The sequence below is a fragment of the Sapajus apella genome, unplaced genomic scaffold (genome assembly GCF_009761245.1).
Source record: "Sapajus apella isolate SASKATOON/1434 unplaced genomic scaffold, GSC_monkey_1.0 scaffold2, whole genome shotgun sequence".
Lineage (NCBI taxonomy): Eukaryota > Metazoa > Chordata > Mammalia > Primates > Cebidae > Sapajus > Sapajus apella.
This window is the reverse complement of record NW_022436942.1, coordinates 86,270,140-86,342,228: the sequence shown is the minus strand read 5'-3', so window position 1 is coordinate 86,342,228 and position 72,089 is coordinate 86,270,140. Positions and strand designations below refer to the sequence as shown.

Here is a 72,089-nt window from a genome sequence, read left to right as displayed (position 1 = left end):
GGAGGAATCCAGGAGGGAATGAACTGCTGCTTTTGATCACGAGAAACAGACGGAAAATGCATTTTGCAGATGATAAGTTGCAGGCCCTTATGCACCCCCAAATCATGTGGTGAACTCTGTAAAGCAAAAAAGCAAGTAAAGAAAGCCCCACCAGATCAAAGTTGCACTTAGCCAGAGGGCAGGGGTGGTTTGGGATAGGGAAGGGGCTTCGCTCTGTCCATAGTTTTCAGCACTTCCCTTGCTGTGCAAATACCAGCTTCAAATCCAGTCCCAGTCAGCTTTTCAGCCAAAGCACTGCCCCCCAGCACTGAATACGTGGACATCGGTAAAAGCCACTACTCTTATGCGAAAGCAAAATCTCTGTCTCTCTCTCTCTCTCTCTCTCTCTCTCTCTCTCTCTCTCTCACGAAATGGGAGCCTTAATGAAGAACAGTCCACACTTGCTCTAAAGGGAACATCCAGTTTCCTCACCTAGTTAAATTCTCTCAAGGGCAAGGGGCGAAAACCTGGAGGAGGTTGGTCACGCCCTGCTCATTTGGTCTGGTGCCACCTTCCTCTGCCTAGTACTTTCCACCCATTCAGTCATTTTATCATCAAAAAACTGCTGGAAGGTAGGTTGGGAAGGGAATTCTTCAATGGCCACTTTGCATTTAGGGAAACTGAATCCTAGAAACGCTGGAACCTAGGGCTAATTAACAGCAGAATTCAGGCACCAGATTGTGACTAATGACTCTTTCAAATAAAACAAAAAAGTGCCCCCTCTCCTACTCTCCCACCCCCGTCCTTCCCTCCGCCCTCCCCTCTCTCTTCCGGCGCCCCCCCACCCTCCCCCACCCCCCCTTCTCTCACCCCCTCTACCTGGAGCTCTTAGAAGAAAAGAACACTTATATAAAACATAACAAACTTGTCTGGCTGGTGTATCTGGGAAAGTGCAGCCTCAAGGAAAGTAGATTTTTCTGGATTTTCAGGCGGTGCGGAATGACTTTTGAAAAGCAAACGCTACTTTTAAACATCCATTGACAACTTGTCTCTCTCAATTCATTTCTAGCCCAGCCTCAGAGCGTTAGGCGGGAGAAGGGTTCTCTGCTTAGAGCCTGGGGCCGATACCCAACCCGCGGCGCCAAGCGAAGGCGCAGGACACCCTTGTGCGCACCTGGATTTAATCACAAGAACCCGAGGCCCTCCTTAGAGCGCAGGCAGCAGGAAAGCGACGCTCTCCCTTTTCTACGCCCGGACGCGCCCCGGTACTCGGGCAGCTGAAGTCCCTGGCAGAGCTGAGGCCTTGCTCCCCGTCTGCCCCGCGGCTCCTGGGGCTGGAGACCGCCTCTCCCCGCCCTTCCCGCCGCTGGGTCCCCGCGGCCATGCGGCCGCACACGCACATAATAATAATGGTCGGAATAACAACTCGGCTACCTTTTTTGAGCCCTGCGGGCGCCATACGTTAGCTCCTTGAAATCTCTCCAACCCAGGAGAGAGAAGGGGGCAGGGCCCCACTCCCTTTGTAGAGAAGAGGTCACGGAGGGGAAGGAGCTCGGGGAAGGACCACCCGGGAGCCAGTTCCCATCCCAAGGAACGCGCCCACCTCCCCATCCGTCTCCCACACCACAGGGGACTAATCTGAGGCAACGCGCAGAGAGTCCGTGGTTTCTGCCAAGCTGGGGTCCCTGGTGAGCTGCGCGATGCGAGTGCGTTCCTCTGGGACCGGCACAGAGACCCTGGCGGTCGCGAAGACCCGGGCCTTCCCTTCTGGTGCCCAGCCCCACAGCGCTGCAGCTGAGGATGGGGAGCGCACCGCGGGGACCCCATCTCCAGGACCCCCCAGCTCCGCAGCGTGACTGAGCTGGGCTGCGCCGGTCCCCGCGGAACTCAGGGTTGGGGAACGAACCGTACCCCTCAGCCACGCCCCCTCATCACCCGAGGGGCAGCTCCGGGTCCGGGGGTCCGGGGTGGGAGATTTGGGAACTCGGGGACCAGCTAACTCGCCCGGATCCCGGGGCTCAGCTGGGAGCGCCCTTCTGGGTGAGGGGCGGCGCGGCAGCCGCAGAGGCGCTCTTGGTGGGACCCGAGCCCCCGCCCGCCCCTCGCCCCGAGGTCCCCCGGATTCGGGAAGTTCGCGAGCGACGGCGCGCCCGGCGGCCGCCCCGGCCTTACCTTTGCCCAGCAGCGCGCCCAGCAGCAGGCTCAGCGCTCCGCACAGCGGCGCCGCGGGCCCGGGGGCCGCGCCCTCGGAGCGCATCCTGCGTCCCGGCCGCCGTTCACGCCGTCCGCCGCCAGCCCGGGGCGCAGCGCCCGCCAGCGGCCCCCGCCGGCCGCCCCATGCCCCGGGCCACTCCCGCAGTCCGGTCGGCCGGGCGCGCTGCGTGTCCGCCGTCCGCGGTCTCCGCCCCTGCCGGGTCCACGCCGCGGCCGCTCCGGCTCCGCGGCTGCTGGCGCTCCGGCCGAGACAACTTTTCTCCAGCCGCCCCCGCAGCCTCCGGCCCCGCCCCCGCCCAGGCCCCGCCCCGGACACGCCCCGCCTCAGTCAGGCCCCGCCCCGCCCCGACAGGCCCCGCCCCTGACACGCCCCGCCCCCGGTCAGGCCCCTCCCCCGCCGCACCCGGGGACCGCGAGCAGAGGGAGGGTGCGGGAGGAGAGAGCGCTGCCCGCTTGGAGGGGCGGCGGACGGAGAACCCCACGCCCGGGCTAGGGAGGCTGTGCCCCGGAAAGAAGACGGGGCTGGGGGGGCGGCCCCTAGGCGGAGGGGAGCGCTCCTCCGGGGGTGCGCGCCTTCCCAGCGAAACTCAGCGTTCGCAGCCTCCTGCTTGGGTGCCCAGCGGCCCGCGGCCCGGAGGGTCCTGCTCAGGGACCCGCCGCTCAAGACGGAGCTGGACCCCTTCTCCCCACTCGCCCGTGGTCACTGCGGGGCCTGGCGGTCGCCACGCCCCATTCCTCAACTTCAAGTGGCCCCTGCTTTAGCCCGGAGGGCCGGGGACATCTGGCTGGCAAAGTCCCGCGCAGCTGCTGCGGGGAGATCTCCTGGCTGGATCCCTGAGCCGGGAGAAGCAGCGCGCGGCGGAGCCTGAAGGCGGGGTGCGGGCTCAGGCAGATGCGGGTGTGCACCTGCGTGTGTGCGGGGCGGGGGGGCGAGGCACGAGGTCGGAGCAGTGTGTCTGGGAAGCGGACTAGAACGCAGGGAGAAAGAAACGATCATTTTTCACTGCATGTCTGTGGGGCGTCCACTCCCCAATCACCCGCCCCCCCCCCCGCCACGCATGTGTTTTATTATCTATTCAGGGGGTGGGGAAGAGCCCCTCTGCAGACTTGCTCCTGCAATAAGCAATTTCTCTGCAGACTCTGACAAGGAAGATCCGAACTCCCCACCCCACTTCATTCTCCGAATCCTTTCCCTCTGGTGTCCCCAGCGCTGCCCCCCTTCCTGGTGATGATCCCAAGTGATCTCAGCTGCTTCCCTGTGCGGTTCCTGATGCTTGAGCTCGGGCCTTCCTGCTATGCAGGGTCTGAGCAGTGTGAGGGCGGGACTCCGACTCCCTCTTCTGACTGGGAGTGAAGGGCCCCGGCTCCGAGGCCTCTGCAGGTCCCCTCCTGTCCTGGGCTCCTCACCCCCTCTCACCGTGGGCTGGCTTGGTCCAACCTCGAAAGGAAGCCTGAGGGGTCTTGTCTCACCCTCAGTGCTGGAAAGAATTTCAAAAGAAAAAAGAAATCCTTGAGTGAAAGAAAAGAAGTGCAGGGCGGGGCGCGGTGGCTCACGCTTGTAATCCCAGCCCTTTGGGCTGCCGAGGAGGGCGGATCAGCTGAGGTCAGGAGTTTGAGACCAGCCTGGCCAACATGGTGAAATCCCGTCTCTACTAAAAATAGAAACATTAGCCGGGCATGGTGGTGCGTGCCTATAGTCCCAGCTACTCAGGAGACTGAGGTTGGAGAATCGCTTGAACCCGGGAGGCAGAGGTTGCAATGAGCCGAGATTGTACCACTGCACTCCAGCCTGGGCCACAGAGCAGGAGTTCGTCTCAAATAAAAAAAATAAATAAATGTAAAGAAAGAAAGGAAAGAGAAAGGAAAGAAAGAAAGGGAGAGAAAGAAAGAAAGAAAAATGTAAACAAAGGATCCCCAGCAACTGCAACCCCAAGCCTTATCTCCCAACTCAGCCCCTAAGGAATGAGCCAGGTATAGGGAGAAATTGGGGCAGGGTGGAGCGAAGGCCTTGCAGGGCACTGGCCAGAGTGGGAGGCTTTCTCCTGGGTTGGGGCCGGGAAGCCTGGGCCCGAGAAGAGATGGGTCCCTGGTTTTCTCAGCCAGCTCCACTCACATGATGTGGGGAGAAAGTAGATTGAAAACTAGCCAGGCCCCAAAGGGAACGGTAAAAACTTGTTTGTCATAGGCCTGGATAGCAGAGACTTAATTTTTAAAGTGGATGATGCTGATAATTGCCCAATTCTTCAGTTCATTCAGCTAGTGTAGAGCTGATCGGGGGGGCGGGGGGGGGGGGCGGGGGGAGTTATAAATTGGAATTGGGGGTCCTAAAGCAGAAGGCCCGTTTTAGTCTTAGTGTTTTGAGCCTGCACATCACTGGGGAATAAATATATATATATATTTTTCATTTAAATGTTCCCAGCATGAGGGAGAAATACACAACATGTCTCATTATTTGGGACTAAGGACAGGAATCTACTTTATCCTCTCTCCTCCCTATCTGATAACAGGGACTAAAAAAAGAAAGAAAGAAAGAAAGAAAGAAAAGAAGCACCCTCCACTCCCCTGTTCTTCTGTGCAGCCTCATAAGGTACTTTCTTTCCGCATCACTTCTTTCCTTTCCGCACAGAACATTGCTTTCCCTACTGTAAAGACAAGCACAGGTCCAGAACTACATTTCTATGATGCAAATAATCCAGACCAGGGGCTGTCAAATAAGCCACCGCAAAATAAATGCGAATTCAACACGGGGTGGAACGGGGAAGAGGATTCTCAGTCAGGTGAGTTCACTGCACAGCACATCAAAGGCATCCGCTGTCTTCAGGGGTTTCTGAACCACAGCTGTCCCCTGAGACTATGACGCCTCCGGGCATCCCCTTCGAGAGCCTTCAGGAGACTCAGCAAATGAGAGCTTCTCTGCAAACCTTCCTGTAGGACTCCATTTAATCTATTGTGTGCCCCTGTAAAAAGCAGTCAAACAAACATGCACACAAAACTGAACAAACAAAAGAGATGATATAGTCGATTTCTCTTCTATAGGTAAATCCACAAAAATGGAGGATCATGGGCTAATAAAGATTTCCTTATTTATTTTTTTTTAAAGTCATGTATTATTTAATCTCCAAATCATTAATTCCTTAACTTAAATTACTTCCAGATGCTTTTCTGAATTTCCTAAGGAACATCAGAGGCTGCTAATCTCCTCAAAGGCTATTGCAGAATCTCCTAAGGACTGTGGCACATGGAAACACTTCACATAATTTACGGGCGAGGAGAATGATTCGAAAGAGAAAACGGCTGCTTCCACAGGGGTTCAGGGTCCTAAGTCAACGAGGCAGCTTCAGACTGTTTTGTTCGTGCTTAAATTTCAAATTGTTAATATCGCATAAAATGAGGGATAGAACTTGTGATTTCAGTTCAAAGACTTCTTGCATTGTCTACCTTTAGACAGGGACTTATAGGTAAATATTGCCGAGGACATGGAAAAGAAGGGCTATATGTTGGCCTCATGAAACAGGTATGGTCATCCCACAAATTCGATATCAAACCCTGACTATCTGCTTACTATTAGAGATTAAAAAAAAAAAAACAAGAAAGAAAAAAGGGAGGAAAATGAATGAAAGATCTGTGCTTAGTGCTATGTCCTGGCATTGTTCTTAAGATATATAGGCATTGTCTCATTTAATCTTCTCCACACTCATGGAGTGTACTGTTATTACCCTTTGACATTTTATTCATTCATTAAACAAGCATGTGTTACTTGCTTACTATTTTTCAGGCCCAGATTTTGGGGTTCTAGCAGTGAACAAAACAGATCAGGTTCCTAAATTCATGGACCTTACATTCTAGTGGATGATCCAGATCCCAAAGTAATACACAAGCAAATGTATCTGATAAGGCGGTGATACATGCTGTGAACAAAAGTAAAGCAAAATAACAGAAAAGTCTGATTCGGGGGTGCAACTTTAGGAAGGGTGGATAAAGTGAGAGGGTGAGCACATCCATTTCTGGGAAAAGAGCTTCTCATGCTGATAAAAATGAAAGTGCAAAGACCCTAAGCTGGTGGCCTGCAGGGTCTTGTTTTTCTTTCAGAAGGATCACTACGGCCACTTGTAGACCACAGTCTACGGGGGCAGCCAAGGAAGACTGGAATCCAATTAAGAGCTGGCTCAAGGCACCCAGGAGTCTTGGATGCTCGCGCTGGAGTAGAAGGAGCAGAGTTGTGAAGTCGAGACATGGACCAGTTAATAATGCCAAGTGGAGGTGAAGCAGACAGGACTTGCTGATGGATGGGTGTGGATTGCGGGAGGGAAAGAAGAGGCCAGTGTTTTGGCCCAAACAACTGGGTACCCCAAGGTTCTCTTTAGAGAGGTGAGGAAGATGGGGTATGAGTGACCTTGGTGTGTACATTGGTACAGATGAGGAAACTGAAGCTCATAGAGAAGGTTAAGCCACTTGCTGGTATGTGACAACCCACACATTGGAAATCAGCTCTCTGCCCACCCCAGAAGCGGCCGTGCCAGTTTATGACCACCAACCCTAAGGTACATTGAGTATTGCATATCATCCCCTCTTTCATTAACTCCAGTTCTACGTCTGGCTAAGGTAGAGAGGAGTCAGAAGTATGCGATGTAGAAACAGTATGTTCTTCCTCTCTCCATGTGGATAAATTCCAGCCTTTATTCTATCTAATGAAAATATATTTAGGGAACATTTATCAGGGACCATTCACTATCTACCCTTGTTCCTTTATTTGTTGGCCTGCTCATTCCCCGTTCCATGTCAGTTCCACAGGGGACAATGTCTGACGTGCTCACTCCTGTATTCCCAGCCCTCCCCTACAACAAGTGTGTACGTGAAGATAAGTCCTTGTCCAATGAATGAATACTGTGAATCCGTAGACAATTAGTCCTCCTTTACTAATGAGGAACCTCAGATTCACACATTTTACCTTTGGTTCATTAGCTGTTAATAGTGATGATGAAGATAATAACAATTAACATTTATTCGGTACTCGCTAATTGCCAAATAATCTCACTCACAACCCTACGAACATGTACTCTTATCCCCAGTTCACACGAAAGGAAGCTGATCAATGCTACTCAGCTAAGAAGTGGTTGAGCTGGGACTGAATCTAGAACATTTGACTTCAGAGGTCACATTCACAATCATTCACTAGACTGATAGGTATGTGTTCAGGTGTTTCCTACACCGGGTGCCTGGCAAACTTGTGTTGGGTCTCACTTGCTAGGTGTCTGTTTGTGTCAGGTTTCACTTGTTGGACCTTTTTATTTTGAACAAGCACACTGAAGAATTGTCCCTTTGTAACTTCCACTTACCATTCCAGACAACCTCCTGAGACCCTTGTTCTGCTCGGGCGCTGCTGCCTGAACTCAGCCTGTATGGAGCTTCATCTACCCTGAAGACGACATGGGCCAAGCCTCTCCAGATAAGATGCAAGATGCAGGCAACTTTTGGCCTGTGAGAACACCTTTTAAGACTGATGCTCCAGTGCCCATACCTGGTTATCATCCCATTTTCCACGTGGTACCTGCTGGATGCCCAGGCTCCTCTCACCTTTGTGGTTAAGACCCACAGGATGGACCTTTCACCCTTCCACTAGTATTAAAGGCCAGCAAATGATCAATTTACTGTAGGAATTAGGTTAATAAAGCTTCATATTAGGTTACAAATGGAAATAATCACACTGATACTTTCTTAACTGTATTTGCATCATTCTTATCATCACCATTATCACCATCATCACCATCACCATCAGCATCACCATAATCATCATCATCATCACCATCACCACCACCATCATCATCATCATCATCACCATCACCATCACCATCACCATCACCATCACCATCAGTATCACCATCATCATTATCACCATCACATCAGTATCACCATCATCATCACCATCACCATCATCACCATCACCATCACCATCAGTATCACCATCATCATTATCACCATCACATCAGTATCACCATCATCATCACCATCACCATCATCACTATCACCATCATCACCATCACATCAGTATCACCATCATCATCATCACCATCACCATCAGTATCACCATCATCATTATCACCATCACCACCATCACCATCATCAGCATCAGCATCACCATCACCACCACCATCATCATCATCACCATCATCATCATCATCATCACCATCACCATCACCATCAGTATCACCATCACCACCATCACCATCATCAGCATCAGCATCACCATCACCATCACCACCACCATCATCATCATCACCATCAGTATCACCATCATCATTATCACCATCACCACCATCACCATCATCAGCATCAGCATCACCATCATCACCTCCATCATCTCTAATACTTGCAGACTCCTCACCCTGTGCCAGGCACTGTCTTAAGTACTTTGACAAGCGTGGACTCCTTTAATCCTCACAACAGTCCTGTGACATTACTTTTGGTATTAATCCCTCTTACACATGAGAAAATTGAGACAGTGTTTAGGAGACTTATCAAGTGCCACAGAGCAGCTAATTGGCAGAGCTGGTGTTCAAACTCAACTACTCCTGTCATAGACTCCCTGCTCTAAATATTCAATTCTCAGACTTTCCTGTGTATGCACATGACCTAGAGGACTTGTTAAAAATGCAGCTTCTGACTCAGGTGCCAGGGGTGGGGACTTCTCCTCTGCATTTCTCCCAAGCCTCTAGGTGATCCTGACACTGTGGGTCAGTGGGCCACCTTTGAGTAACAACTCCCTAAATCAGTACCCCGTTCTGCTCCCTATCTGCTTATGCAAAGTCATATTATCCAAACTATATTTATTTGAAAATTTCACTGAAGTCAAACTCTTTTCTGCTTCTCAGCATAAAGCAATCACAAGCATATTCAGTGCATTTCATCATTCCAGAAGAAACTTGAGACTGAAGAATTCAACCTGCAGCCAGTTAATAATGGCTATTTAATACACACCCCTCATTGAACCCAGTATTTAGAGTGAGCAGGTGCAGTGACTGGCTTTGGTCTAGTTAGTAGCTGCTCCATCAACTGAGTCCCTAGGTGAACTTAATGAGCAAAGACCCCTGCCAACCTGCACTGGACGCACGCATGCACACACACACACACACACACACACACACAGGCAAATGGAATGAGAGGTGAATGTTTGCTGTTGTATGCCCCTGATTGTTTGGGTTATTTGGCACAGTGCCTTCACATAACCCATCCTCACTGGAACGCCCAGGCATTCAAATCCACTGCATGCCCACTCTCTCAGCTGCATCCCTGTTCCTTTTGGACAATCAGGTCTTGCAGAAGTAAGACGCCCTCTGTGTCTCAGCATTCTCCAGTTCAATAGTAATTGTCCAGTGATTACTTACAGGTGGTGTTCCTGCCCTCTGACAGCCCATTACGTGGGATAATGTGCATGCACAAATATCTCGAATCAACATCAGAAACCAGGCACACATTAAATATTTTAAGGGCCTAGAGAAGCTAAAAATGATTTCACTGCCCACCTGCCCCCCATTTATGCTAATTATCCTGTTCCCTCTCCTGGCTCTGCACAGTTCTCTCCCTCCAGAAACCTTGCACTTGCTGCTGCTCTCTCTTCTTGAAATACTTTTCCTACCATGTCCCTCTCCTTGCAAATATCCCCTGAGCGAGGTCTTTTGTCACAGGGCTACATCCCCAGAAGCCAACACAGAGCCAAGACCACATCCCACACTCAATAAATATGGCTGAAGTAATTCCATGATGTTTGATCATAAGCATCAGGAACAGGGGGAGATTAATAGTGGGGATGCAAGGAAAGAAAGACAGGAGAGCAGGTCCTTCTGGCAGAAAGAAGGAGACAGCGCACAGGACTGCCCATAAACAAGAATGGAAGTTGTTACAGCCAGTCATTTCCCAGAACCACCAGCCGGAAGATGCAGACTAAACCAGCTCCAACACCTTGGCATTGAGTTGGGGTGGGTTCTGCTGTTATGTTGAGTTCGCCCCCTCTACCTCTAAGTCTTTGGATTTACTTGATCAGTTTTGTAGTCCTTACTCATAAGAACCTAAATGTTGAATTTTTAATAGAAAATAATTCAAACTCATCCAGGCTACAAAATACACACAGAGCTATGTTCCACTATTAAACTACCTATAAAATGCCCCTTCCAGGCAACCACGATCTGAATCCGAAACTGTGGGATTATTTGTGGGATTATTTCTTCACAGCAGATTCAGCCAGGTTCTGGGAAGGAGGACACCAGTGACTTTTAGGTATGATTAGCTTCTTTCAACCACCTTTCTCAGGGGCAGACAATCCAGGTAACTAGAGGTGCTTCATAGACCGACTGCATTGCCTTTAACTCTCCTTAAGGCTCTCCGATGGCTTGCCAAAAACGATTGAGCTTCAAATGGAAATCTGCTAAAATTGTGTTGTTTTGACAGTTAGAGCAATGGAATGCCAATTTCATTAATTTATGTGAGAAATATCTCAGCTCCAGACCCACAGGCAGCCTGGGAATGGTTCTAGAGTAAACAGCGCTCCCTGGTGGCCCTGACTAGCATCTGTTGCTAGCAGAAGAAAAAATAAGAAAAATCAGATTTGGGGATCTAAGTGGCAAACAAATCAGAAAAGTGTCACTAAGTTCAGCAGCATTTCACACTAATGAATGCCTTTGTTCTCGAGAGGCAGTAATGGTCACTACTGGCTCCTTTACCTCTGACTTGTAAGTACAAGTTGTGACACCTCCTGGGACAGCCCATCTTTGATGTGTTCAGTAAAACAGTGATGCCTGTTTAAAGCTGAGGCCTCAATAGAGCTCAGGAGACGGCAGTTTGATCTTTATGGAGCATCCGAGAGAGACTAAAGCTCAGGCCAGCTGGGAGCAGGACCAAGGTTGGTGGAAGGAAAGCATGAAATTCTTTGCCTCCTGTTCACTACAGAAGGCATTAAGCATAGATTGTTCAGATTTCCATTCTTCTTATGGACGGAACTCAAATGCCACTGTACCAATCAAGGTTCAGTGAGGGAAACAGAACCATCAGGAATAGGAATCTATTTTTAGGAATGAGATCTTTTATAATTCTGGGAGAAGTAAGAGCTATAGGAGCCAGAAGAGGGAGTCGGAGGATAAGCAGAAATTACTGACCAGCTTCCCTGAAGCTCTGGCCTGGGATTTAGGACAAGCTGAGCTTTTAGTCTATTTCAGGGGAACAAATTGGAACTTGCAGGAGGATCCTGGCAGGCAGGATTCTCCAGCTACCGGAGTAGGAAGATGAAAGGGAAACTTCAAAAATGTTTGAAGGAGTTCAGCTTTCAGCAGGACCAAGTCAACGCCTGCTGGATGGATCTTCACACAGGGTAACAACCTTAATCTCTGAATAAGATACAAAACAAAAAAGGAAACACAGACACATAAACAACACCACAAAGAAGGCTGTGAAAAGTGAAGAAAAACAGGAGATTCTGGAAGGAAGTTGACATTTGGAAGGAGAGGCGTAGAGTCATTTTCCTCTTTTGGTGGCATTTCCCCTAAAAACAGGCCAAAATCATTGCTGCAAGGGACAGCTAACATTCCTGTGGAAACTTCCTCTTTCTTTATGTTATTTTTTTATTTTTAGAGATGGCGTCTCACTCTGTCACTCAGGCTGGAGTGCAGTGGTGCAATCTCAGCTCACTGCAACCTCTACTTCCCAGGTTCAAGTGATTCTTATGCCTCAGCCTCCTGAATAGCTGGGATTACAGGTGAGCGCTATCATGTCTGGCTAATTTTTGTATTTTTAGTAGAGAGAGGGTTTCACTATGTTGGCCAGGCTGGTCTTGAACTCCTGACCTCAAGCAATCTGCCCACCTCAGCTTGCCAAAATATTGGGACTACAGGAGTGAACCACCACAACCCACTGAAACTCAGTCTTTCTAAACTGAAGAGCCAGACAACAAAATCTGTAGCAATCACTGCTACTGGAATGCAGAGGGGGATTTCCAACAAAGGCAAGGGCCATAAAAAAAGACCCCCAATTGCTTGTATTAACTTTGCCCACATTTTTGGATGACCTATGAACCCAGGAGCATGGGGAAGACTACTCAGCACAGTTAAGATAAAAGGACTGAGCCGATCTGAGCTGAACCCTAACAGACATTTCGTAGTATGAATTCAACCAAGTCATTACCAAAAAAAAAATCACTTAATACTTAATTGACAAAACCACAAAATAGAGTCTGGATGGAATTCAAAATTTTAGAACAGTCATAAATATAACATTTGTAATGTGCAGGACAAAATCCAAAACTATTGAATAGATGTTTCTTAAAAGAAGACATACAAATGGCCAGCTGATACATGAAAAAACAGTCAGCATTACTAGAGAGATGCAACTTAAAATGACAGTAAGATGGTCACCTCCCAGCTTGCTAGGATGACCACTTTAGAAAGACGGAAGATAACAAGTGTTGGTGAAGATATGGAGTAAAGGGAACCCTAGTACACTGTGGGAATTTAAGTTGGTGAAGCTGTTGCAGAAAACATTATGGAAGTCCCTTAAAAAAATAAAAATTGCCAGTCATGGTGACTCACAGCTGCAATCCAATAACTTTCAGAGGCTGAGATGAGAGGATCGCTTGAACCCAGAAATTCGAGACCGCCCTGGGCATGTAATAAGACCCTGTCTCCACAAAATAATACAAATTAGAATAAAAAAATAGCTGGACATGGCAGCATACACCTCAGTCACTCTGGAGACTGAGGTGGGAGGATTACTTGAGTCCAGGAGTCCGAGGCTGCAGTGAGCTATGATTTCACTGCTGCACTCCAGCCTGAGTGCCAGAGTCACCCACTTTCTCAAAAAAAAAATAATATTCAACTACCATATGATCCAGCAATCCCAATACTAGACGTATATCCAAATAAAATAAAATCAATGTCTTCAAAATAAACCTGCACTCCCATGTTTACTACAGCACTATTGACAATAAACAAGATATACAGTCAGAAATAGTGGACACAAATGGATAAATGGACTTTTAAAATGTGGTATATGTGCACAAAGGAATATTATTCAGCTTTACGAAAGAAGGAAATCCTATCATTTGCAGGACCTGGAGGATGTTATGCTAAGAGAAATAAATCAAGCAGAAAAAGAGAAATACTAAATGATTTCACATATATGCACATATTAGTCCATTCTTGCTCTGATGATAAAGACATACACAAGACTGGGTAATTTACAAAGAAAAAGAGCTTTAATGGACTCAGTTCCATGTGGCTGGGGAGGCCTCACAATCATGGCGGAAGGTGAGAGCCTTACATGGTGGCAGACAAGAGAGCATCAGAGAGCCAAGCAAAAAGGATTTCTGCTTATGAAACCGTCAGATCTCCTGAGACTTATTCACTACTATGAGAACAGTATGGGAGAAACCACTCCCATGTTTCCATTATCTCCCTCCAGGCACTCCCACAACATGTGAGAATTATGGGAGCTACAGTTCAAGATGAGATTTGGGTTGGGACACAGCCAAACCATACAACGTAGAACCTGAAAAAGTTGAACTCATGGAAGCAGAGAGTAGAATGGTAATTACCAGGGGCTGGAAGGGGAAGGGGACTGGGGAGATGCTGGTCAAAGGATACAACATACAGCTAGTGCTCGACTTACGACCACGATCGGTTCCGACAGACCGGTTGTAACACGATTTGGTGGTAAGTTGAGTAGGCTATATGTACAGTACTGTGAAATGATGTTATAAAAATCTTTAAGTCATATTTTATCATAATTTTCTATCATCATTGTTATATATCATAATTTTCTTTGTTCATTTTATGCCATTTCTATCATCTCTACACCATTTTGTTTCTTATTTTTACCTTCATCAGGTTTAAGTAAAACACTGCGTTAGCAGTACAACTGGTTTAAGATTTGCAAAACGTACAAAATTACAAAATACAGGTGCATACAAAAATACAAAATACAGGTGTAAAAAATACCATAGGAAGCATTCTCCCAATTGCAAAACATACCGAAATATGTAAACATGTACGAAACATTTTATTGGCCACTGGTGCTTGGCTGTGGATCGTTGATGTCGTCATCTGAGGCAGCAGTTGGGGTTACCGGAGTTGGCTTTTTAATAAACATGGTGAGCTTTCTCTGAATTGTATGTTTCTTTTTTTCTTCATAAATTTCACAATATGGACGAAACACATCATGCGCCATCTGTTCAATCCTTGCAAATCATTCGATGTTTGGGGCCATTGCTTCGAAATGTATAAGAAGTTTATTGGGAGGGGTTTGATGAAAAATATCCAAGACACAAAACACAAATTGCTGTACCGAGTCTGGGATAACAGTTGAAATGGTGCACGCGGAGATGGTAGTGCTGCCGGAAGCTGGTCCGCACTGTCGTACGCCCAGCTGGGCAACGTTTGCGCTGCCAGACGCGGAGCAGTCGTGGCTAGCGATTGTGGTCGTAAAGTCGAATGGTCATAAGTCGCATAGGTTGTAAGTCGATCAATACCTGTATACACTTGGAGAAACATTGATTGAAAATGTCTTCAATTTGGTGAAAACCCATTATTTCTAAAGCCAAAAAGTTCAGCAAACTTAAAACATTTAGGGTAATATATATTACAACAATAGTTTGAAGGTGAGTAGAGGAGTAAATTAACCGAAAGAGTTGCAAGTTTTCTGCATTTTTTTTTTTTTGGTAAAGAGATAAAATGTTAACTGCAAATTGACTGTGAAAAGTTAAAGATTACAATCCTCTGACCGATCCTTAAAAATAATTAAGGAATTATAGTTAAAAAGTCAATATATAAGTAAAATGGAATTTAAAATGTATTTGAATATTTCAAAATCAGGTAGAAAAGGAGGAACAGATGAACCTTTCATAAAATGTTAGACATAAATTAACCATATCATTAATTGCATTCAATGTAAATTGGGGAAATATTCAATTTAAAAGGCAGAGATTGACTGGGCGTGGTACATGCCTGTAATCCCAGCACCCTGGGAGGCCAAGGCAGGCAGATTGCTTGAGTCCACACGTTCAAGACCAGCCTGGGAAACACAGCAAAACTGGGTCTCTACTAAAAACACAAAAATTAGCCTGGCATGGTGGTGTGTGCCTGCAGTCCCAGCTACTTGGGAAGCTGAAACACGAGAATCGCTTGAACCCAGGAGGTGGAGGTTGCAATGAGCCAAGATCGTGCCACTGTCGCTCCAGGTGACAGAGTGAGACTCTGTCTTTAAAAGTAAATAAATAGAGATTGTCAGAATGATTTAAAAAGGAAGGTCCATCTATATACTGTCGCTAAAAAATACACTTTAAATATAAAGACACAGATTGGATGAAATAAAATGGATGAGAAAGATGTACCCTGTGTTATGTGTTGAATTGTGCCCCTCCCCCCACAAAATTCTTATATTGAGTCCTAGTCCCCAGCACCTCAGGACATTGCCTTAGTTGGAAATGTGGTCTTTGAAGATGTAATCAGTTAATTAAGATGGGGTATGGTGGGGCCCTCACTGAATATGGCTGGTGCCCCAACAAAAAGAGAACACTTGGACACAGACACGCACACCATGTACAGATGAAGGCAGAGACTGGCGTGATGGGTCTACAGGCCAAGGAATACAAAGATCACCAGCAGGCCTCCTGAAGCTGGGGGCAAGGCTTCGAAAGATTCTTCCTCAGAGTTCCAGAAGGAACCAGCCCTACCAGCACCTTGATCAGGGGCTTCTGGCCTCCAGAACTGTGAGATAATGCTAATGCATTTATATTGTTTCAGTCAACCAGTTTGTGGTACTTTGTTAAGGCAGCCCCAGCAAAGTCATAGTTCATGCAAAGAGGAAGCATAAGATGACCATAATGGCTATGTTAGTATCAGATAAAATCAACTTCAAAACAAAGAACATAACCAGGTATCAAGAATGACATTTCATAATATTAAAAGCATCAGTTAAATAGAAAGACATAAAATCATAAACATATAGGTAGCTAATAACAAAGACTCAAAACACACCAAGAAAAATTAAACAGAATTAAGAAGAAATATGAAAAATACCACAATAATTGTTAGAGAATTTAAACACCCCCTCATTAGCAATCAGCAATTGAAACAATAGTCCTCTCTTCTGCTTTCTCTATCCCCTCTCCCTCCCTCCTTTGTCAGTATAGATACAGATGATCGGAACAACATTATCAACTGCCTTGTCTAATTGATAGTTATAAAAGTTTACATCCAATAACTTCAGAGTCCACATTATTTTGAAGTGCCCATGGTATTTTAATCAATATAGACCATTTTCTGAGCACAAGAACAAGTTTAAATACATTTAAAAGAATGGAAATTATCTGGGGCATGTTATCTGTTCAAAATTGAAATTAAGTTAGAAATCAATTAAAGTAAGGTATCTAGGAAAAAAAAAAGCCTACATATCTGGAAATTAAACGTCTAACTAATCCATGAATCAAATAAAATTACAGGAAATTAGAAAATATTTTGAAATAAATAATAATAAAAACACAACATAAAATTTGTAAAATGTGGCTTGAAAAGTGCTAAAAAGAAAATGCATAGCTTTAAATGTTTACAGTAGAAAAGAAGAAAAATCTAAAATCATTGACCTAAATCTCTACTTTAAGAGCCTAGTTGGAAAAAAAGGAAGCAAATGGAAGGAAAAAAATTAAGACAGAGAGACAGAGGGGAGAGAAAGAGAAAAAGAGTGTGAGAGACAGAGAGAGAGAGGATGGAAGAAACAGAGAAAATGAGCAAAGCCTAAATTGTTGTTGTTTTTTTTTTAATATCAATGACAATTATAAAACTAGACTGATGAAAAAAAGAGAAAAATATGAATTATTAATGTCAGGAATAAAAAAGGCATTATCACTACAGATTTTCTGAATATTTAAGAGTATATCATCAAGAACAATAATTGAACATTTTAGATGACATGAAAAGTTTCATGGAGAAATGCAATTTACCAAAACTGACACTAGAAGAAAAAGAGTATCTGAATAGTTCTATATTTATTGTAAGTCATTAAAATCTATTGCTAACATGACAAATTATAACTTTATTGATTGAGGGAGCACAGATTTACTATTTCACAGTTCTGTAAGTGAGAAGCCTGGTATAGGTTTTACTGAGATAAAACCAAGATGTCAGCAATGTTGCATTCCATTCTGTACCAGAGCCTCTAGGAGATAATTCATTTGTTGCATATTCAAGTGTTAGCAGAATTTAATTCTACCCAAGTATACAATGACTGAAGCCTTAATTTCCTTGCTGGCTGTCAACTGGGAACTGTCCTTGGCTCTTAGAAGTCTCTTCGAGGTTATCATACACCATTCAGGGTCAGTAAGAGGTGCTGAATTCTTCCTTCACTGAAGTCTCACTAGCCTAGGTCAGAAATATTCTCAGATTTTAAAAATTCATGTGATTAGATTGTGCCCACCTGAATAATTCAAGGTAATCTCACACTTCAAGGTCTATACCCTTAATCTAATTTGCAAAACTCCCTTTGTCCTGTAAAGTAATATAATTGTAGTTTCCAGAAATTTGGCATGAAGATCTTTGGGGGAGACATGAATCTGCCTACTGCAAAATCTTTATCAAAAGGCATCCCAACAAGAAAACTCCAGGCCTAGATGGTTTTGTTGGTGAATTTTATCTAACATTTAAGAAAGAAACAGCAAACTTACACAAACTCTTCCAGAAAATGAAGGAAGAATAAATTCTTTTTAATTCATTTTTACAAGGCCAGCATAATCTTAATATAAAAACCTGAAAAACTCATTACAAAAAATTACAATCTGATACTTTTCATGAACAAAGATACAAAAACCTTTAACAAAATATTAAATCAAATCTGACAAACTGCATATTCGGTGAATTTTTTTTTTAATCTATGGAAAGCTGTCAGTGTTCTGTCACCTCTGGGGCAACTTGTTGGTCATAGGAAAAGCAGTCCATAAGAGGACTAGGAACACGGTAAAGGAGAGAGGGGAGAAGCTAGATGTCTTCTGTTTCCTCTGTGGTCACTATAACCTTCAGACAGTAATGAGTGCTTCACTCCCATCTTCCAGATCTGTCAATCTGTGAATTCTAGATCTATGAATTCATGTTTGACCAACTTTATCCTGAAAACATATGAGGCAGGAGAGCCTTGAAAACTTACTTTCTGAGTAACTAAGCAAACACAGTACACATCTCCATAGCCACTGAATAGTCCATTTAAAAACTCTGTGACTCACTTAATGGTTAAGCCTTTTAAAAGAGATAAGTAGGGAGTTAAATCTTATTTGTTTTTCATTTAATTTAACTTCCAGGATACATGTGCAGGATGTGCAGCTTTGTTACGTAGGTCAATGTGTGCCATGTCGTTTGCTGCGCCTACCAACCCATCGCCTAGGTATTAAGCCCCACATGCATTAGCTATTTACCCTGATGCTCTCCCTTTCCCACCCAATAGGCCCCAATGTGTGTTGTTCCCCTGACTGTGTCCATGTGTTCTCATTGTTGAGCTCCCACATACTCTTGTTCCTTTTTATGGCTACATAGTATTCCATGGTGTAGATGTACCACATTTCTTTATCCAGTCTATAATTGATGGGCATTTTGATTGATTCCATGTCTTTGCTATTGTGAATAGTGCTGCAATGAACATATGCATGCATGTATAAATCTTATATTTTTTTTAAAAAACATAAAAGTTTGATAGATGTTTGAAGTGATGAAATGAGAGTTGGCATCATCCTCTTTTTGCTGAATTCTCAATTGCACTTGAAAGTTGAAATGGAGACCATGGAGGCTCCACAGATGTTAGCAGCAATTCATCAACAACAAAGCAAATTGAGTATATTGACTGAAACACACACACACACACACACACACACACACACACACACGTACTGAGTAGAATGCAGAAAACAGTGCTTCAGATCACACCCAACCTAGTCTTTGCTTCCACCTTCTTCCAAGGAAATATCTCGCTTGAACACAGACAGACTGTTGCTCTCAAATGTCTCACTTTTGGAGATCTCAGTTTGTTCTTGAGAGGTAGCTGGCATTGTATTTCTTACAATGGGAGGACCTCAGCAAAAACAGTTTTGATTTTGCTGCAAATTGTCACATATTAAGACTTTGGGAAAGAAAAAGAATAGACTTTATTTTTGTTTAATGATGCAGGGGCAGGATGACAGCCTCCTTGGTAAATGCCCTGTTTAGCTTGCAGTGAACACAAAGGTCATACTCTCTTATAAGACAACATCTAGAGCTTTAATGCAGAGCTTTTGTCACCAATTAAGAGATTTGACAAGTGGAGGGCAATGGAGAGTTATCACATAGGTCAGGCAGAAATTTGGGGCTTTGGTTGAAAAGAACTGAAGTTGACGGCAGAACTGTAATGAGAGTCAGGGTGACATACACAACACTATTTCTAGAAGAGCAAAGAACAATAGTTTAGAATTAGAATGTAGTGTTGCACAACATTTTAGCGTAATGATATTAACTTCAGCACTCCAAAGATGCCTTCCTCGATCTACATTTTCAAACGTTCAACATCCTTGACCACCCTGTGACTGTTTTCTAATCTTTAAAATGGGCGTAATAAAAATACATATCTTGCAAGTTTGATGTGAGTATCAAATCCATCAGAACGTTGTTGGTGACAGGAAACCGAACCCAAAGTGTCTTCAACAGCGGGTGTTTGTTGGTGTACTACAGGATTGAGTGTTGATGAACAGGACCCGCTACAGCTGAGCCTAACCCTGGACTCATACGGGGTCTATCTATCGTGTTCCTTTTGGATTCATTTTCAGCTCTACATGTTGGGTCTGGGGAAATTTAGGCTCCAATTTAGGCTCATCAACTCGTGAATGGACTGCCTTGGAGCCTGGGCCAGCTGGAAGGAGTGGGTTGCACTCTGGATCCTGGAGGTAGAGTTAGCTCCACAAAGCTCTGTGGCTGAGATTAGGAGTAGAATGTTTCTTCTAAAGGGTTCTGTTGACCCATGAAAAGGCATGGACATTGAGCAGCAAACACTACAAGTATCCACTGTGGCCAAAGAGTCCTAATCCTGCTTTCATCAGCCATGTCAAGATAAGCAGCAATCTTCAGCTCATGTTTTTCATACGGGCAACTTCCCAACTTCAAGCACAGTGTCAGAACCCACTGACTATTTCCGGTGTGTCTAGCAATTGAAATGGTGTCACAGGGGTGAGCTCACACCACCTTCTGTGACAGCTTGCTGGTGTTATTTATTTTCGGTTAATTACAATAAAGAGTATGCTGACCTTGTTTGATTCCTTCCACCTCCATTCCACCATCCTCTTGGTTGGTGAGATGGGGGAGCTAAAACTATTCCCTAGACTCTCCTGCAGCCAGAGTTCTGGAGAAGGTGGACCTGCCAATTAGATGTCCTCGCTCAAGATGAGTAAAGGGGGCTGGGGGGGGGTGCCTTTCTTTCTCCTACTGATTAGTGTATGGAGCTTGAGATTTCTCTGTATTGCTGCCCATCTTCCCATTTTCCAGCTTCCCAGCAAAATTATAACGGTTGCCACTATAATTTCATATAATAAAGAGACATTCAATTGCTACAAGTTGTGAAGGATAGATGGCAGAGTAAGGAACATACTTGCTGGGACAGAGTAGGTGAACACATCGCACAGGCTGGTACGCAGGCACGACCTTACATGATCTGTGGGGTCTCCGTCTCCTCCAGTGGGAGTTTTCTCACGGACTTTGTGTGGAGATGGGAGTGTGCCCCACACGGCCCTTAGTGGGCTGCCTCCCAGTGGTCAGCTCCCAGGAAAGCGACAGGAAAGGGAGAGCCTGCAGGTGTCTGCTTTCCTCTGCAATGATGTTTATTATACGGCCAGTGTGAGAATTAGTATTATTATTTTTTGAGACAGAGTTTTGCTCTGTCACCCAGGCTGGAGTGCAGTGGCACAGTCTCGGTTCACTGCAACCTCCGCCTCCTGGGTTCGAACAATTCTCCTGCCTCGGCCTCATGAGTAGCTAGGATTACAGGCGTGTGCCATCACAGCTAATGATAAAACACTACTTTTTATATTTTTAGTAGAGATGGGGTTTCACCATGTTGGTCAGGATGGTCTCGATCTCTTGACCTTGTGATCCACCCACCTCAGCCTCCCAAAGTGCTGGGATTACAGGCGTGAGCCACGGCACCAGGCTGAGGATTCTTTACTAGTTCACAGGGCAGTCTCCTGTGATTTTCAGGGCAAGAGGAGGGCATTCATTTGTGCATTCTTTTGTTGCAAGAATGGTTATCACCTCTTTTTCTTTTGAGTTAGTCAGGCCACTTGGATGAAATTGATAGAAATTCACAAAAATTGAAAAAATATCAATTATTTTGTGTTACCAGTGTCAAGAAGAGCAGTGTGGAGTTAATCTCAGTCTGAACTAGAACCAGGGACTTGAAAACTTTAACAACAGGCCTGTCCAACCCACAGCCCGTGGTTCACATGCAGCCTGGGACGGCCTTAAATGTAGCCCAAGACAAATTCATAAACTTTCAAAAACATTGAGTTTTTTTACAGTTTTTTTTTTTAGCTCATCAGCTATTGTTAGTGTTAGCGTATTTTACGCGTGGCTCGAGACAATTCTTTTTCCAGTGTGGCCCAGGAAAGCCAAAAGATTGGACACCCCTTCCCTGCAGGCCTTCTCTACTCCCTCTCCCTCTCCCCGCCTTCCCTCCGTTCTCCCTCCCTCTCTCCCTTCCTCTTTCCCCCTCTCCCTCCTTCCCTTTCCCTTCTCTTCTTCTTCTCTCTTTCCCTCTCTCTCCTCTGCCTTCTCCCCCTCTCTTTTTCTTCTTTCTACCTAGTACCCCATTTTCCCTGTGTGTATTGGTCAGGTATCTCCAGAGAAACAGAACCAATAGGACATATAGATATAGACAGATAGACATAGATATAGATGTACAGGGGATATTTAATACGGGAAATGGCTCACGTGATCGTGGAGGCTGAGGAGTCCAGCAACGTGCCCTCTGCAAGCTGTGGACCAAGGGAAGCCAGGGGTGTAATTCAGTCTGAGCCTGGCAGCGTGAGACGTGGTGTGTGTTGGAGGGGGTGAGAGGATGTGGGTGGGAGAGGGGCGTATGTCCTGGTTTGAGTCAGAAGGCCCAAGAACCAGTAGCTCCTATATTTGAGGGCAGGAGAAGATGGACGTCCCAGCTCAGGGAGCGAGAACCCGCCCTTCCTCTGCCTTCTTGTCCTGTTCTGGTCCTCGGTGGGCTGGAGGATGCCCTCCCTCATTGGTGAGGGAGATCTCCTGTACTCAGCCCACCCGTTCCAATGCTGATTTCTTCCAGAAACGCCCTCACAGACACATCCAGAAACCATGTTCAAATGTTTGCCAGCTTTCTGAGTATCCCAAAGCCAAGTCAAACTGACACGTGAAACGAACCTTCACCCTGCGACAGCTTTACTCACTTAGACCACCTGTTCTCCAGGAGGCTGGAGCCGAGAGTGCCAGAAGCTCCTGAAACCAAACAGTCCCAGGGAGGGGCTTTTAACGGTCCAGCCACAGGTTCGGCTTTTCCTCGATTCTCTTTACCAGAGCAGCAATAACACGTAAGCAAATGGAGCTGGTGCTTCCGGATGCTAAGTGGCATGTGGGTGTCCATGTGTTCGTGCAGAAAGAGAGGTGGGGCAGAGTGTGGAGAATGGCATCTCAGAAGAGGGAAGCTGCATTTCCAGTGAGAAGAGAGGAAGGGCTGGGCAAGGTCTTTGTGAGTCAGTCCTGCCTGCTAGGGATTAGGAAAAGGCCAGTGCATTATCCATGCTTTTTATTGGGGTGTTTCTTTTTTATCCGTGGTTATTGTGTACCTAGGGACACATTTGGGAATTATGGGGCATTTTTAGTTGTTCCAATGGCAAAAGCCAGGAATAGCAAACCGCCTCACTGTCCCACAGTGAACTCCATCCTGCCCACATGCCGCCAGTGCCTTTGTTGAGAGACATGTGTACAAACCAACGGCAGATGCCTCCCCTTCTGACAATCAAGATGCCAACGGACATACGAATCCACCATTCCAGAATTATCCAACTGGGGTTTTATTTTGCTCCACAAATAAATGCTATTGAAAGTGACAAGCTAAATACTTAACACCTCAATAGGAAATGGTTTATTAGACCTTTCCAGGGAGAAAGAAATGGCCCCAGAGGCTACAGATCCACAGAATTTCTTGGGATCATGCAAAGGAAGAGGAAGTGGGCATTTAAGGGAAAGCAAATGTCAGTTTCACAGCTGCACCAGTGCAAGTCAGTGTGAGAGAGACAGGGCTGGGGGAGGTGAGGTCCACTCCAAACACCAAGGTGAGCCGCAGCTGCCCTCACCTTCGTCTTGGGGCATGAAGCATCCCCGGATGGGCTCTGCCTTGCAGTCGGCTTCTCCCAGTACTTATCCAGTCTCCAACATTTCATTAGAAAAGAGCAACAAGCTGTCTTCCAGCTTCTGAAATCGCTTATTTAAATTACAAATATGCAGGGGAAGTGATTCAAAGAAGAAGTGTGTTCATTCGAATCAGATCCACCAGCCAACCCCTGCTCACACCGGGCACCCTCCATCCTTCCCTCGTGACTGCCCCTCCCTTGCAGGCTTGAGGCTTCATGAAAAGTGCTACGGGAAAGAGGTGGCACTTGGGGCAGAACGGAGAATTTTGTGAGCGTTTTAAATATTTTTTACTACTACAGATGTTCACCTGACGTGAGGGTGAGCTGTTCAGTCTCTGTGTGGGAAACGTGATGCTGTCTTTACAGGCTGGAAAAGCTGCTGGCCCTCCGAACCCAGGCATCGCCCCTACCTCAAGGGATGGAAGTCGGTCCTTCCAAGTTTGGCTCCTGTACTTGGTTCATACCTTGAATTGACTTTGGCTTAGAGACTCTGAATTGGCTTTTTTTTTTTTTTTTTTTTTTAAGTCACCCTTTCCGAAATCCTTGTTCATCTAGTTGTTAACAGGTGCTTACGAAAACAGAATTCTGAGGTTCTAGGAGAAGCTCTGGCCAGGGTTAGGGTTAGGTTGCATCATTCAAATGACCCTTTCTTCTGGGACCTTTCACTTCATGTAATTCATTCTTAAGCACTCACAACTCCATGCTTGAAGCATGAAAATTTGGTGGCATGCTTGTGTAATGATTCCTGGATGAGCCTTCTTCCCAAGGGCACAGCCATGAGTAAAAGCACCACGAACTGGTCACAACAGGGCTACCCTGATGACAAAGCTGGCATCCATCTTTTTTTTTTTTTTTTGCAGAGCCCAAAGAAGGCAAGAACCTGGTCCTTAGAGATGTCAGTCGCTCACTCACATAAATTACTTGGCCATAGCTCAGATGCCCTTTTATGAATGAGAAAATAAATTCCAGTGTCATGCAAGCCAGGCCAGTTGCATTTTCTGTGACGGTAGCTGTGCAGAGCCCTCAAAAGGACCCAGCGCTGTTTCATGCTGCGTGCTCTCCCTCACTCTGCCACTGACCTGCCGGGACACTGAGCTCACCACTTGACCTCTTTAGTTTTTCTTTAATTACAGCTGTAAGTAAGAGCATCGCCTGGGACAATCTCAAGGACTTTGTGATCCCTGGAATTTTAATTTTCTGCGGCTTGGCTTGTTTGAGTTTCAGGGATTAAAGAACTAAGCTTTCCCAGCAGGGAGCTGAGAGGCAAAAACTGAGCAGCTGATACGCACTGGGCTCTTTAAATAAAACATCTCGTGATCCAACACAGTAGCCCAGCCAGGTATGACCACACAGATGATAAGACCAAGGCTCAGAGAGGTCTAGCCACTTGCTCAAAATCACACAGCTGGGCAGTGACAGAGCAGTACTTTGAATCCTCATCTGCCCCAATTCCAATGCTGTGACTTTGCTATTTCTATCTCTCAAGGGGAGAGAGAGAGGAATTACTATTTTCCAAGACCTTCATAGAAGGAAGTTTTACATGCAGCAGACATTTTCACATTTCACCACATTTGTCCTGTTTTTCCACATTTAGACAGAACCATAAAACCAGACGCTCAAAGCGAATAGCAAATTAAACCAGCAGAGGCTGCTTTCTACATCTGCCTGGGCTCCTGTTGGCTGTGGCAAGCTCTCACTCTGCAGCAAGCTGACTGCATAGGCCCAGGCCAGAAGGCGGCTACCTGGAAAGCAGACGTCAGCAGCCTGCTCTGCACACACTTACTGCTTTCTCCAGAGCTGCCTGCATCTTAGAGCTTCTTATCAGCACCGAATTCAATTAGGTCATCCAGCTGTCTGATTAACCTTGCCAGACAACGCACTTCCTAAGCCATAGAGGTTCACTCATGGCTCCATTGATTCGCCGGGGCATAAATGATACTTCATCTGCACCTTTGGACCAGCCTCCATGGCCTTTTGTTCTCGCATTTTTAAAATCGGTGCTTTGATGTAAGCCTTTGGGTAATTCTAAGTGTGGGCTTAGCCTTTCTGCATCTTATGGTCAATCTATTTTATTTTCTCAATTTATATTAACAGTGATCAAACCACCTTGCCACAGATCGAGACACGAATACAGTGAAATAAATCATGCTAGTCCACCAAGAAGTCTCATTAATCACATATTCTGCTCCAGGGACCTATCCCTTTGCATCTGGCTTTGGGGCTTTAGAACATTGGATGGCTCCTGTTCCCACAGGTAAAGGAGGAGCTCCAAGACTCTGACTAGTTTGAGGTTGTTTTTCCCCATTCTGTGGAGTGAAGCAAAACCCTCAGAGGGATAAAGCCGTGGGCTCTGTCTAAAGACCAACGTTCTTATTTTATGACACAAACAAAACCAATGTTGAAAGTCCACGCTCCAGTGAAAAAGGAACTTCTTTTTGGGTCCATTTGTGTGAGGCTGCTTTATGAAATAAAAATCAGATTAAATTCCTTTTTGCTCAGATGGCCTGGGAGCGTGAGAGAATCGCATTACCTGTCTGACCTCATTAGGCTCCGTGTGGGCAAATGGATAGAGCCAGATGACGCAATTATCTGTGTGAATCGGTGCTTTGAATTCAGATGTGCTGTGGGAGGGCAGAGGAGGCCAGGGGATGTGGGCTGACACTGGAGACCTGGGGATGGAGTTTTCCCTGGCTGTGTGTGTCATCCCTGAAAACGTCCCTGGTCAGGAAAACCTGTGTGAGCTTGGGGAAGATTAAATAATCTGGGGACAGTAGAAAGAGCCAGGCTGGCTTATGAGAAAGGATTGCGCCGCAGAGATTAACAAAACACTCCACTAGTTGCAGTGTAAGCAAGTAAGAGTTTATGTGAAGCATGTGACGAGAAGGCGGGAGGCAGAAACTCCAGACTTTGTGGGTGGCCCCATTTCATTCCCTGTGCCTCAGCTCTGTGTCTCTGCCCATCGCCTGCACTTGGCTGCATTGGGGCTGCACAGTGGGAACTGGGCCTCCAGGCCTCGTTGTCTATGCCCCAGGCAGAAGGAAAGACGGGGTGCCGAAAAGCAAGATGCAGGATGAGAACAAAAGGCAGGCAGAGCTCTAAGATGGCCTCTGAAGTTTTCCCATCCTAATTTTAAATATTGTCTGTAGGATGACACGCCTGCCTGTGATTCTATTATGCTCCCTGGTAAATGAATTTTTTTTTTTTGAGACAAGGTCGGGCTCTGTCTCTCCGGCTGGGGTGCAGTGGCGCAATCTCGGGTCACCACGCCCACCTCTTTTCAGGCTGAAGTTGTCCTTCAGCCTCCCGAGTAGCTGGGACTACAAACCTGCGCCAATATGCCTGGGAAATTTTGCAGATGTCATTAAGGTTACTAATCAGTTGACTGTGTTCCTCATAAGGGAGTTTGTCTGACTGTGCCTAATCACAGGAGCCCTTTCAAAGCAGAGCGCTTTCTCTGGCTGGCAGCAGCAGAGGTTTGAAGCACAAGAGTGGACTAAGTCCTCGTTGACCTTGATGATGGAAGTGCTCCTGGGCAAGGAGGGCAGATGGCCTCCAGGAACTGAGAGTGGGTGGTCTAGGTGACAGCCAGCAAGGTGAGGGGGATCTTGGGCCTCCAGTCCCACAGAACTGAACTGGATTTACCAACCCTCTGAGTGATCCTGGAAGACGATTCTTCCCCATGGCCTTCAGATAAGTGTCCAGTCTAGCTGGCACCTGGATGTCAGCCTTGTGACACCGTCAGCAGGAAACCTAGGAAAGCCTGCCTGGACTTCCGACCTTCAGAACTAGAAGCTAACCAGCAGCTGCTGTTTTAAGGAGCTATGCCTGTGGCATTTGTTATGGCAACCATAGAAAATGAACACATCTTCTTTCCATGTGGTGTGGAGTGTTATCTGAGATGGAAGTCACCTCCCCAGAAGACTCCTCCCAAAGTCTGACTAGACTAACTGGATGAGTCACAAGCCCACTGATGAAAACAAATGAGTGGCAGGACCACCAATGTTTCAGCAGGCTTGCCCGCAGGAGCCCGGGGCAAGGAGGGGGAGGGTCTTTGCTGAACTGGCAGGTGCTTGCATCCATCTGGACTGATTACTCCTCCTTGTAAGTCTAGCTTCCAAGAGGATGTGGGAGGGAGAGAATCTCAGAGGGTCCATGGTGAAGGAGAAAGGAAGAAGAAAACGTACCCCTGGCCCCCACCTCCCACTGGTCAAAGGTTCACCCCTTGTGTCTTACCCCCTGCGCTTCCTGATGGGCATATGTGGGGGTTAAGCAATCTCAGCTCCTGCAGCACCTTGAATCTCAGGCCAACAGGGATGCCCTGGTACAGGCGGCAGGGGACACCCCTCCTGACCCTTCCAAAAGATGTGCCAGGTCATGCCTGCAAGGCACAGCCAGAGGTTTCACCCAGGAGAAGCCAGCAGAGCCTACCCCACTGAGCTGGTCACGCAGGTGAAATGCAGTGAGTGGTCAAAGCGCCAGGGACAAGGGACACCTAAGGACGTGGGGCAGAACACAAAGAATATCTGACCCACGCAGCTGGCGTAGTCCGTGCCCTGGGGTGTGCAGGCTGGGATGCGGAGAGCTGGGAGGGCAGGAGGGTGGTGGCTCAGGGGGCCTCGGACTGTGTTTGCCAGGGAATGAGGTGGCGAGACCTCACAGCCAAGGCCCACTGGCACTGGGCTCTCACAGGGGCAAGCCAGTTACCGGGAAGAAGATGCAGGTGCGCAAAAGAAACTGGATAGGTGGGAACGGGGAGCAGGGAACAGCCCTGTGTGGGTTCTGGGAGTCCACCTGGGCCTGGCTGTGGGTGGAGGCTGCTCATCCACAGAGCTCTGCCTTGGCCTCACTCTGCCTCCTTGGATTCATGGTAGTAAATTTAATTGGTTAAAAAATATATATGTTATGTATTAATTATTAAGAAAATCAAATTCTAAAAAAAATACAAAGAAGCAAGCAATAAGCACCCCTCTCTTCATGTACCTGTCCCCTGTAGGTTATTCCTCTCAGCTCCTCCATGAGCCTCCAGACCTCTCTGTGAATATGGGCAGTGTCACGCTGGGTATGTGTGGGTCAGATTCGGCCACCGGGGTCCACTCTCCTCCTTCATGGGTCTTCTTTCCTTATGAGCAATGGCCTCTTCCTCACAGTGTGCGGTCTTGATATGCATGCTCCAGAGATGCCAGTGAATGTCCTGTTTGAATGCCTCCTCCGTGGGAGCCAGTGAGGGAAGCACTTCCGCTCTCTATCCCTCAGTTGCAGGTGGGCAAGTAACCTACATGTAGCCCAAAGTCAGCAGCTCTTGAACTTCGTATCTTTTTTTTAAAAAAAAGGTGTGATGTAATTTGCATACCATAAAATTTACCTTTTTTTTTTTTTTTTTAATGGAGTCTCGGCATTTGCTCAGGCCCAAGTGCAATGGTGCGATCTGGGCTCACTCCAACCTCTCCCTTTTAGGTTCAAGCGATTCTCCTGCCTCAGCCTCCCTAGTGCCTGGGATTATAGGCACCTGCCATCACGCTCTGCTAATTTTTTGTACTTTTGTAAAGATGGGGTTTCACCATGTTGGCCAGGCTAGTCTCAAACTCCTGACCTCAGGTGATCCTCCTGCCTCAACCTCCTAAAGAAATCTACCTTTTTACAATGTGTAGTCTAGTGGTTAACAGTTTATTCACAGTGTTGTACAACTATTACTGTCATCTAATTACAGAACATTTTTATGACCCTTAACAGAAACCCTGCACTCGCCATCACTCCCAACCCCTGAACCGCCCGGCCCCAGGGTATCTGCTCTCCCTCTTGTGTACTTGCCTATTCTGGACTTTTATATGGAAAGAATCACACAACGTGTGATCCTGGGACGGGCTTCTTTCATTAGTGTATTTCAGGTTTCATCCAGATTGTAGCATTAATCAGTATGTCATCTCTTTTCATGGCTGAGTAATATTTCATTGTACGGTGACATGGTTTGGATACTGTCTCCACCTAAATCTCATGTTTAAATGTAATTCCCAGTGTTGGAGATGGGGTCTGGTTGGTGGCAGGTGATTGGATCATGGGCACAGATTTCTCATGAACAGTTTAGCACCATCTACCTTGCTATTGTCCTCATTAGAGTGAGTGAGTTCTCCCAGTACCAGGTCATCTGAAAGTGAGTGGTACCTCCTCCCTTGCTCTCTTGCTCCTGCTCTGGCCATGTGACCTGCCTGCTCCCCCTCCACCTCCTGCCATGATTGTGACTGTAAGTTTCTGAGGCCTCCTCAGAAGCTGGGCGGATGCCAGCATCATGCTTCCTGCACAACCTGCAGAACCACGAGCCAATTAAACCTTTTTCTTTATAAATTACCCAGTCTCAGGTAATTAGAGCAACACAAGAATGGACAATACCTATGGCTATGTCACATTTATTTATCTATTCATCACTTGATGAACAATCATTTGCACTTTTTGGCTATTGATTCTTGCATGAGTGATTCTTGGACAAGGTAGTCACTTGGTGGCCATTTCTTATCACAGCAGTGATGGGACGGCATAGGAGGCTGAGTGGTCTCCATAGTGGTAATTTGGGTAGAATAACATTTTTGGTTTTGTTTTTTTTGAGACAAAGTCTCACTCTGTTGTCCAGGCTGGGACTGCAGTGGCGTGATCTCAGCTCACTGCAACCTCCGCCTTCTCAGCTTCCTCAGTAGTTGGAATTACAGGCGTGTGCCACCATGCCTGGCTAATTTTTGTATCTTTAGTAGAGATGGGTTTTCACCAGGTTGGCCAGGCTGGTATCAAACTCTTGACCTCAGGTAATCCACCCACCTTGGACTCGTAAAGTGCTAAGATTATAGGCATGAGCCACTAAGCCCAGCCAAGAATATCTTTACATTCTGCTTCCTTCTTTCTCCTCTTGGAAAACTTCCTTGATTCCCACCATTCTCAGCTTCTGGTCCTATGTCTGAGCCCCCAGCTCTGATACACATAACAATTATAACTCACTGAGGTCTGATCCCAAAGACAGAACAATTGTAGAGATGGGAAAATGAGGTTAGACGAGGCAAAGAATGACTGAGGGCAGAAAAAAAGGAGGTGAAGGGGCTCACAGAAGAAGGACAAGTCCCTAGCTTACATGCTGAATAAATATTTGTTGAATAAGCTGTGAATAAAGCAGTCTATTAGAGACATCAAACTTAAATCCCCCAAGATGAATGCCTTAACTAGAGCAGGTGTCAGACAGCAGGGAAGGGTGAGGACTGTGGCAAAGAAAGATCTGCACCATTCCCATTAAAGGGTAGCTAGTGATCAACTCTGGCCTATAGGTGCCAATGGGAGGGCAGTGTGGCTGAATTGACTGAGTTTTATGTAAATTTCCCTAATGCTTAAGTGTTGGCCACTGCTTTAATTTCTTTAAAACACAAAATAAGCTTTGAAAAGACATCGGTGGTCCGATGAGCTTTTCTCCTGTCTATTTTGTTATATTTGTCCTAAATAAACAAGCAGAACCCCAGAGGGAAATTCCTTCATAAAACTCATCACAGGAACCTTGTTAGCAAGTTACATTTTCCATCTTCATGTTTCTCTCAATGCAGAAAGGCTTAAAATCCTGAAAATCCCTGGCACAATGGTAGGCAAAACTCGTGGATCCTTAGAAGTACAGCTCTTCCTCATAATTAAAAATGTGGCTGACAAATGTCATGAGATCACACTTGGACAATGACGTACTGGTTTGGGCACTAGAAGAAAGTGAAGTTGCTTGATTTTTTGTCATAAATGAAAAGCAAACAAAAAGACACTTTGGAATTAGGAGAGAACAGAAGTAGGGAGCAACCGGGGTCTTCACGCAGACACAGAGTCGCTGCTGTCCCCGGAGACAGTCCTTCCTCCAGGACTGAGGACTCTGCCGGGCAGGGGCTCGTGCTGCTGCCTACAGAGGGGCTGTCATCATAAAAGAGGCCCCTCTTTGGAGTGCGTCAGTTTCCCTGAAAAAATAAAATTCTCTTCATCATTGTCACCCACGGAGAAACACATTTTGGATTGTTATATGGAAAATGCAGACACTGCAATGAGATGCTGGATGTTTCTGGTTTGTTAGAATCTGTCTCAGATTTTGGATTTGTATTCTGGGGCTGCCATAACAAATTACCACAAGCTTGGCGGCCCCAAACACAGGCACTTACTCTTTTACAGAAGGAGGCTGGAAGTCTAAAATCAAGCTGTGGGCAGGTCTGTGCTCCCTCCGAAGTCTCTAGAGGAGGGGTCTTCCTGCTTCTTCTGGCTTCTGGTTCCCGGGCATTCCTTGGCTTGTGGCCGCATCCCTCCCATCTCCATATTTGTCTTCACATGGTCTTCTGCTCTGTGTCAGTGTCCTTTTCTGTCTCTTACAAGGACAGCCTCACGGCTTAAGGGCCCACCTGAATCCAATATGATCTTGTTAGAGGAAAGGAGATCTGATCCAGACCCCAAGAGAAGGTTCTTGGATCTCGCACAAGAAAGAATTCAGGGTGAGTGTGTAGGCTATAGTGAAAGCCAGTTCATTAGGAAAGTAAAGAAATAAGAAAATGCCTACTCCATAGACAGAGCAGCCCCAAGGGCTGCGGGTTTCCCATTTTTGCGGTTATTTCTTGATCATATGCTAAACAAGGGGTGGATTATTAATGCCTTCCCTTTTTAGACCATATAGGGTAACTTCCTGCGGTTGCCATAGCATTTGTAAGCTGTCATGGTGCTGGTAGGAGTGTAGCAGTGAAGGCGATCAGGGTAACTCTGGTGGCCATCTTGGTTTGGGTGGGTTTTGGCTGGCTTCTTTACTGCAACCTCTTTCTATGCCAGGTTTTTATGACCTGTGTCTTGTACCAGCCTCCTGTCTCATCCTGTGACTCAGAATGCCTTAACTGTCTGGGAATTCACCCCAGTAGTTTTCAGCCTTGTTTTACCCAGCTCCTGTTCAAGACGGAGTTGCTCTGGTTCAAACGCCTCTGACCATCTCAACTCTATCCTTCCTTAATTACACCTGCAGAGGTCCTACTCCCAAATAAGGCCACACCCTGAGGTTCTGGGTAGACACAAATTTTAGGGAGGCACCATTCAACCCAGGGCGGAATTTAAAGACAGAATCATGGGGGAACGGACAAGGGAGAGGGTGTATTGTTCCCTACCCTCTGTACCTGCCAGCGTCTCAGCAGGTAAGAAATGCACACTCAAACTGGTAGTGTGGAGAGAGTTTTACGAAGGGACTGTTTATAAAGGTGTGGTCAGGGTTTGAGGAAATCAAAGAAATAATGAAGATTTGCTGCTGGGGAGAGTGGGGAGCTGTGATCACTCCCAAACCAAAGGGGACAAGGGGAAGGGTTGGTTCTTGGAACATGGAACAGATAAATAGAGATTAAATGTAATGTGCTTTGGTCTTGGGTAACGGATGCAGCCCAGCCAGTACGCTCTCACAGGAGGCTGTGGGGAATAAATGCCCAACATTACTCTCTTCTCAACCTCCTGTCTCCCATTGGTGCCTCCCATCAGCCAAGCCCAGCTGGATGCTGAAGGCAGGAGCCCATGGAAGCCACCTCCCTGGTCACAGAGATGGGGGTACCAGGGTCTGGGGAGAAACTGCTGGGAAAGCAGAAGATCTCAAACTCGGTCTCTCAGCTTGGAATCAGTGGAGAGACAAATGCAGGAAGCGGATGGTTGCAGAAAATCCACCTGCTCTGTTGTTGCAAAAGCTGGATTGGAGGACATGACCTGACTGGTGGCCAGGTTGGGGTGTTCTCATATGCTCCCTCCAGATCAGACTGCACCCATCCAGAACTAGCCTTCTCCTTACAGGCTTCAGAGGAGAGGAGAGGTAGGTGGGTGGGAACTGGGGAGGGTGATCTGAAAGGAGGTAGGGAGGGGCTGAGCTGCACCAGCTGTTCTTCCTCCCAACCCACCTGTCAGAGAAACGCTCCTCCCCCAAGGGTGGGGGTCAGTGAGGGCAGAGAGAAGGGCAGGTCTTGCTGCAACAGTCCTCCTCGTGTCAGGACTGAGAGGACGCTCACATCCCCGTGGAGAAATGGGAGTTGGGAAGATGAAGCGACCTTCCTGCTAAGGCAAAGGTAACAAATTGTATATGGTAAGGGTGGACAAACTACAGTGAGGGGGCCAAATCCGGCCCTCTACCTGTTTTTGTAAATAAAGTTTTATTAGCACACAGCCATGGACATTGTTTATATGTTGTCCATAACTGCTTTCCTGTTACCACAGCAGAATTCAGCAGTTGCGACACAGGCCGTATGGCCCTCAAAGCTAAAAATACTCTCTGGCTCTTTATGGAAATGGTCTGCCAACTCCTGGTTATGTGATTTGGAAAATCTTTTCGACTGTCCCCTAAATACAGCATAGAATGCTGAGGGTACTGGGAGATTCCCTATGACAGGCTCCTAGGAGTTCAGACCATCTGAGGGGACAAGACAGTCACATTTCCCATCCTGTCCTCACCTTGGAGACAAAGAGAGCACAGCGTCCTGCCCACTGTTTAAACTGTTATCTCTCTCTCTCTCAGCAGAAAGGATATAGTTAATTTTGGGTGTGTGAAATGTGTATCTAATGCAAATATACGTTTTGTTAAAATTTTACATAAACAAAACAATGAAGTGAGTCATTTGGAAACTTTGAAGGAATAAGCCAGCGCACTTAACACGTCCTGGACAATAAGGGAAAGGGTCTTTGTCTCCGACACCATCAGTGAGTCCAGCGCAAACCCTGGGTCTCTTCGAGTCTGGGTTTCCCATGCAAATATACATATTCATGTTTTAAATCATGAGTTGATTATTTTGTTACTGTGGTCAAAAGCATTCTTATTATGCGTATAACTTGGATACCTATAAATGATATTAGATAACGGCACAAATAAAATAGGCACAGATAAAAATTTGTTTAATGATTTCCAGCAGTATCTGCTTGGAAGTTGCCTCTCCGGAGAGTGCTGCAGTGGGTGGAGCTACAATTCAAGGGGTAACATCACAAGTGAGGGGTGAGGGTTATTGCCCCTTCCCTGCAGTTTCCAGATTTCAAGCAGGCTCATGTTCATGCTTGTGCATTCGAAGTGGCTCAAGTGAGTCACCGTTTGGCAGAATTTTTCTTTTCCCAATTGAAAAATCCAAATTCCCTTATTTACTTTTGAAGTCCCCAGTTATTTTTCTAGCTGGTTGTGATGAGGATGAAAAACTCCAGCCCAAAGAACCGTGTCTGAGGAATCAAATGTACAGGCCGGGCAGGGTGGGGGCTCCCGCCAGGTGTAACCACAGCAGCAGCAGGAGGCGACTCCCCCAAATGCTGTTGTCCTTCTCTCCCTACCTGAGAGCCTCGAGTGATGCAAACAGGCTAGAGTGGAAATCTATCCTTTTGGAAGTTGAAGGAAAAAAAGGAGAAAATAAATGTATCTACTTCCCGAGAAGCGCCATCCCATGAGCACACCCTGTCTGTCCAGGACTGTGGGGCGCTGGGGCCTGTGTGGAGCCCTGACCTACTCCAGCATAATTTAACATTGATTGGAGATGCTGTCTCCAGCATTTAAAAAATGAACTAGAATAAGCTAAAATGGGCCCACCTGAGTGCATGGCCTGTGGTAACTGTAGCAGGTGCAATCCGCGCCCGTCAGACCCCATCAGCAGCCTTTCCACTCTTTATGAGCTCCCTGCAGCCTGAGCCTGCAAGAAGGTGCTGGGGTGCAGATGACTCCCCCAGGCCCTTCTACTTCTAACAGCTCACACTTGTGAGTCTTCTTCAGGGGCTGGCTGGAGCCACTGCCAGACTGCAGAGAGAGGCTGAGACACCAGGAAGTTAACATCCTTTCTGGGGGGCTTCTGAGCCAGTGGTCGGCCTTGCTGAAAGGCCAGTTTCCTTGCCTTTGGGTTGGAGAATTTGGAGAATCAGGGCCTGGACTGAGGTGAGACATGGGAAGCACCCAGTTGCAAGAATGACGAGGCCTTGTGCTTCAGGTCACACAAATGTAGGGCCACCGTGGAGGATCTGGGAAGAGTGTGAATTCATCCTTGGCACTTGAATCTGCCCTTCTGGGTCTGCTTGGGGGGACCCTGGCTATGTTAGGCTGAATCATAGCACCCAAAGATGTCCTCGTTCTTATTCCCAGAACTTGTGAACATGTCACCTTACACCTGCATGCGAGTGTCTGAATGCCCCAGAGCCTGTGAACATGTCACTGCACACCTGCATGTGAGTGTGTGAATGCCAGCATTTGCATGTGTGTCTTTGCAGACATGAATAAATTAAGACTCTATAGAGGGGGATTATTATCCTGGATTATTCAGGTGGGGCCAATGTGGTCACAAGCTCTTTATAAGGAAAGAGAAAGACAGGAGGCAGAGAAGATGTGTGATGGAAGCAGAGGTCAGAGGGGTGTGGTGTTCTGTGCAGAAACATGCCAGAGGAGAAGAAAAGACACACACACACACACACACACACACAGTACCTTTAAAGATAAACAAACTTTATCCCATGTAAATAGCAATGTAGATATAATAAGCAAATGATATAATAAGAAATCGATATAAAAGCAGATTTATATAATAAGCAAATTGCAATTGGGAGAAGGAAAAATACACACACACACAGACACACACACACACACACACACACACACACACACACACATATATATAAATAAAATATTTACATTCACCAGACTATAGAGGATTCATCACCAGACTGGAAAGCAACAGTCTGGACTCCGAGTCAGCCAGACATCCATGCACAGACGAGGAGAGGTCTCATGGGGCTTTGGCACAGTCTGGGACCCCAGCTCTTTCTATAATGAGTTGTTAGACATGAGGCCCAGTCACAAGGGTCAACCTTCGCGACTGGGCTCAAAGAACACAAACAGGTCAACTTGTTTTTGTGATTATCTGTTGTTTTTCAATAACTAACACATAGGAATAGATTGAAATAGAGATTTCTCCAAGACAGAGCTGGATGAACGCCTCAAGGGGCTCATACAACCTGTTCTGGTGCTTGGTGAACATCGTTTGTGTCCATGTTCAATTGAGTTCACATTTAACATTTAACTTTTCTTCCACATGTGGCCATGAGCCAAGGGATGCGAGAGGCCCTCTCTTAAGCATTTAGGCTCAGCTCCACATAGTCACTCAGGACCCCAGGCTGATGGAGGCAGTGCCATGTTAACATGTAGACCCCCAGGTTCTTGGGTGTTGACAATCAGGTGCTTGATGAAATGAGAGATAATAGACAGTGATGCTAGAAGATTTTGTGGGCTAGACTTGATGAGCACCTACATCACTTCTTCCCATGTGGAGCTGGTTAGACCAAGGCCACGTGGCCACAAGGAAGAATGTGGAATGCAGTTTAACTGTGGAAGGGAAGGAAGGCAAATGGGTGTGATGAATGGCTATTCAAGAGTGTGAGACCTTGTGAATGGGCGTGGCATTTACTGAGAAGATAAAGAGACATTTTGTACATACCACCAGGAAGAAAAGATGGCCCTGGACAGGCGCTCAGCTCACCCTCTCTTGAGCATTGAGAATGTGTATGTAGACTCCTACAGTGTCGTCGCCCAACAGCGGGACAACCCCAGGGGTGGAAGGGAAGATGGTCCCATTACTTAGACTAGAATTTGCAATGAGGGGCTCATGGGTCTGGTTTGGGTCATCACTCGCTGTGGAACCCATCTCTGTGGATGAGGCTGTGACACAGGCAGCATGAACCAGTTCTGAGTTTGGGAGTTTCAACAGCAAGGTCTTGCGCAGACAGAACAGAAAGACTTAGAAGAATGGATTTTCCAGGCTGGAGCCCGTATCCATCCCCAGAATCATGAACTGACTCAGCTTCCCCACCCACAGCTTGGGGGCAGATTCCTAAGGGAAAATGATCCACAGGCAAAACCAACAGGTGTCCACTATAACTGCAAAGGTAAGGCTCGCCTCCAGTGGCAGTCCATACGCTCCTCCTGTTCTGGTAGGACGGCTTCTTGAAACTGGGGCGGGGTAGTGCATAAGCCTCCGAGAGAGCCATGGCACCTACAAGAAGCAGGGCTGCCAGCGCTTCACAGCAGCTGCTGCTGAGAATGGTTTCTGTCCTCTGCGCTACTTCTAATTACGTAGATATGAAGTGGGTGGATCGTATCTAGATTAACAGCTAAGAATAAATAGATTTTGCGTGATTATTGTTAAACTTTTCTTGCCGTGGTGCAATTTGGAGCTGCCGAGATGCAGAGCCACAGCTGCAGGGCACCCAAAAGAATCCTGTAATCAGCTAACAAGGAGAAGTGATTTTTAACTCCCTCCTCTCTCTGGTTGTCTTTTCTTTCTTTAACCAATCCTCATCTTCCTTTATTAAAAAATAAGAGTATAAATATTCATCCAGAGCCAAGGAGAAAATGAAGAGAGGAAAAGAAAAAGGAAAAGAAGAGGACAGGGAGGGCTTAAGAGCAGGAGTCTGGCCAAGACCACTTAGAATCGAGGTGCCGTCTTGGCCACTGACTTACTGTGAAGCTTTTGGGCAGGTGTCTTAATATCACTGCACCTTGGTTGTCCATTCTGTAAAATAGGGGTGATAATAATTCTAACCTTGTGAGATTGTGGGGAGGTTGAATTGACTCAGACAGAAACAGCCCCTTAGTGGTTTCTGAACAAATGACCATCAGATTGAGGAAAAGGAAGCAGAGAGGAAGGGAAGGAGGAGAAGGAGAGCTGAGGCAGGAAAGCCAATTCTAGGGGAAGTTTTAGTGGAGACTGAGTCGGCAGTAGTAGCTGCTTTTCTCCTCGGGTTACCCAGAGATTTGCACGTGAAGCAGAAAAGCATTTCAGTTCCACAATTTAGTGAACAAAAATTGCAGCTTTTCTTAAGTTCACTTATCTCTCTTGGGAAGCACCTAAGTCTCAGATGATTTGAGATGCCCCAATGCTACAGATTTAACACTTCTGTCCCCATAGAATTCATATGTTGAAACCTAATTCCCAATGTGATGGTATTTGGAGGCAGGGAACTTGGGAACTGATTGTAGGGTTGGGGCCCTCATGAATGGGATTAGTGCCCTTATAAAAGAGACCCCAGAGAGCTGCCTTGCCCCTTTCACTATGTGAGAGCCAAGACAGCCCTCCATGAACAAGGAAGTGGGTTGTGACCACTCAATCTGCAGGTAATTTGATCTTAGACTTCCAGCCTCCAGAGCAGTGAGCAATAAAGTTCTGTTGTCTGTAAGCCACCCAGCTCATGGTATTATATTAGAGCAATGCAGACAGACTAGGACACCACCCGTTTCCCTGGCATTCTCTCTGTTCCAGGGAGCCAATAGAACACACGAGTGAGGTGTTACTGAGGAGTGATTGATGGTGCACTGTGAGCCACACTGCCTGGGACTGAACCTTGAGTCTGCTGCTTATCACCTGCTTGGCCTTTGCAAGTTACCGGATTTCTCTATGCCCCTGTTTCTCCAACTGCAAAATGAAAATAATAAGAGATGTAATGCAGATTGCTGTTGTGAGGATTAAATGAATTCACAGGGTCAGTTGAAGGCATGACTTCAGGGTACACCATTTACATAAAAATATTTACATGAAACATACTATAAAGGATCCTCTGGAGCGCAGAACATGCCCTCTAAAAGGTAAAGTCATTCCCACCCATGGAGGAGAGCATATGCCGGCCTCATCTCCCATCCCAATGTGTGCAAACCAGTGAATGGCTTTGCCCAAAGCCAGGTCCAATCATCACACCTTGACGCTTTTGCCTAAAGCAGCCCAAGAAAAGTGCCCAGGTTTCCATGCAAAATGGATGCTGCTAATGAATTACTTACTGTGTCTCAGAGACATCTGAATTTCCCTTCCATGGGTCTCCTTTCCACCAGGTATCACGGAACCTCAGATTCCCATTTAACATTTGGGGTTAAAATGCATTATTCAAAGAGAGTTATTTAAATGTGCATATTTTATTTTAGAGGGGATGTAGTAGCTGACTGTGAAATAAGAATGGATCAGTTAATAGAGGAGCACACAGTAATGCCATACTCCACTTGGGGAGCCTTAAGTCCCAGTGTCCAGGACCCTCTTCCCCCTGAAATCCTGGTTCGCTTGGCCTGAGGTATATAGCTAAGACTTGAAGCCTTTTAAAAATCTCCCCAGGTGATTCTGGTGTGCAGCCAGGGTGAGAAGCTGGACCTCGAGCAAACAGGACCAGACCCATCTGTCCTGATGGAGGAGGCAGGAGGGGCTTTCGCAGGAACGGGGCTCAGCGAGGACAGGTACAGGTGTGGAGGATGTGCCAGGAAAGGAAGCGAGTTGATGCTCCCAGTCTCAGGGCTATGAAAGTCCTGCAGATTGCTGGCAGCATTGGGGCACGGGAGACTCCCATCATTTATCAGAGGTCCACGTTTCCTTCTAGGGAAGTCACATCCTTGGGCAGGACCCTCTTAATTAGCTTCTCTCCAGTGTCCTCTCACATCCCCCTTCTTCCTCCCTCACTCCTGCCCCACTGGCTTTCTCCCCATTTCTGGAACAGAAATTCTTCCCTATCAGGGCTTCTTACCTGGGCTTCCTCTGCCCATGTGCTCCTCTCCCATAGCTTCCCAATGCTCAGCCAATCAGGTGGAGGGGCCAGGACTTCACAGTCTTCAGTGGAATTATCCCTTCCCAGAGGTCCTCCTGCCACCCGTCTAAGCCGGTTCCTCCTGAGCGCCCCCATCATTTCATCCACCTGCCTTCCTCCTCATCCCAGCACCTCACACTTTCTGAAATCTCCATTTTTATTCTAATTATTTATGAGCTCTCTCTTCCCTAGGATATAAGAGACTTCACAAAAGAGACTGTGTCTGTCTTGTTCACCCCGGTACCCCTGACATCTAGAACAGTGCCTGGAACATAGTAGGCGTTCAATGTACATACACTGGATGAGAAAATAAACACATTTTAGGTATGTATTTTTTTTATTGTGGTAAAAAATATATATCACAAAATTTACTGTTTTGGTTGTTTTAATGTGAACAATTCTGTGACATCAATTAATTCACCATGTTGTGCAGCATCACCAGCATCTAGTTTTCCATCCAAAACTTTTCCATCACCCCTGCTGGGGCTCAGGACACACCACTCCAAAATATGCCTGTAGGAGACCAGAATATGCCACCCCAAAATATACTTCTTTGGCATATTTTGGAACTGATTATTTTTAGAAACTGCAGACATGGGAGTAGCTCTTAAAAGCTGCCCTTTGGTAAAAGAAATTTACATCTAGACAGGAAATCTACATTAGTAAAGGTATCCACTCCTGGAAAACTTTTACTCCCCAAGAAACCTTTTATCCATGTAACAACAGTCTTTTTTCATGGCACGTTTTCTCCCCTTACCCTCCCAGAACCTGTCTCCATGCACCTCCCTCCCCCTACAGCCCATAAGAAGCTTCAAGTCCTCCTTTCTTGCTATAGCTCGGGAGATGCTATACAAGCTTCAATCACCTGGCCCTTCTTTCTTCCTTGAGCCTCATATTTTTGTGGGACTCCCATACGTAAGTCTCCCATATGTAATTAAATCTATTTTTTCCTGTTAATCTGCCTTATGTTAATTTGTAGCCCAGGCAAAGGACCTAGGATAGTGAAGGAAAGCGATTTCCCCTTTGCTTCATTCCTGAAGGAAACCTGGTTCCACCAGTACCCATTAAGCCTCATTATTATTTTAAATAGTGAGATGCTTTTCACCGTGACGGTTTGTAACAAATAACAGTGTTTAATAAATATTTTCAAGGGTGCATTTTTCCTTTCTCAAGAGCTGGCAATCCATCCTGATATTGCTACATCAATGTGCAAAGCTTCTTCAAGGAGATCACTGTGCAGAATGCATTAGGCTTGTAAATTCAACCAGCTGTGGAGTAAAACTCACGGAAAGACTGTCCTACATAGGTTCCTCACGTATTTCAAAATCCCTGGGGCAACATACTCAAGAGTTTATCATTTAAAATTGAGGTAATAGGCACTTCACATTCAGTGTGTTATGCTTAGGAAGTTATATTTGGAATTGGAAGTCAAAATCTCTGAGTGCCCATAACAGCTTTGATTTCATTGCTGTGAGATTTTTCCCCAAGTAGAAGAAACACAAGCAGTTAATGTTTAAGTAGCATTTGGGACAGCTTTTGCACTGGGGAAAATAAAATATAGAATCTGCTAAGTGGAGGGTGATTATACTTGGGTGAGTTAAAGGCTGAGGTGGTTGGAATGCCAGCCACACAACTACCTTCTTACCCCCAGGGATGGGACAGGCTCTAGAACACTGGGTGAGGAGTTTGACTGTCCAAGGAGAAGTCACAGCTAAGGGACACAGCTGAATTTAGCGGGAAGCCTCAGGGATGAGTGAGCAGTTTCTGTGTGGTTCTGTGGTTGCTCTACTGTGTGGCTTTAAGGAAGTCAGTGAGACTGTGTGGCCCAGTTCCTTTGTCCATCAAAAGAAGGTAAAGCCTCCTCCTCCTGCCTGCTCCACACTGCTCATGATTCTGCAGGCTATATAGGAAGCAAGGCTAGAGAGGCCTTAGGAAACTTACAATCATGGCAAAAAGTAAAGAGGAAGGAGTGGGAGGAAGAGAGCGTGCCACACACTTTTAAACATCCAGATGTCATAAGAACTCTATCACAAGATGGCGCTAGGGGCATAGTGCCAGCCATTAGACACTGCACCCATGATCCAATCAACTCCCACCAGGCCCGTCCTCCAACACTGGGAATTACAATTTGACCTGAGATTTGGGTGGGGACACAGAGCCACACCATATCACCTTGCCTTGTGCCTTGATTGGAAGCTACTGAAGCATTACCAGAAGCTGAGCAGATGTTTGTGCAGCCTGCAGAACCATGAACCAAATCAACCTCTTTTCTTGATAAGTTACCCAGCCTCAGGTATTCCACTACAGCAATGCAAATGGATTAATACACTGGACTTTCAGCCTCCAGAACTGTGAGAACTTCCTTTGCTTAAGCTGCCCATTCTGTGGGCTGCATTTTGCTGAGAAATTCCTTTGCTTAAGCTGCATTTTTCTTGTAGCGCCAGCAGCAGCAGACCAGTGCCTTCATGAAAACAGTTGAAGCAAGAGCCTTCCAGCTGCTCTGTCTGGAAGGAAGTGCATTTTCTGTGGTCACACACACACACACACACACACACACACTTGCACATGCACTTTTGTCTCTAAGGAAAGTACACCGTCCATACTAAAAGCCTGTGGATAATGTCAAGCACTTCAGAGTTTGAAGCCTGCATTGCATTATCTGGCCTTGAGGGAGACAGAGGCAGGGAGGCCTGGCTGTAATTCTGGTCCTCTCCTTTAATTCTTTCTTTGACATGGAAGAGAAAAAACAAGCAGGAATAGACACCGGGCAGGCGGTGATGGCGTGGCGATTCGCCCGTCGGGTGTGGAGACATCTTCTTGAGTTCGGATAATTTTACTGCATGGCTTTGGTGCAGAAACAGGCAGCTGCATGAAACATGAAACAGAAATGGCTAACTTAAGTACACAAATTTTGCATTTTATATTTAAGTCTCACTGTCCTTTAGCCAAGAGAGTCCCCGCGTCCTGTCCACCAGGTGCTCTGAGGAGGGCGGTCGCGTAAGTTGGTGCAGAGGAATGGCCGGCGTGGAGCGGGAGAGCTAGGGCTGAGAAAGTCCAGGGAGGAGATGTGGCTTTCTGTCTCTGTTTGTGGTGATCCTCCTTTTACAGGTAGGCCCTCCGTCATAAAGTCTTTGGGAGGACTTCACCGTCAGTTTAAAAGACCTACCCTAGAAACAGAGAACTCACTGTTACTGATGAGATACCATGGTGGCTGCCACGTGAAGGACAGCACGTTTCTAGGTGTCTGACCCATTTTTCCTGAAGGGTTATGATCAAAGCATCCTAACCTCCTTTGGAATTTATTCCTCCTGTCCCTCCCTTCCTCTTCCTTCCCTCCCCTCTTCCAGCTTCCTTTCTCTATCTCTCCACTTCTCACTCTCTCTCCTTCTTCTTCTTCCTCCCCATCTCTCTCTCTCTCTCTCTTCCTATTCCTGTGTAGCTCCTAATAGCTTGTGGCTTTTTCTTGCTTGTAGAATGATTTAAATTCTATAAGCTAAGTCAAAATTCAAAAGTCACTCCCAAACACCACTTCCCACACCCTGCCCACTGAGGAAAGCCCACCGTGTTTAGCTTCTACTAGAAAATTAGCATTGGTCTAAATCTTCTCCAATATTGTCTACCACTGAGAGGAAAGAGCAAGAGTTCCAGCTGAGAGGTCCGTGACCCAGACTGCTTAAGAAAAGGGGAACGCTGAACACTTCTTTTGTTCACGTCTGCTGAGTCAGATAACGGGGTTTGCTTGAAATCCCACCTTGGGAAGCCTGGGGAGGGGCAGACAGAGAAGACAGAAGATGGAGTGAATGTGAATAGTTAAGATGCGGATACTGCCCATGCTTCTGCCTATGTCCCTTGCTTGGCTGGAAGAGTGGATTGATATTCTGAGGTTCTCACCCAGAGCCTTTCCTCACTTCTATTCCTGGATGAAAATCGATACTCGCCCTTGATAACCTGGCAGCATTGACCATGCTGACTGTTCATCTTCAGCACTGCACAGGTTTCTGATAGCTGGTGCATCACTAATGGACTCATCCCTCAGAGGGCAGGAACGTGCCAGGAGGAATGTGGCACGATAAGCCTCTGCTGGCATCCCTGGACCGAGTGCAAGGCTAATTCGTGGAGTCAGAAAACATTTTCTCCATGATCAGCCAGCCCGAGGATGCTTCAGGTTCCTTACACTCTAGCTGGCAGCCAAGTCAGGTATTGGAAGAAGAACTCTCCCATTGAAGTAGAGGGTTGATGTGAATCCACTTGCGTGTTCTAAATTCGTCAGCCTGAATCTGGTGCACATCACTTCAGGGAAGTCATTAGGAAATTTTACTTGATTTCCCAAAGAATTGCTCCAAGTAGAAGTTCCCTTTTTGGAAGAATATGCAACTTTCAAAGGGAAGATCTCTCTTGTCACTGTCACTGGTGCTGGAGAAGAGCATCTTTGCTTGGCCTTAGGTTCTCAAGCCTCCAGCTCCTCCTTTTGGGTGGGGGGCCAACTGAGAGGCAGTTCCTGGGTGGGAAGCACCAGGATTCTTTGGTGGTTGAGTGTCACAAAAGGCCCGGAGTCAGCTGCAGCTCATCTAGCTGTGCCTTGAGCCGACGGTCTCAAAGAGGAAAAATCAAATCACCCACAAAAATAAGTGTTCATTTTCCAGTCATTTAGCCTCTATTGACCTCATTTGGCTTGGTTCTCTCTCTCTCTCTCTCTCTCTCTCTCTCTCTCTCTCTCTCTCTCTTTTGGTTTTGTTTAGACGGAGTCTCTGTCACCTAGGCTGGAGTGCAGGGGTGTGATCTCAGCTCACTGTAACCTCTGCCTCCCAGCTTCAAGTAATTCTCCTGCTTCAGCCTCCCAAATATCTGGGATTACAGGCACCTACTACTGTGCCGAGCTAGTTTTTGTTTTTTTAGTTGAGACAGGGTTTCCTCATGTTGGCCAGGGTGATCTTGAACTCCCAACCTCAGGTGCTCTGCCCACCTCAGCGCTCCCAAGTGCTGGGGTTACAGACATTATCCACTGTGCCTGTAAGAGGGCCTCAGTTGGCTCTCTTAACAAAACTTGAATTTTAAAAATATTCATATTCTATATTAAAGGGATTAAAAATGGCCATGTACTGTGTTTAAAACATCAAATCCTGATTCCTGTCTAACCAGTTCAGAGTGATCTTTAGGCAGGAGTCTAGGCAGAGTTGATGCTGAAAGCCCTCTCCTCGCCTTGATCATGTAATGAAAGGCGTCCTGATCCTCATGTCCTGCATATTCAGCTGGGGGTCCTCACCTCTGAGAAGCCTTCCTTGATGTTGCCTGTAGACCAGGCACTTGCCTGTTTTTCACTGTACCCTGGGGACACACAGAAGGTGAGGTCCTGAATGTCAAGGTCAGGCCCTAAATGCTGCACATAGAATATGATTTACCTGGTGTTTAAAGAGCAAAGAGAAGGGGCCGAGAGCCACGGAGTCAATATGAGTGTGATGGTTACTACTGAGTGTCAACTTGATTCGACTGAAGGATGCAAAGTATTGTTTCTGGGTGTGTCTGTGAAGGTGTTGCCAAAGATTAATATTTATGGGGTCAGTGGACTGGGAAAGGCAGACCCACGTTCAGTCTGGGTGGGCACCATCCAATCAGCTGCCAGCATGGCTGGAATAAAAGCAGGCCGAAGAACCTGAGAAGACTAGGCTGGCTCACTCTCCCGGCATACACCTTTCTCCCACGCTGGAGGCTTCCTGCCCTCGAACAACATGGAACTCCAAGTTCTTCTTTTTTTTTTTTTTTTTGTTCTTCATCTTTGAGACTCGTGAACCTTCAACTGCAGACTGAAGGCTGCACTGTCAGCTTCCCTAGTTTTGAGGTTTTGGGGCTTGGACTGGCTTCCTTGCTCCTCAGCTTGCAGATGATCTATTGTGAGACCTCACCTTGTGATCGTGTGAGTCAATACTCCTTAATAAACCCATGTTTACATACACATCTATCCTATTCTGTCCCTTTAGAGAACCATGACTAATACAATGAGCAAGTGTGTGTGAGGCTGTGCGTGAAGGGGAGAGGGATGATGAAGACACCTTTAGTGTCATGAAGGCAGAAACACTGGGGGAGAACAGAAACATTTACTGGAAATTTACCAATTCTGGTCAAATAGAAATTATTGTCTTTTCTTTCCATGAAATTTTCAGCAAAATCAAAAGTGTTTGATAATGTTTTATGGAATCAATTTTTGGGAAGGAATGAAATTAATGTTGCTTAAAACTGTTAAGCACTTAGTATGCACCACTGTATTAGTCTGTTCTTGCATTTGCTGTAGATACCTGAGACTGAGTAAGTTACAAGGAAAAGAGGTTTAATTGGCTCATGGATTTGCAGGCTGTACAAGAAGCATGGTACCGACACCTGCTTGGCTTCTGGGGAGGCCTCCAGAAGCTTCCAATTATGGCAGAAGGCGAAGGGGGAGCAAGCACACCCCATGGGGAAGGCAGGAGCAAGAGCATGAGTGGGGAGGCACCTGACACTTTCAAACAACCAGATCTTGTGAGAACTCACTCACTTCACTCACTATTGCAAGGACAATACCAATAACTCTGCCTCCATGATACACTCACCTGCCACTGGGACCCACCTGAACAATATCATTTTAATATGATATTTGAGTGGGGACACACATGTCAACCATATCAACCAGGAGCCCTTCTTAGAACCTTGCTTGTGTCAAAATGTTAAAGCATCACAACAAACCTATGAGTTATTACCACCATGCCCATTTTACAGAGGGGATCCTGAAGCTCAAGTGTGTTCGGCAGCTGTCTCAAGGTCCCTACAGACAGTTAGTGTTGGACCTGGTGTATTGGTTTCCCATTGTTGCATAAACTTAGTGGCTTAAAATATTACACATTTATTATTTTCCAGTTCTGGAGGTCAGAGGTTTAAAGTCAGGGGTGGGCAGGGCTGTGTGTCTTCTGGAGGCTCTGGCAGACCATCTGTTTCCTTCCTGATTTCAGCCTCTAGAGGTAGCTGACATTCCCTGACTCATGGCTCCTTCCACCATCTTCAAAGCACATCCCTCCTACTTCTGCTTCCATCATCCCATCTTCTCTGACTCTTCTGGCCTTGTGAGGACCTTGGACCCAACCAGGTAATCCAGGATAATCTCCCACCTAAGGATCGTTAGCTTAACCACATCTGCAAAGTCCCCTTTGCTGTGCAAGGTCACATAGTCACAGGTTCTGGGGGTTAGGATCTGGATATCTTATAGGGCCATTATTCAGCCTAATAGAGCTGGGATTTGGACGAGCTGGTTTTAGTCCCAGAGATCTAATTCCTAACCACCACACCATCCTCATCCCAGTGGAGGTAAACTGATGAATCACGCTTGGTGGTTGACAGAGGCTGGATGGCCAGCCTTATTTTGAGAGGGCAGAGAGATCTAGACTACATTTGTGTAGTAAAAGACAGAATATGCAGTGTGTTAATTGGCCAGGTAGACATTATTCTTCATTGTCTCCATACCAGCTGGTCATTCGAGCTTAGCATTTGGGGGATAAAGAGGGTTTTCTAGCAGCCAGCCAGGAGCCTTTATGTTGGAAGACAATGAGGAGGATTTGTAAAAATCCTTCCAGCTGCAAATAACAGAAAAACCAACCCCAAATAGCTAAATGTCAAGGAAAATTTGGCATCTAAGAAATCAAAATGCCCTACGTGGTGGAAGCTCCAGAAGAGGTTAATGTATAGCATCTCCAAATAAAGTCTCTGACACTTTCTGCTTCCCTGGGTCCTCAGGCTGGCTGCCCTCACTTAGGGAGATGGGGCTGAACTCCCAGGGCTGCTGTCAGGATCTAGCCATGTTCTGTGTGTCTTCTTTTCCAGCCTCTAGAGGCAGCTGACATTCCCTGGCTCATGGCTCTTTCCTCCATCTTCAAAGCATCCCAGTTCTGCTTCCACTGTCCCATCTCCTTCCCTGACTCCACCTCTTCCAGGGAATGCCCAGCACATTTTCTCTCACACCTCATTGGTCAGATCCAGGTCACATGCCTACCCCTAAACCAACCACTGGTGGTGCAAGGGACACCATGATTGGCCTAGACTATTCTAGATTTTGATCTAGACATAGATGAGGTCACCTACTCTGAGAGTGATGGATTTTGAGTCTGAAACCAACACCTTTTGCCACAGGTAGGAACGAAATGTGTGGAACAGGGAATGGGAACATGTTGGAGCTCACTCCCAGACCAGCAGTGTTTCCCAAACACACTTGTGGGGCTCAGGTTCATTCACCAGAAGGCACCTGTTCACTGAAGGAATTCAAATGGTCCCTGTGCGTGCTTGAAAGTCAGATTGTTCACTTCTTCTAGACCAGATATCCCTTGGATGGGGTAAAACACACACACAGACACAAACCCACTTACTCTGCACCACAACTTCAGTAGCAACTTAAAAAACAGTTTCAACAGGAGTATTTCAATGTATCTTTTGATAGAGCCTCAGAAAGAGGGATAATTACTTGTGAAATGGAAACATTTGCAAATAGCCATATCACTATTAAAGAGCATTACTATTTTTTTATTTTGACTTTTTGATAGACAGAAATGTACAGTGAAAATCATCAGCAGCATCTCTGCTGCTCAAACAATATGATGCTTATTGTTTCATAGTGTGGCATGCTCTTTCATATTATTTTATATTGTTGCATATTGTTTCATAGTGTTGCATAGTTTCATATTGTTACATGCTGTTTCATAGTGTTGCTTGTTGTTTTCATATTTGCATGTTTCATGGTGTTGCATATTGTTTCATATTGTTGCATGCTGTTTTCATATTGCTGCATGTTGTTTCATATTGTTGGATATTGTCACTTGTTATATTGTTGCATGTTGTTTCATATTGTAGTATGTTGTTTTCATATTGTCTTATAATGTTGTTTCATACTGTTGCATATTGTTTTTGCATTGTTTCACATTGTTGCATATTGCTTCATAGTGTTGTATATTGTTTTTATATTTCTACATGTTGCTTCATATTGTTGCATGTTATGTTGCATGTTGTTTTATACTGTTGCATGTTGTTTTATACTGTTGCATATTGTTGCATGTTATATTGTTTCATATTGTAGCATGTTGTTTTCATATTGTCTTATATTGTTGCATGTTGTTTCATACTGTTGCATATTGTTTCATAGTGTTGCATATTGTTTTTATATTGCTGCATCTTGTTTCATATTGTTGCATGTTACATTGTTGCATATTGTTTATTCAGCAGAACAGCTTGGGGTTTTGAGAAAACAGACTTTTAACTCGAAGTACTGTGACAAACAAATGCCTGGCAAAAAATTTATTTATTTTTCTATTCAAAGCTCTTAAAGGGGGAAGGATTCATAACAGAATCACTACAAAATTGGTGGTGTGTTTCCCTAGGGCATTGCAGTCCTTTGGCTAAGATTAATGAGAAGAGACACCTCTAATGATGAAATAGGCAGGAGAGGTGGTGAGAGTCTAGTCTGAAATCTTAAAGTATTTCTCACAAGTGTGAGGCTCAGATTCCAGGTGACTCTCACCTTTCTCCATTTTATTTTGTTTTTAGGAAACTTCTCCTATCAACTCAGAAACCCCTCCAGGAACTGGCTACGGCTTCCCTACCTTCCATTTGACCCCTCCTACCAAGACAATCAGCACCCAGTAATGATCCAACTGTAATGGCCTTTAGGCCTTGGGTATCCTTACAGCCTGGGTTGAGCTGATCTGCAATACCATTACTACTCCTCAACTGGCCCCAAGTTTTAGAAGATCCTTAGCCTTGTACTTGGAGGATTAATACATTCAGTGTTGGCTAGTCATATTTTGAATAAGATTTTTCTCTCTTTAAATGTCACCTCTCCTCATGCATAACCATTTAATTGTTTATAGGTCATGAGCTATAAAAGTCTAGCCTAAAGCTTACTCATTACATTTGAGTTGAGTGGAATTAAAAGTCTGGACTAGATAAGCATGAGAAATTTAATCTAAAAGTTAAATTTTCTTAGAAATGTAGAAAGGAAAAAATATCTTTTTAATTTGACAAATTAATGTATGTTAATGGAAAAAGAGAGGAGTATGATTCATCCATTTAGTCTACAGGATTTATCAAGGACATAAAATGGTCTCCTTTTTTGGAAGGAGGTCAGGTATAAATGCAAGCCTGACCCAAGAGACCTTCTCTCTTTTGGCTTCAGGGAAAACCTCCAATAGCTCCTGGGCAAGACTTGACAGTCACCCTCCCCTTCTCTTCTTCTCTCAGTCCTCACTTACCTGGCAGTGTGGGCTTGCTCTGTGTGATTCCCTCCTCCATCAATATTTCATCTACAGCTTGCATTGACCACGCTTTAAAATCCACTATGCTGGTGGAAATAACCCCAAATTGAGAGAACCCAGAGGCCTCAGAAGTGTCGATTCTGTGATTGCCTGAATTTCAGGCCAGACACTTGCCATCTGGGCCTCAGTGTCCATCTTTATAATAAATCGATTACACAAGATGAGCACCACGGCTGCTTCCAGTGCTGCCATGCAATGATTCCAAATTATAAATAATTCCAGCACATCATAAAGGGAATCTAAATTCTCAGGCTGTAATTCCCAGGCATGGTCAGGCAGACCCCATGATGGTCTCATCTTAAAAGTTTTTAAAATGTTAAATAAAAGAAGACTGTTTTAAAGTTGAGCCCTGAAATCTCTGTTTTGGAATTTCAACCTCCTCCTTCAACATCCTGTAAGACTTGTGTGTGTGTGTGTGTGTGTGTGTGTGTGTGTGTGTGACAGCCTTGCTTTGTCATCCACTGGAGCGCAGGTCTAACCTCAGCTCACTGTAACCTCCGCCTCCTGGGTTGGAACAATTCTTCTGCCTCAGCCTCCCGAGTAGCTGGGACTACAGGTATGCACCATCATGCCCAGCTAATTTTTTTTGTATTTTTAGTAGACACAGGATTTCACCATGTTAGCCAGGCTGATCTTGAACGCTTGGCCGATCTTGAACGCTTGGCCTCATAATCTGCCTGCCTTGGCCTCCCAAAGTGCTGGGATTACAGGCATGAGTCATCTCGCCCAGCAGACTATTTTTTTCTTAATCATTGGGATTAAGAGCAATAAAGTGGGACCGAAGGAAATGAGTGCCCATTTGGGGACAACCAAGTGCTGCAGGGATTGCTGGAGTGGCTGTAGCTCTGAGCAATAAGGTTTATCAAGTATACAGACATCCAGGAGTCAAGAGTGCATGTCAAAATCTCAGACTCAGGACTTACAGTGTCAGGGTACTAATACGTGGCAGTGACTGGTTTAGACTTGGGTTGTATGCCCCACATTAGGGCTCACAGGGAAGAAATTCCATCCTGAATATATGGAATGACAAAGTAAAGATTTAGAACCTTAAATGCAAATTCATGGGTGCTGAGAGAAAAATTCAGGTAACAGCAAGAGCCAAGCATTGGCCATTGCCCTCATCTTGTGTTCCCTCCATCCTGCAATGTTCAAGGAGGTAACGAATCCAGACACTTGTGCACCCAGAAGCTCAGCAAGTTGTTCTTGAGAAAAGGAATCAGGTATGTCAATTTCTGTCCTATTTGGGTGAAGGGTGTTCTCCAAAATTTATGTTCATCTGGAAACCCAGAATGAGACTTTATTTGGAAAAAGGGCTATTGCACCTGTGACTAAGGTAAGACGAGGTGATATTGGAGTAGGACAGGCCCTAAACCCAATCACTATTGCCCTGATAAGAAGAGGAGAAGACATTCGGAAGTGGAAGAAGGTCATGGGAAGATGGAGACAGAGATTGGAGTGAGGCAGGCACAAACCAAGGGTCACTGAGGATTGCCAGGAGTCCAAGAAGCTTGGAAGAAGCAAGGAAGATTATTTCCTAGAGTCTTTGGAGGGGGAATAGCCCTTGCACCACCTTGATTTTAGACTTCTAGCCTCCCAAATTGTGAGAGAATATTAAACCCATTGACATGGAATATGACGCCAATGGCTCAGTTTCTGGCTACTGGCTACAGTAGCCCTGAAAAATTAATGCACATTTCCAAGTCCAGAAACCCAAGCCCAGTTCAAGGTTGGTGTGTGGTGCAGACATCATAGCACCTCCTTCCAAACTTTCAGATTCTGTTTTTCCTCACTCCGTCACTAACACTCCTTCCTCCATGTGTTTTAAGCAGATTCACCTGAAACGTGCCTTTGACGTTTAACCTGAGTCACTTTTCCATTAGAGATTGCTGTTTCAGAAAAAAGGCAACAACAGAAAGATTAAAATCATTTGAATCTGAGCAGATTTATAAAACATAAATTCAAAAAAAGATATGAAATACAGAAACATTCTGCTTTCTGTGGTAGTCTTCAAATACACTCATTAATAATCTCATCTAAGAAGTCTGAGTTTGCAGAGACTTCGACACCGAAAGGAAACTTAAGCTGCCTTTCTGGAGAAGCACTGGAGCTTCAGGTATATAGCCCCACCATGTGAATGACCCTGGCCAATGCCATGGGAGCAGAAGAACCGCCTAGGAGAGCCCTGCCCAAATTCCATTGAAATAACACACTGAGAAGTAATGAATCATAAATCATCAGAAATGATAAGCTACTTTATGCCTTTAAGTATTCAAGTGACATGGCAATCAATATGCAAAGCAACACATGTTCAAATTCCACAAAATTGGGGGAGTGAGAAGTTTTTCATGAGTAGAATTCTCTGTGCCTTAGGATGGTCATTCTAAGGCTAAGAATATCTTTCGTCAGCTAACATTGACTTTAGACAGTTGAATGAGAAATCACTTTGAATCAGTGGTTTTTAGCAAGGGGTAACTTTGTCCCCTCAGGTGATGTTTGACAATGTCTGAGGACATTTTTTTTTGGTCACATCTGGGAGAGTTGGTGCTGGTGGGTAGAGGCCAAGGACCCTGCTAAGCATTCTGCAATACACAAGATCATTCTCCCCAGCAGAGAATCATCTGTCCCCAAATGTCAACAGCACACCATAAATATAAATTCCAGTAGAATGTGATAATAAATATAAATAGTGCTGAGGTTTAGGATCACAGTTTTGGCTCATGTGGTTCTGTAATTTCTTTTTTTTTTTGGCATTGAATTCTATATATTTGACAATCACCACATGTTTATAATTTGTAAACTTTTCCTTCTAGTCTTCTAAAAATATAATTATGTTGATCAATACCTGATAGGATTGTAAGATAAAAATAAATCAATAAACAAACAAGGAAAGACATCTACTTAAAAACTGAGTGTGTTTCTTTTGTGTGTGTTAGCATTGGCTGGGAAGATTGTATAGAAGTTTTAAACACAAAGTGATGTTTTGTCACTGTCCTTGTACTTAATTCTGAGAAACTTTTTTTTCCAATTGGGTAGTTAAAATTAAACATAAACCAGGTGATTTGTAAATACGTTAAAGCTGTTTTATTTGCCGCAGACATTAAGGAATATGGAGCTAAAAAGGCTGATGAAGTTGAAAGCTGGGAAACTAAAACGCCTTGGTAACGAAGGTTTTGTCCCGCTACTTGGCACCAAGCGTGTGTGCTGATGATGAGACTTCTGAGGTGGAGGGCTAACAGTGCTGGTCAGGGATTCCCTTTGAAGCCATGTGGTTCCTCCCTGTGCAACCATCTGTGAGTGGGGCCAGAGGGCTCAGTGGCAGGGCTCGGGGGCCAGGTCAGAGAGCAGAACTGCCATGTCCCAGACCCCCAGAGAAGCTACTAACTCCTGCAAGCTGGGAATGGTGGATGAGTATCCGGGGTTCCCCTGTCTGACTTTAGGGACCTGTGCTGGACCAGATGAGAGACATCAGTGAGGCATGAAGTAAAATACTTGTGTCAATGACAATAAAAGTCAGTGTTGCATTGTGTTGGATTCAACATGAAGAAAAATCGAAGTATGAATATGTCAAAGTAAGAAAATGTGTTCAATCTTTACTTCCTCTGGTGAAAGAATACTAAACATGCAAATTATCTTTAAAAATTATAAAGTGATTAAATTGTGTAGAAATATTGAAAGGGAAAATACTGTTGTTCATTTTAATTATTGACATTAATTGCTTCCACATAGGAGGTGTGTCCTTTTTATGTTTGCCTGAATTCTGGCATCACCACTAGCTCATACAGCATTTGTGAAAAATGTTAAAAATTCTGTGTCTTTCTGATGACACTTTTCCTACTATCTGTCAGAAAATGGTTTTAGTACACTGAGTGTAAACTTCACTGCCATTTGGAAGTAAATTTTTCATAATAAATGCTATATGTTATCAAATTGAAGTTTCTTTTGATTGTCAGATTTATCAGTATTTTATAAACCATGAATGAAAAAATGTTGCCAGTTACAAGTGCTAGATGCCATTGTTTTAAAATGTTTCCAAATTATAGGACTGTTAAAGCATGGGGAAAAAACGTGTCTTGGAATGGATGACTCGGGTATTCGAAATCTATAATATTGACTGATTGTGAATATTGCCCCTTTATATGGGGAGATGTGGTGGGATGCACATTGTGGCTGGCCATTTGTGGTGGCCCTGCTGACTTTTAGAATTTAGAATCAATATTCCTGTGCCTTTCCAGGTGCTGGTATCTGTTGATTCCATGCACCCTTCCTGAAGACAGGATTCACACACTAGAGCAGCAGGACCAATAAAAGTCATGAGTTAGACAGAACACAATTTCCGGGGTTGTGAGTGTGGGTTTTGCAGCACACAGACCCTCAGTCTGAGGAATGAGAAAGTCTCTTTAGACTTTGAAGGAGGCCACACCTGCTTTGCCAGCTCCCAGCTGTGTGCCTCCAGGAACCTCCCCAAGCCTTGGTTGCCTCAGTTATATAAATGTCCGTGATAACAATACACACCTGTGCCAGGGGTCTCTGAGCCCATCCGTAGACTAGATAATTCTCTAGGAAGAATCCTGGGACTCATCATATAGTCATACTTAGAGCTATGATTTATTACAGTGAAAGGATGCAGTGTAAAACCTGCAGAGGGAAAAAGCGTATGGGCCAAAGTCCAGGGGAGACCAGGCACAAGCTGCCAAGAGTCTTCTCCCCCTGTGGAGTCACGCAGGATGCATCTATTTTCTCCAGCAATGAGTTGTGACACAATGTGCAAAATGTTACCTACCCAGAAAGTTCTCTGGAGACTCAGTGTCAAGGGTTTTAATTGTGGCTGGGTCAAGTAGGTATCCACTGTCTGCCATGCACCAAAAATTTGGACTTCAAGAAAGAAAGCAGGTGTTAAGTAAGACGGGACAAACTGCAGACACAATTCAGTTTCAGTGAGCCGTCTTATCATTTAGGAAAAGTTTTATAACAGTGTAGGGAGCTGTTGACCAGCCAATTTGCCAGATGCCAGCGCAGGTCCAGTCTTGCAAGCAAATCTTTTCCAAGGACAGTAGGCACAGCTCTTCTGTGTTAACTCCTTTTTTCCCAGCCTCCCTCAGGGTTGTTTGCAGATTCAATAAAATATTCCGTGAAAAATGCTGTGCTCAATCAATGCTACTGAGATTTCTTTCTTTCAGAGTTCCCTGCAGATCAAGCCTGAAGTACTTATTGGCTAACTGGTAAGACATGACAGAGTATGCAACACATTCTATTTCACAGGGAAATTAAAAAATCTAAATACTTTTCATCATATATACATTGGCAGTAATTTTGGAAGAAAAAGCATAGATTTTTCCTCCTGTAAATCCAACATATTTTCTATTGGAACGTGATAGGAAACACTCCTATACATAAAATAATAGCCTTTCAGCCCCGGAAATAAATGATAAAATCACATAGCAAAAGGAAATATATTAGCAACAGTGAACACTGGAATGTGTAGAAGAACATTACAAGTAGCTGATAAAGGGTGTCTTGCACCTTGTACATTTTGCTATGAAAGCAATCACCAGTTCTGTAATGCACAGAATATTGGTGACTAATCAGCAAGCCACAGTATGAAATAAATGAAAATTAGAATGAGCTCCCCACTCTACTTGCAGGAAAAGCAAATAAAGCAACAACAATAACAACAAAAATTCCTGTAAATGTGACTGCATTCCCACCCGGGTTGCCGTAGTATATGCAGACAAATAAATATTTCAGTAAAATCAAATAGAAACACACAAGGGAAAAAATAAAGGATCTCAAATCACACTTATGTATGCAGTAAAAACAAATATTTTCCTGACTGCTGGTAGACCAGGAAGCCATGTGAAAAACAATTAAAAGAATTCTAGTAGAACTAGCATGTGTACTAAGTAAAAGGAACTTCTTAGACCATCTATGTCTCTTTGAGCTACGGATTATGATTCCAAGATATAACATTTTATATCTAAGATGTTAAGTCAACACCTTAAACTCCACATCTCATTATCTGATTGGGTAGCCAGAAACAAAGAGTTGCCTGTGGCCAGGAGAGCTTCTCTCAGACAACAGTCCCATGAGGGCAAGTACTTGATCTCCCTTCTTCACCTCTGTACCTCAGTTGCCTAGAACAGTGGATGGCTCTGAGAAGTCACACAATACAAACTTGTTCAATGAATGGATGGATAAATGATTAAGATGGAATTTAAGACATTTGCAAAAAATTTGGAGGAAACACAATGAACTTATTCTAAGATGTGGCAGAGGAGACTGTACCTAAACAGTAAGTATTGCCTAAATCTCAAAGCTCAGATAGAGATTGTTATTTCTATCTGAGATTGTGTCTGCTCCCCTTGGAAAAGATCTGCTTGCAAGACTGGACCTGCTGGTGTCTGGGAATTTGGCAGGTCAACAGCTCCCTACGCGGATACAAAACTTTTCCTAAATGATGAGGGGGCTCACTGCAATAGAATTCTGTGTACAGTTCGTTCAGTCATACTCAACACTTGCTTTCCTTCTGGGACTCTGAATTTTTGGAGCATGGCAGGCAGAGGGTGCCTACTTGACCCATCCCCAATAAAAACCCTGGGCACTGAGTCTCTAAAGAGCTTCCCTGGTAGGTAACATTTCGCACATGTTGTAACAACTCCTTGCTGGAGGAAACAGCAGGCTGTTGGGGCTGTGTATGTGGGGTGCATGTGTGTGTGCATATGCAGTTGTGCATGTGGAGTGCATGTGTATGTGATTGTGCATGTGGAGTGTGTGTATGCGTGTGTTGTGGTTGTGCATGCAGAGTGTGCGTGTGCATGTGTATGTGGTTGTGCATGTGGAGTGTGTGTGTGTGTGGTTGTGCATGTGGTGTTCATGTGTATGTGCATGTGGAGTGCATGTGTATCTGGTTATGCATGTGGATTGTGTGTGCATGTGGTTGTGCATGTCGTGTGTGTGTACGCCTGTGTGTGTGGTTGTGCATGTGGAGTGCATGTATGCCTTTGTATTTGGTTGTGCATGTGGTGTACACATAGTGTATGCATGAGAAGGAGGCAGAGACAGAGATCAGGAAAAGAGTCATCATGTGCTATCTTTGAGTGTTAAATTTTCAGGTGATTTTTAAAGATGCAATTTTGGCAACAAACATAATTATAAAATAAAAATATGTTCATTAACATTTATTAATAACATCAAACCCACTTTGTTTCATGAAAACACAAAGTCACAGCTGAGCAATGAGCAGACAGGACGTTGGCTAGCTCTGGCCCTCAGGTGATTTTCCCCTCTCCCTTTCCCAAGGCTGGTGGATGCCACAATTTCAAGATGACTTGCAAATGCAGGACAGAAATGAACCTCGCCACATCGTCACACTCCCTAAGTGATGGACGTTCCAGGGGCTGTCTCTTGCAAGGAAAAGCTGCAGTGTCTGGTTTCAGGCATCTGGTCACCTCCTCCCAACCTCCCGTCCTCGTGAGCCATATTTCACAGTTACAGTTTCCCAGTCAGCCTCCCCTGTAAGTGACTCCATTCCCTGCTACTTGGAGTTAAGTTCAGCAGCTTGGATTTGTATCTCGGAGGAGATGCTTTTAAGCCTGGAAGACATGCATGAAAATGAAGGTTCTCTCCTCTAATTCGGTCCTGACAACAGTGTCTCACCTGTGGCTCTGGCTGGACCACAGACAGAGCCTGGTGTCATCCAATGACAATGGTGACTGGGCAGCATCTGGGGAAGGATGATGCCCTGACAGCCACAGGTGGCCAGGAGTGGGACTGCCACGTCAGTGAAGGGACAGTTCTGTTACAAAGATCACCCCTTCCTCAGAAAGACTCTTGCCCCCGAAGAGAAATAGACGGTCTGTGGCTTGGGACAATATTACTCTGAGATAATATTAAATCCCAAGGAGCTGGGATGAAAGATGGCCCAGCTGACCCTTGTCTGGACCTGAAGGATGGGTGCAGGTATAGGACCAAGGCTTCTGCCACAGTCCAGGAAGAGATTGCCCAGGTGAGCTCTTGTCTCCTTGGCCTCTTCCTCTTCCCATAACAATTTCCTTTGTAGTGCAACTTGGGCAAGACAGTGAAATGGTCTCTGCTTCAGCTTCGTTATTAGTAGAGTGGAAATAATAACATTATTTAACTCAGAGGGATGTGTGAGGACTAAATGAGATAGCACATATGGAAGGACGAGCAGGGACCAGCACGCAGACAGACTCAGTAGCCCCAGGAAACAGTCATTGTTCTTAGCTCCCTCCTCCAGTGTCCCTTGCTTGCTCTCATGTGACCAACACTCTAGACACGCTGCTCTATTACTGGACAATGCAACTATTTTCCTTTAAGAGCTAAAATTCAGTATCTTCCATAGGAAGCTGAATTTTGGGGAGAAGAGATTTTCTGAATATCAAAAAAAAAAAAAAGGAATTTTGAAGTTGAGAGACCTGTATTTTAACTATGTCTTATAAAGTTTTCTTTGCCTCAGACTTCTGACCTGTAAAATATGAATATTAATATTTACCTGTATGTGAAATTTAAAGGAGAAAAGTAATAAAGTATATAGAGCCATCTGGGTTCAAATCCTAGTTTGCGCAGAGTGGCCTTTCCTCTCCATATTTCAATATTCAAATCTATAAGTTGGAGATAACAGAATGCATTTGGAGAAGTAATTGTAGTAATCTAGGAAAAAGGCTTCACGTGGTGCCTAGTATGCAGTCATTACCCAGTAACAATTATTGTCATTAATATTACTCAAAATCATACTACTTCAATATGCAGTACTCTTTCAGCTGCATGGGAAAAAAAAGATTAATTCAAAATTGTTTAAACAAAATGAAAAAATTTATTGATTTCTGTAACTGGAAAATCCAGGAGTAGAATCCTTCAAGCTTCAGCCTGGAGGAAGTCCAGATGCCAGATCTATATCGTCAATAACCTCCTGTAGATCTCTATCTCTATATTTATCTCTTCTGTTCATCTTAGTTCTGCCTTCTTCTGAGTGATCTCTCAAAGTGATAGATGAACATTAGCAGTTGTAGACCTATGTTCTTACCCTCAGCGAGAAAATAATATTTATATTTCCAGTAGTTTCAGCTAATTTTCTGAGTAACTGGAGTGTTAATGATTCATTAGGTCTGACCGGCTTTGCCTGGGCCACTTGCCAATCCCTAAGCCAATTCCTGCTTTCAGAAGGATGGGATGCTTTTTTTGGCCATGCCTGAGCCGTGTGCTCACACCTGGTGCCAACAGTAAAGTTAGCTTACTTAATTGCCTGGCTGGAGTGGGCAGGGCCACTCATATAAGGAAAATGTGGGTGCTGTCACCAGAGTAGATTGTTCTGGTCAGGAAAACCTAGTTGTCCTTCACGACAAACAATCCTCATGTTCATCTCTTCGTCACTTTGAGAATCATTCCAGAAGAAAGCAGAATTAACGATCCCAAATCTCAGTGGTTTAACAAAAGGAAGACTCTCTTTCAGTTCGGGGAGACTCCTTCAGGGAACTGGACAATGGCCCATGCCAGCAAGGAACCTAGTGACCCGCTTGGTTCCCTCTGGTAGCTCCACTGCCTCAAACTGGGGGTGTCCATGGTTGTGAGGCAGGGAAAGCCAGGGCTGGAGGGTCAGACACTGGATCTTAAATGCTTTGGCTCAGAAAGTGACAGGTCACTTCTCTTACATAAAGGTCACGATGAATTGACCTTTTTGTTGCTGTACAACTTCTATTTCTCAGGTAATTTACTTTGTTGTGAGGCCTATTTTATTTAACATTAACATAATCAATCCTTAATTTTGATTAATGTTTGCATGATATGCATATTTATGTTTGTCTTTTTATTTTCAATCTGCCTATATCATTATACTTGAAATGTTTTGCTTGTACATAGCATAAGGTTGGGTAATATTTTAAATCCACTCTGGCATTCTCTGTGTTTCAATGGATGTATTTAAGACTTTTATATTTAATATAATTATTGATATGTTACGGCTCAAGTCTGACATTTAATTTTTTGTTTTCTGGTGGTGGAGAAATGGTGGTTCCTTAAGGGAAAAAAAAATCAAAAGTTCTGTGGCCAGAAGAGAAAGGAATAAATGCTGGGCAGGTTCAGGAACAGGCAGCCTAAACAGAAACCCTAGCTTCATTGTACAGACTGCTAGAAAACATGGCTTCTGGTGCTCTGTAGGGAGGGAAAGCAGCAAGCTTTTGTGTTACAGCTTCGACCTGTTCTCATCTTTATGTGTCCCCAAGGAAGAACCTATTCCCCAAGGACACCACTGGCTTATGGATTTGGGCCTTTGCTTGCTGCCAACATAAGCTTTCACAAACTGGAAATCGGAGGGAAGTTAAGCTAAGCTCTGGGGTAAACAGCATTCTTAGAGAAGATCTTGTCATAACAGTCAGGCTGTAAACTCATTACCTGTCAGATTTAAATCAGCGATTGATAAAAAATGTACCATTAGCTCAGGGAGAAGTTAATGAGATGGGCCTTAGGCCAATGTTATCTTCAACCACTCCACGTAATGTGGATTTGATTGAAATTGCAGTCCTTCAGAAAATGACATCATTTTCTACATACCCACTTGAAACTGAAGCTGTAGCTTTGATTTATAGCTCAATCTCCTGTGTACTAGAGTGATATTTTAACACAAGAGACAAATGTCTTTTGAGATACTTTTTTATTTTCATTTTTAGTAGAGATGGGGTTTCACCATGTTGGCCAGGCTGGTCCCAAACTCCTGGCCTCAAGTGATCCGCCCACCTCAGCCTCTCAAAGTGCTGGGATTACAGGCATGAGCCACCATGCCCAGCCGCTTTTGAGATATTTTTAAAGAACTTTCACTTATATTCTTATTTAAAATGCCTAGAGTTTGGACAAATGTTACTCTTTACGACTGAGACTGATGGTTCCCATCATCTTGCTGTCCTCCTTGATGCCATGGGGCTGTGGTCAACATTGTGGGCCAGAATGATCACTTCCCCCGATAATAATTGTTAACCTTTATTTACAACTTACACTGATTTAAGAATTTTATATGTTACCTGACATGAGGTCCAAGAATTGCACTGTGATAGTCTCCATTTTACTGACATCATCTTTGAGGCATGCAATTGAGAAGGACTACGTCCACAGCAGTGGTGGAATGGATGTGTGAAACGCGGCCTGGCTTCAGACCCTGTGAATCGCAGAATATTTTCCATACAGGCAATTACATCCTCAGTGTTCTCCCACACCACTGTGGGAAGGCTTACCCTGGGTAGAAGGACTCGAAAACATTTAAGAAAGGGAAATGCGTACAAGTGGGTTCTTTGGGTATTAGGTTGTATTCATTTCCCATTGTTGATATAACTAAGTACCACAAATTTATGCTTAAAACATCACAAACAATGCAAATTTATTCTCTTTCAGTTATGAAGGTCGAAATTCCAAAATATCTCTTAAGGGGATAAAATGAATGTGTTGGCAGCGCATCATCCATTTCACAGGCTCCAGGGGAAAATCCGTCACCTCGCCTTTCCCAGCATGAAGACACTACTGGCCCTCCTTGGCTCTTCTGTTTTCAGACATTGTTACCTACAGCTCCATCCCCACATCTCCTCTAACTCTACCCCACCTGCCTCCCTCTTTAATGACTCCTGTGATTACATCAGACCCCGCTGTAAAATATAGACTAGTATTCCTATCGCAAAGCCTTTAACTCAGTCACATCTACAGAATTCCTTTCACCATGTTGGATAACATTCAACGTTTCTGTGATTAGGACATGGACGTTTCTGGGGCCATTATTTAGCTGCCCACATAGGTGTGGTTAAAGAGTTTGCTTTGCATGCCCTGTACAAATTTTTCTTTCTTCTAGGAATAGCAACACATTTTCCTTTGAGAAACCATGCATTCCTGAGGATGAACCCCAACCTGAAGAATACAGAACCAATGGACTTTGAAAGATGGCATTCTAATTTTATCATTTGAGTAAAGTTGGATACAGCTTTAAGATTTTGAATTCTGCCTAAATTGTCTTATTGACACATGTGATTTGATGTAGCGTCACTGCCACCTGCAAACAAATATATTCCATCTGTGATTTTAATTTTGTGTTAGCGCAAGCATTCAAAATGGTGGTCCTCAAAAGTAAGCCTTTTTATTTAGAAAGGATTTAGCCCATTCTTCCTGAACCTCAGAAAAAGCATCATCTGCCTTTTGAAACTCTCTACGTAAATAAAGAATAAATTTTTCTAATGTCTTCATGAAAAAACAAACATAGACAATAGGGATTTCATAGAATTTGTGCTCAATAAGTGAGTGCAGAATTAATGAGTAAATGGATGAGTAAATCTGGCTTCACAGAGCTACCAGCCCCTCTTCCAGGGGTGTGTAATGCAGCCGCTGAGACCTGGGGATCTGAGGTCTCACTAGTCTGCATTTGAAGACTGGCTCTGTTAACTCACTGGAGTCTCGATTTCCTTTGACTGTTAAATAAGAACAAATGTGTTACATGATCTTTGGGACTGTGTGGATGAAATGTGATGATGCAAGCCGTCTGGCCAAAACCACAGTAGGATACCATTTCACCCTCACTAGGATGGCTAGAATTAAAGAGAAAACAACCACTGTTGGCAAGAGTACTGGGAGACTGAAACTCTTGGATATTTGCCGGAGTGAATGTAAAATGGTGCAACCACTGTGGACAACAGTTTGGCAGTTTCTCAATAAGTTCAATGTAGAAATATCATGATCCATCAATTCCACTCCATATATAGTAAATATCCCCAAACTGGAAACAGATATCCAAACAATTAGATGCACATGTTTGTTCATGGCAGCATTATTCCAGATAGCCAAAGGTGGACACAACCCAAATGTCTATCAATGGATGCACGGATAAATTGTGGCGTACCTACACACGTTATTTAGTCATTAAAAAGAATAAAATACTGATTCATGCTGCAACATGCATAAACCTTGAAAATATCGTGCTAAGTAAAAGAAGGCACTCACAAAAGGTTACATATTATAGGCTCCATTCCTATGAAATACCCAGAATAGCTAAAGCCATAGGGACAGAAAGCAGGATGGTCATTTCTCATGCTGTTTAATGAGTAAGGTTTTATTTTGGAGTAATGAAAATATTTTGGAACTAGATATATGTGGTGATTGCACAACATTGTGGCTATCCTAAATGCCACTGCACCATACACACACACACACACAAACACACACACACACACAGAATGGGTCAGGAAGAAGGTGAAAATAAAAAGAAACCTGCTTAGCAATACCCTAGATGCATTATAAAAGACAAATAACTGACCACAGCTGTTCTTCCCCCTCCTTATCTTTCTCTTCCTCCTTTCCTCTTCTACCCCTTTCCCCTCTCTCCACCTCTGCATTCTTGTCTTACCCTGTGTCAGTAAGTCTCAGATGGTGGGCTCAAATGTGGAGAGGGCTTAGTAAAGAAACCACTATTATAAAGACACGTGCACACGTATGTTCATAGCGGCACTGTTTACAGTAGCAAAGACCTGAAACCAACCCAAATGCCCACTGACGATAGACTGGACAAGGAAAATGTGGCACATATACACCATGGAATACTAGGCAGCCATAAAATATGATGAGTTTGTGTCCTTTGTAGGGACATGGGTGAACCTGGAAACCATCATTCTCAGCAAACTGACACAAGAACAGAAAATCAAACACCGCATGTTCTCACTCATAGGGGGGTGACGAACAATGAGAACACACGGACACAGGGAGGGGAACGTCACACACTGGGGTCTGTTGGGGGGGGACAAAGGAGGGACAGCAGGGGGGTGGGGAGGTCAGGGAGGGTTAACATATGGAGAAATGCCAGACATGTGTGACGGGGGGATGGAGGCAGCAAACCACATTGCCATGTGTGTACCTATGCAACAATCCTGCATGATCTGCACATGTACCCCAGAACCTAACATATAATAATAATAAAAAAGAAACCACTTGCAAAGGAGGGAGCAGGATGTTGGGAATAAAGGGATGTCATTGCACACCAGGGTCATGGAGTCCCTGTCACTCATGTCTGAAGGGGCAGGAACGGCCCTTTGGTGGTGATGCTACAGCAGGACTGAGTAGAGTAAATACCCTTCTCTCTCATCTGCTTGAGCATCTCAGTAGTCAACCTGGGTGAAAGGCACGGGGTGAGGGAGGCCGGGGGTAGTCCTCTCAGGTCAGCCTTCCAGGGCAGAGAGTGACAGAACATGACAGGGGTTGAATGGAGGAAATGTCACAGAAGGTCTCAGGCACAAGAGAGCCTCTCTTTAATCCTCCGTTCTCAGGGCGTCTCAGCAGTGGGTAAAAATGTAGACAGAATGTTATCAATGATTTTTGTACTTAGGGACAAGCGGAAGTCCTAAGGTGACTGCAAAAGCAAATCTTTGTAGTGTGGCAAAACAGCTCTCATTAGCAGGATAATGATGACTTGTGCTGTGGTAATGCAATCATGGACAACTAGAGGTGACTTTGTTCCCACAGACTTGCCTTCTGTGGCCATCACCATGGGTAAACTGAGTTAGCCAGCTTCACATGTACCACCTACCTCAAATGGTGCCACCATTAGGCATTCGTGGAGAGATTATTTTCCATTATTAACCTTCTTGGTCATCTCTGGTTCCCAGTTGACTGGTGTAATAAAATGAAGACAAATATGAATATGAATTGATGACATCAAATAACTTCACTGCATTCCACTCTCTTCTCCCGGTTAGGATTTTGAAAGATAATTTCTCTGAGCTTCACAGTGGCATGGCCTCTCTCGAAGCTGGGGGACTGCCAAGTGGGGTTTAATGTTTTTAGATAGCTCATACTCCTGCTAAACCCTGAGCCATCAATTAGAACCACATTAATAACAGAACTTGGGTGCTCATCTCTGAAACCAAGAAATTTTTAATAAGGTCCGTTGGGACTAGACAGAAGGTGTTTACAATGGGTGCAATTTGATCTGTTCGGCAGTTCATTGACATCTATGGAGGTTGATGCTTTTTTATTTTGCGTATCTGCCATTTGCAATCTTCATCAAAATGAGCCTGTGTCTCCTGACCCAGTTATTCTTTCATCAGTGACCTGAGTAGAACAAACGAATGTGCTCAAGGTGCTTGAGGCTTTGGGACCAAAGAAGGATGTTCACGGCCAAATGACTGGACGACTTTTTCCATGCATAATTCAGGTGAGGTAATCCTCTACTCTGCCGTGTAACTCGGGTGAGGTGTTCCCCTGCCCCACCGTGTAACTCGGGTGAGGTATTCCTCTGCCCTGCCGTGTAACTCAGGTGAGGTATTACTCAACCCCGCTGTAGACTAGCAAACGCTGACTCTCCAGCTCAGCCTAACTCCAGAGCACAAGGATTAGTGTCCTCTCGGGCTCCCCCAATGTGTTCGTCACTCAGTTCTCTTTGTTCTTGGCTCTGTAAGAACTGGGTTTCAGATTCTTTTTCCTTTTCATGTGGCTCAAAGGTTTTCTCCAAAGGCAGTTCAGAAATGACTTTCCTCCAGCTCCATGACTGATGTCTCCTAATTATTGCCTTTGCTTATGGTTATTAATCACTGCAGGGACATGCTTGATCCACAACAACTCCCAGCCGTGGGTCAGTGATGGCTGGTGCTCACCAATGCCCTAATGAAGCTGGCTGATGTTCTACATGGTGCATCTAAATACACTGCTTCTCTAACGATGACAGACTCGCACGTTTCTCTGTTCAGGTGGTTTTGGTATTTTTAGGCAAGAAGAAACTGCTATTAGGGACTGACAGAAATTTGCCGCACTTAATTTTTCTATCTGCAGACGGAGGTGTTGAAAACCAAGATCAAGTGAGGTCAGGGATACATCACTATTGGGGATGACACGGGCAAGGTAATTACTTGCTCTCTGCAGGGACATGGCAGTCTCCTCTGTCACAAAGTGGCCTAAGAATATGATTCCGGAGAGGAGAGATTATTAGAGAGACTGAGGTTTAATGAACACACTGGGAGGTTAAGTTTTTGCATTTAGTGAAAACCAGTGAGGGGAAGTTACTTGTCACTCAGTGCCAGAAGACGAGAGGAGAAGATGGGGAAGTCTATCTGACATGTGTCAGCAGCAAACCATCCAGACTTCGCTTGCAAAATAGGGACCTTGTCAACAGATAGGTCACAGATAGTCCTGCTCACTTTATTAAGGCTGGGAGCAGCTTCTTCGGGCTTCTGGCCTTTCTAGGAGAGCAGTGATTACCACAGGACAAGCTCTGGTCACTGTCTCTGCCCAGCTACTCGTGTTGGTTCCTCAGGGGAGGGGCTGTGGATGGCCATCAGGGGGTGGCTGCGCTGGACTTGACTGAGGCCGGGCTCCTTCCTCCACTGAGTCTGACTGCAGGCTGAAGGCTGTCTCCACACTCAGGTCAGTGCAGGGGCATCTGCGAGGGGGTGTCAGCGTCAGTAGAGAGATGGCGGTGGTCAGACAGCTGCCGGGCATAGGGAAACATAGAGCTGTCAGCCCCGGGAAAAGGGACCAGGTGATGGACCAGGATTCTGCAGTGACACACGTGTGGCTGAGCTGTTTCTTTCTGAATTAAAGGAGCCCCATAGGTCTGATGGATTCACCAGGGAAAGACAGAAAAGACAAAGTCTCAGGGCTTGAGGGAGCCCAAACAACTGGACTCAGCCATTGACAATGTCCAGAAACATACTTCCCCAATCTGAGCGTTTCCCATCAAACTTTAGTTCACAGTTATTATTTCACTGATGAGTCTTACTTATAAATTTGGAAAGTATAATTCATTTGAAAACTCCAACGGGAAGCTTACATAGAAAATTCTCCAGCTTTATAAACTATTAGGGATCATGGGTAAAAACGTTCACAGGGGCAAGGCAGATAATGTAAAAATGGGAGGAGGAAGAGCCTGGACGTGAAATTCACTGGAGGCCAAAACCAGTGAGCCAGCGGGGGCAGGTGGGGCTGCGGGCGCCCTGCAGGAGCCTAGTCCACTGGGGCAGTGCCACCCATGGTCGGGGGCGCAGGTGAAGCTGTACTGTTTCCTCATCTGTAAATGGAAGGAGGCTTAGAACAACAGTGACAGTAGTGACTGAATAACCCACATCACAGGGCTACCTAGGGTTCCAGAAAGACGTAAGGAGCCTGGAAAAACCCCCATCACCGGTAAGTGCAACACTAGTGTTAGCTATTATTATCTTACTTTCACTTCTCAGGAGAAAGCAGCTATCTCGATTTTTAAAATGTAAAATCTCTCTAATTTTAAATGTCAATGGTACATTTAAAATACAAACATATTACATATATATACACATATATTCCAGTGAAACAGTTCATTATGAATATGTAACAAATAAATGTATACATATATACAAACCATATATAAATGTATATATTATGTAATAAATATATAAAAATTGAATACATATAGATATAATATGTCTGAGTTTATACATATATAAATATATATGTTAAACTATTTATTCATAAACTATAAAAGTATATACTAGTACATATTTTCTAGATAGCAGATATTCTATATGTCATATATAACACTATTATAGGCTATAAATAATAAATTATATATTATATAGGGTGCATATATGTAGACTACAATGATTTATATAAATATGAACTAAAAATGTAATATTTATTATGTAATGTGTAATAGATTATCGTATGTAATATATAATAAATAAAATTCATTATCCACATACAATACATATATTCCAATGAAACAAGGCATGCTTCCGCTTTATATTTGAGCTGTGCCATCTCTCACCTAAAGTAACTTGCTCTGACATAATCCCTGAGGAAGGGTGTCTGCAAGGGCCCATGGTTCTCAGTGTGCTCCTGCAGAGCTGGGCTCACCCGCTGCCTCTCACAGCCCCTCTACACCCAAGCTCCACCCGCAGCCTCTAGAAGAAAGAGCAGTCCTGAGCACCACGTGACCATCCCCACCGGATCCACCCCTTCCACTGCTGATTTGTCCAGGGATGAACGTCTGTTTCAAGGCTGGGGTGGGGGACCAATCAGATGTTCTCAATGATACATGGAACATGGAGATTGGGCCAATGGGTGGTAATCTCAGGTTTGGGCGGCCGGGGCATGGAGTGCAGACTGGCAGCTGATTGGGCTGGTCCAGGAAGGGTGAGCCACAGAGTTAGAGGAGGAAGTGGAGGGAAACCCACCGGATGCCTCTGAGACAGGGGACCTTCTCTGTGTGCAATCCCTGCAGATCTTAGCACTTTCCAACTTGTGTTCTTTAGATGTTCTCCAGGTATACTGCAACCAATATCTTTATTTATTTTTATTTTATTTTTTTATTGTACTTTAGGTTCTGGGGTACATGTGCAGATCATGCAGGATTGTTGCATAGGCACACATATGGCAAGGTGGCTTGCTGCCTCCATCCCCCCATCACCTATATCTGGTATTTCTCCCCTCATTATCCCTCCCCTCCTTCCCCACCCCTGCTGTCCCTCCCCTAGCCACCCCCCCAACACTGACCACAGTGTGTGATGTTCCCTTCCCTGTGTCCATGTGTTCTAATTGTTCAACACCTGCCTATGAGTGATAACATACGGTGTTACGTTTTCTGTTTTTTCATCTGTTTGCTGAGAATGATGGTTTCCAGATTCATCCATGTCCCTATAAATTGTTATACTGTAAAGACATATGCACATGTATGTTCATTGTGGCACTGTTTACAATAGGAAAGACCTGGAACCAACCCAAATGTCCATCATCAATAGACTGGATAAAGAAAATGTGGCACATATACACCATGGAATACTACGCAGCCATAAAAAAAGATGAGTTCGTGTCCAACATCTTTAGAATAAATTAACCTGTGTTTGGGCCAGTCTGAGAGGTCGTCATTCCTTCCTGTCCAGAAAACCTGCTTCAAAGACTGCAGCATAACCAACTTCTAACATTCACTGGAGCAGGTTATTTAATTTCTTTCTGATGTGAAGGGCAATAGTGGCCAGGAGCTCCCAGCAGGCTTCCCTCAATCCCTCCGGCCAGACTGGAAGCATTCCCAAGCCTTCCCTCTGTAACTGGCTGCAAAAGTGGGCATCTGGTATTCTCCGCCCCCAGTGAAGGAAGAAGGCCTTTAAAATCAGGAGAAGGGGCTGGGAATGGCTTCTGGGTGGAGAACCAAGACTCTGCATTAGTCGAGCCCAGAGGTGAGGCTGATTTATAAATCTCTGTGGCCCAGCATTTGGCCACGCACACCAGAAGGACTCAGTGCACACTGATACTCACAGCAAGGACGGGGCAGGAGTAATCAATAGCATTTCTGGGTGGCGGTATTGAAAGCACCAGGGGGCGCTATTCCCATAGCAAACAGCGCGAGTGGGGCTCTGGAGCGCGTGCAGCCGGCTCCGACAGACTTGAGTGCCAGGCCCTGTGCTGAGGTCTCTGCTTTATTATCATCTGATTCGCTCTCCATTAGCTGGGAGCAGAGGGTTTCCCTACTTCATCGCCCTGTACTTCTAGAGGGATCATATTTGTAACAGGTCCGTGAGAATGGGCTTCAGACAAGGTGAGCTTCTGGGGCAGGGCTAGATCTGCAGAAGAGACAGCTTTGATCACTCTGACACACGTGTGCGCCTCCAGGAGCCTGCAGCCCTGACGTTCGCCCCACTGGCCAGCGTCGGGGTTGGTAGCCGCAGGCAACGGCTGGCATCTCAGCAGGCACCAGGGAGCTGGGCAAGTCTCAGAAACAGGGGGAGATGCTGCTGGGAGCGTTACTGATTCAGATGACCAAGAACACACGCACTCACCCATGCGCATATACACAGTCACACACATACCACACACACACACACAGTCACACACACACACACCACACACAGAGAGCATCATAATTACATACATACACATATACACACACGTGCAAACACAGTCACACACGCACACACGGACACACTCATACAAGCATGCACACAGCCCCCCACATACTCTATCACTCTCATAGTCACACACACACGTACTGACACATAGTCACACACAATCACACACCACACACACATTTACACAGAGAGCCACAGTCTCATACACATGCACGCACTGATACACATACACACATGCACACAGTCCCCACATACTCTAACACTCTCACAGTTACACACGCACTCATATACAGTCATACACACACATTCACACTCACCTACACACACTCACACATTCTTTCACACCCACTCACACCCACACATATGCTAACATTCTTTCTCCCTACACAATCATGCACCACACACACATGCTTTTGCTCACACACATTGTCACAGACATAGTCACACTCACACACCCAAACACACCCTCACACACACATGCTGTAACACTCCGTCACACACTAACACACATACACACACCCACACACTCTGCACGCACACACTCACATTTTCACACTCACATACCCCATCACATACTCTCACATTCTCACACTTACACAACCCTTACACACTAACACAAAGTGTGGCAGGGACAGCTGGTTGACCACCACAGCTTTATGCCACCATCTGTAGTGTGGAGCTCCTCTGCAAAGCGGTTGCCCAGCCCCTGACCATGCTTCCCAACCCCATTGCTAACGGGTGGGGCCACAGATCTATTTCTGGTGAAAGGAACGTGAGCGGTATTGCTAGAGAAAATACAGGTGGCTGGATGTACCCCAAAACCTAAAATGCAATTAAAAATAACCCCACATGATTAAATATGAACTTAATGTGAAAAAAAATTGTAATGTCAGGGAAACAATGAATACCTTTTGTCTTATGGAATATACTTACCCTCAGCATTTCATAGACCTACTTATACTAAAAGAATTATTATTTTCTGGGTATGTTTCCACAGAGACTTTGGAAGCTGAGGTGGATTCTAGAGTCCCCTCTTGCTTGCCTGGAAGGAGCTTTCTGCTCAAAACTCCAGAATGTCAGGACAAGGTTCTGTGAGAGCCCCTGAGATCCAGGGCTGTCTCTGAGATCATTCATCCTAATACCTCTAGACTTTTCCTGCACTTCAGCTTATTTGGGGGAACAAAGCCAATCCGATTGCTCTCAACACCCAATGGCTGTCACTGACTGGGTTCAAGGGAATGATTTCATCTTCAGACAGCATTGTGTTATTTGAAGAAGATATACGGGTTAGATAAATATGTACACGTTTATATATATATATATAATAACAACAAAGATATGTATAAATATATATACATATGTTTCATATAAGCCCACTTTTGCCTCTGGTCTCTGAAAAGTGAGAGGAATATGGAAAACCAATGCTACTTGGCTCCTGTATCATTTAGCATCCTGATTTGAACGATATACTGAAGGTGCTGATGAAAGAGAGTTTACGGATGGCACTATTTACAAGTTGTGGACAGAACGAAGGCAAACCAGCAGGGGTGGTGAAGCACACAGGACTGAGTACAGGGGAAGCCTTCCAGCCCCCAGCAGGACCTGCCAGTGGGAGGTCCAGGTCACTGGAGCTTGAGTGACAGGAGAAGGGCCACCCAGGAGAAACTGTGTCCCTTGGCCGAGGCACACAGTCACTTCCAATGTGTGGCCCAAAGTTGGGTGTGGCGGAAGCAGAGTTGTAAGTATCCTGAT

General features: G+C 45.1%; 1 protein-coding gene and 1 long non-coding RNA gene across 2 annotated transcripts in view; both read right to left on the bottom strand.

Moving 5' to 3' along the window:
• The window catches only part of TMEM132C (transmembrane protein 132C), a 431,755-nt gene extending 429,508 nt beyond the window's left edge, over positions 1-2,247 (bottom strand). The window contains exon 1 of the mRNA XM_032244139.1: positions 2,152-2,247. Coding sequence (XP_032100030.1) covers positions 2,152-2,236 — 85 coding nt within the window. The 5' untranslated portion in view covers positions 2,237-2,247. The remainder of the gene's footprint in view (positions 1-2,151) is intronic.
• A 27,645-nt stretch (positions 2,248-29,892) lies between these two features.
• On the bottom strand, positions 29,893-45,288 carry LOC116557237. The gene is made up of 3 exons (XR_004271435.1): positions 45,278-45,288; positions 44,767-44,769; positions 29,893-29,989 (listed from the first exon to the last, which is right to left on the bottom strand). It is a non-coding gene; the product is annotated as an uncharacterized LOC116557237 (long non-coding RNA).
• Positions 45,289-72,089: the final 26,801 nt, after the last annotated feature.